Below are 72,089 nucleotides of genomic sequence, written 5' to 3' on the forward strand. Positions count from 1 at the left end.
TGTAAGGGCCTTGCCAGGAGGTCTGGAGCTTATTCCCTTTGACAGGCCTAAGCACCAGCACCTTCTGGCCCACTTGGAACGTTCTCTGACGGGCGCCCTGATCATACCAATGTTTCTGTCGACCCTGGGCTGCATGGAGATGGTCTTGTGCCAACCGAGCTAAATGCTCCATGAGGTCCCGCATTTCCAGTACATATGGCAGGATGGGAACACCTTCATGTTCTGTCTCTCCCTCCCAGTGCTCTCGGATGAGGTCGAGGGGGCCTCGCACTCTCCGTCCATAGAGCAGCTCGAATGGGGAGAACCCTGTGGATTCCTGCGGCACCTCCCCATAAGCAAACAAGAGGTGCGGCAGGAATCGCTCCCAGTCTCTGTATTCCGCCGTAAAGGTCCACAGCAATTGCTTGAGGGTACCATTAAAGCGTTCACAGAGACCGTTAGTCTGAGGGTGGTACGGTGAACGAAGCAGGGTCTTAATACCACAGACCTTCCACAACTGTTGTTAGGTCTGCGGTAAACTGGGTCCCTCTGTCAGATAAGATTTCCTGAGGAAACCCCAGTCTGGTGAATATCCCAACGAGAGCACTGGCAACAGTGTCCGCCTGGATATTCGTCAGAGCAACGGCCTCCGGGTAGCGAGTAGCATAGTCCACTACGGTTAGAATATATTTCTTACACGAGGGACTGGGGTTATCAGAGAGGATATCAGCCGTTGATGACGTCCTTTTCCCTGCAAGCTGCTGTGTCAAAGTAAAGCTGGTATAATCCTATTCACGATATCCAGAGGGAGAGTCAGGTTTAGCTGTAAAAAGAGCAGAGTAATATTCCCAAATATCCCCTTTCAAGAACGAGACGAGGCTACGTTTGAAGGGTCAAGAAGAACTGTTTATTGGGGAACAAGTGTCTTCTTTTATAGGAAGGACATCACAGGGGGAAGGGTCAGTAAAGACAATACAGGTGACAGATAGTCTGTGAGATAATCCAATAAAGGTAATCCAGGTGACAGGTAGTCTGGGAGATAATCCAACAAAGGTAATCCAGGTGACAGGTAGTCTATGAGACAATCCAACAAAGGTAATCCAGGTGACAGGTAGTCTGGGAGATAATCCAATAAAGGCAATACAGGTGACAGGTAGTCTGGGAGATAATCCAATAAAGGCAATATAGGTGATAGGTAGACTGGGAGATAATGCAACAAAGGTAATCCAGGTGACAGGTAGTCTATGAGACAATCCAACAAAAGTAATCCAGGTGGAAGGTAGTCTGGGAGATAATCCAATAAAGGCAATCCAGGTGACAGGTAGTCTGGGAGATAATCCAATAAAGGTAATTAGCTCTCCCTATACAGTGCCTTGAGTGCCAAAGGTGTATTGTGCACAGAAAGTATATGAAAACAGTACATAAAAGTATTTTAACTCTGAGTTTTATGTCACTGGACAACATAAACTGAGGGGTACAAATAGTGATGTCCTTAAGTCCATCCAAGTAGGTAGGGTGACTCTAGGATCCGTCACAAGTATAACTACCGAACGGCCGGTTGCATTCTCTGGTAATGGCATTTCTCATACAATATCCATGCGAATAACTCCAGCTATTTTAACAGTCCAGGCATGTAGTATAGTCTTGTTACAATAACAATGATCAGTATAAGAGATCAGTGTGTGCAGTGTTATAGTCCCCGATGGGATAACAATGATCAGCATAAGAGATCAGTGTGTGCAGTGTTATAGTCTCCTATGGGATAACAATGATCAGTATAAGATCAGTGTGTGCAGTGTTATAGTCTCCTATGGGATAACAATGATCAGTATAAGAGATCAGTGTGATCAGTATTATAGTCTCCTATGGGATAATAATGATCAGTATAAGAGATCAGTGTGATCAGTGTTATAGTCTCCTATGGGATAACAATGATCAGTATAAGAGATCAGTGTGTGCAGTGTTATAGTCTCCTATGGGATAACAATGATCAGTATAAGAGATCAGTGTGATCAGTGTTATAGTCTCCTATGGGATAACAATGATCAGTATAAGAGATCAGTGTATGCAGTGTTATAGTCTCCTATTGGATAATAATGATCAGTATAAGAGATCAGTGTGATCAGTGTTATAGTCTCCTATGGGATAATAATGATCAGTATAAGAGATCAGTGTATGCAGTGTTAGTCTCCTATGGGATAACAATGATCAGTATAAGAGATCAGTGTGATCAGTGTTATAGTCTCCTATGGGATAACAATGATCAGTATAAGAGATCAGTGTGTGCAGTGTTATAGTCTCCTATGGGATAATAATTATCAGTATAAGAGATCAGTGTGTGCAGTGTTATAGTCTCCTATGGGATAACAATGATCAGTATAAGAGATCAGTGTGATCAGTGTTATAGTCTCCTATGGGATAACAATGATCAGTATAAGAGATCAGTGTATGCAGTGTTATAGTCTCCTATGGGATAATAATGATCAGTATAAGAGATCAGTGTGATCAGTGTTATAGTCTCCTATGGGATAATAATGATCAGTATAAGAGATCAGTGTATGCAGTGTTAGTCTCCTATGGGATAACAATGATCAGTATAAGAGATCAGTGTGATCAGTGTTATAGTCTCCTATGGGATAACAATGATCAGTATAAGAGATCAGTGTGTGCAGTGTTATAGTCTCCTATGGGATAATAATGATCAGTATAAGAGATCAGTGTGTGCAGTGTTATACTGATCATTATTATCCCATAGGAGACTATAACACTGCACACACTGATCTCTTATACTGATCATTATTATCCCATAGGAGACTATAACACTGCACACACTGATCTCTTATACTGATCATTGTTATCCCATAGGAGACTATAACACTGATCACACTGATCTCTTATACTGATCATTATTATCCCATAGGAGACTATAACACTGCATACACTGATCTCTTATACTGATCATTGTTATCCCATAGGAGACTATAACACTGATCACACTGATCTCTTATACTGATCATTGTTATCCCATAGGAGACTATAACACTGCACACACTGATCTCTTATACTGATCATTATTATCCCATAGGAGACTATAACACTGCACACACTGATCTCTTATACTGATCATTATTATCCCATAGGAGACTATGAGATCAGTGTGTGCAGTGTTATAGTCTCCTATATATATAAAACACTGCAAAAAACAAAAGGAAGAAAAAAGTTAACAAAGGTCATTTAACCCCTTGCCTAATAAAAGTTTGAATCACTCCCCTTTTCCCATAAAAAAACTGTAAATAAAATAAACATATGTGGTATCGCCGCGTGCGTAAATGTCCAAACTATAAAAATATATCATTAATTAAACCGATCGGTCATTGGCGTATGCGTAAAAAAAATTCTAAAGTCCAAAATAGCGTATTTTTGGTCACTTTTTATCTCATGAAAAAACGAATAAAAAGCGATCAAAAAATCCGATCAATACATAAATGGTTCCGATAAAAACTTCAGAATATGGCGCAAAAAATGAGCCCCCCATACCACCCCATACGCGGAAAAATAAAAAAGTTATAGGGGTCAGAAGATGAGAATTTTTAACATATAAATTTTCCTGCATGTAGTTATGATTTTTTTCCGAAGTACGAAAAAATCAAACCTATATAAGAAGGGGATCATTTTAATCATATGGACCTACAGAATAAAGAGAAGGTGTCATTTTTACCGAAAAATATACTACGTAGAAACGGAAGCCCCCAAAAGTTACAAAATGACATTTTTTCTTCAATTTTGTTGAACAATGAATTTTTTTTCCGTTTCGCTGTAGATTTTTTGGTAAAATGATTAATGTCACTGCAAAGTAAAATTGGTGGCGCAAAAAATAAGCCATAATATGGAATTTTATGTGCAAAATTGAAAGCGTTATGATTTTTAGGTGATGAGGAAAAAATGAAAATGCAAAAATGGAAAAACCCTGCGTCTTTAAAGTTTTTTAAAGTGTTAGAATTAGCGCAAGGGAAATTGAATGTTATTTAGAAAAGGCCCAACAAGGTTATTCCAGGTCAGAAGGATTTTGTAGAAGGAACTCGCCTCGGGGAAATTACTAACAAACTTAGAGCTCAAAGGGAAAGGAGCGATATCCTGGCATCACGAGAGAGTAATGGAGTTCTGCATACAGAACTAGGGGAGTTACAGAAAATCATCGGCACAGAGGAGCGCGCAGGAGAAGATACAGGAATAGTTACAAGAAATTCAACTACCAAAGATTAATAAGGAAAATCTGTAAAGTCTCAATAAAGGAATCACAGTGGAGGAGTTAGGGGAAGCTCTATAGTGCCGCTCAGTCACATCAGCCCCAGGGTTGGACGGCCTTCCCTATTCAATATATAGAGAGTATGAGGGGGCTCTATAACCTATCCTCTGTATGGTACTGGAGGGGGCTCTATTACCTATCCTCTGTATGGTACTGGAGGGGGCTCTATTACCTATCCTCTGTATGGTACTGGAGGAGGCTCTATTACCTATCCTCTGTATGGTACTGGAGGGGGCTCTATTACCTATCCTCTGTATGGTACTGGAGGGGGCTCTATTACCTATCCTTTGTATGGTACTGGAGGGGCTCTATTACCTATCCTCTGTATGGTACTGGAGGGGCTCTATTACCTATCCTCTGTATGGTACTGGAGGAGGCTCTATTACCTATCCTCTGTATGGTACTGGAGGGGGCTCTATTACCTATCCTCTGTATGGTACTGGAGGAGGCTCTATTACCTATCCTCTGTATGGTACTGGAGGAGGCTCTATTACCTATCCTCTGTATGGTACTGGAGGAGGCTCTATTACCTATCCTCTGTACGGTACTGGAGGAGGCTCTATTACCCATCCTCTGTATGGTACTGGAGGAGGCTCTATTACCTATCCTCTGTATGGTACTGGAGGAGGCTCTATTACCTATCCTCTGTATGGTACTGGAGGAGGCTCTATTACCTATCCTCTGTATGGTACTGGAGGAGGCTCTATTACCTATCCTCTGTATGGTACTGGAGGAGGCTCTATTACCTATCCTCTGTATGGTACTGGAGGAGGCTCTATTACCTATCCTCTGTATGGTACTGGAGGGGGCTCTATTACCTATCCTCTGTATGGTACTGGAGGAGGCTCTATTACCTATCCTCTGTATGGTACTGGAGGAGGCTCTATTACCTATCCTCTGTATGGTACTGGAGGAGGCTCTATTACCTATCCTCTGTATGGTACTGGAGGAGGCTCTATTACCTATCCTTTGTATGGTACTGGAGGAGGCTCTATTACCTATCTTCTGTATGGTACTGGAGGAGGCTCTATTACCTATCCTCTGTATGGTACTGGAGGAGGCTCTATTACCTATCCTTTGTATGGTTCTGGAGGGGGCTCTATTACCTATCTTCTGTATGGTACTGGAGGAGGCTCTATTACCTATCCTCTGTATGGTACTGGAGGGGGCTCTATTACCTATCCTCTGTATGGTACTGGAGGGGGCTCTATTACCTATCCTCTGTATGGTACTGGAGGAGGCTCTTTTACCTATCCTCTGTATGGTACTGGAGGAGGCTCTATTACCTATCCTCTGTATGGTACTATAGGAGGCTCTATTACCTATCCTCTGTATGGTACTGGAGGAGGCTCTATTACCTATCCTCTGTATGGTACTGGAGGGGACTCTATTACCTATCCTCTGTATGGTACTGGAGGAGGCTCTATTACCTATCCTCTGTATGGTACTGGAGGGGGCTCTATTACCTATCCTCTGTATGGTACTGGAGGAGGCTCTATTACCTATCCTCTGTATGGTACTGGAGGAGGCTCTATTACCTATCCTCTGTATGGTACTGGAGGAGGCTCTATTACCTATCCTCTGTACGGTACTGGAGGAGGCTCTATTACCCATCCTCTGTAAGGTACTGGAGGAGGCTCTATTACCTATCCTCTGTATGGTACTGGAGGAGGCTCTATTACCTATCCTCTGTATGGTACTGGAGGAGGCTCTATTACCTATCCTCTGTATGGTACTGGAGGGGGCTCTATTACCTATCCTCTGTATGGTACTGGAGGAGGCTCTATTACCTATCCTCTGTATGGTACTGGAGGAGGCTCTATTACCTATCCTCTGTACGGTACTGGAGGAGGCTCTATTACCCATCCTCTGTATGGTACTGGAGGAGGCTCTATTACCTATCCTCTGTATGGTACTGGAGGAGGCTCTATTACCTATCCTCTGTATGGTACTGGAGGAGGCTCTATTACCTATCCTCTGTATGGTACTGGAGGAGGCTCTATTACCTATCCTCTGTATGGTACTGGAGGGGGCTCTATTACCTATCCTCTGTATGGTACTGGAGGAGGCTCTATTACCTATCCTCTGTATGGTACTGGAGGAGGCTCTATTACCTATCCTCTGTATGGTACTGGAGGAGGCTCTATTACCTATCCTCTGTATGGTACTGGAGGAGGCTCTATTACCTATCCTTTGTATGGTACTGGAGGAGGCTCTATTACCTATCTTCTGTATGGTACTGGAGGAGGCTCTATTACCTATCCTCTGTATTGTACTGGAGGAGGCTCTATTACCTATCTTCTGTATGGTACTGGAGGAGGCTCTATTACCTATCCTCTGTATGGTACTGGAGGAGGCTCTATTACCTATCTTCTGTATGGTACTGGAGGAGGCTCTATTACCTATCCTCTGTATGGTACTGGAGGAGGCTCTATTACCTATCCTCTGTATGGTACTGGAGGGGGCTCTATTACCTATCCTCTGTATGGTACTGGAGGGGGCTCTATTACCTATCCTCTGTATGGTACTGGAGGGGGCTCTATTACCTATCCTCTGTATGGTACTGGAGGAGGCTCTATTACCTATCCTCTGTATGGTACTGGAGGGGGCTCTATTACCTATCCTCTGTATGGTACTGGAGGAGGCTCTATTACCTATCCTCTGTATGGTACTGGAGGAGGCTCTATTACCTATCCTCTGTATGGTACTGGAGGAGGCTCTATTACCTATCCTCTGTATGGTACTGGAGGAGGGCTCTATTACCTATCCTCTGTATGGTACTGGAGGGGGCTCTATTACCTATCCTCTGTATGGTACTGGAGGAGGCTCTATTACCTATCCTCTGTATGGTACTGGAGGAGGCTCTATTACCTATCCTCTGTATGGTACTGGAGGAGGCTCTATAACCTATCCTCTGTATGGTACTGGAGGGGGCTCTATTACCTATCCTCTGTATGGTACTGGAGGGGGCTCTATTACCTATCCTCTGTATGGTACTGGAGGGGGCTCTATTACCTATCCTCTGTATGGTACTGGAGGAGGCTCTATTACCTATCCTCTGTATGGTACTGGAGGGGGCTCTATTACCTATCCTTTGTATGGTACTGGAGGAGGCTCTATTACCTATCCTCTGTACTGGTACTGGAGGAGAGGCTCTATTACCTATCCTCTGTATGGTACTGGAGGGGGCTCTATTACCTATCCTCTGTATGGTACTGGAGGGGGCTCTATTACCTATCCTCTGTACGGTACTGGAGGGGGCTCTATTACCTATCCTCTGTATGGTACTGGAGGGGGCTCTATTACCATTACCTATCCTCTGTATGGTACTGGAGGGGGCTCTATTACCTATCCTCTGTATGGTACTGGAGGGGGCTCTATTACCTATCCTCTGTATGGTACTGGAGGAGGCTCTATTACCTATCCTCTGTATGGTACTGGAGGAGGCTCTATTACCTATCCTCTGTATGGTACTGGAGGAGGCTCTATTACCTATCCTCCGTATGGTACTGGAGGAGGCTCTATTACCTATCCTCTGTATGGTACTGGAGGGGCTCTATTACCAATCCTCTGGTACTGAAGGGGGCTCTATTACCTATCCTCTGTATGGTACTGGAGGAGGCTCTATTACCTATCCTCTGTATGGTACTGGAGGAGGCTCTATTACCTATCCTTTGTATGGTACTGGAGGGGGCTCTATTACCTATCCTCTGTATGGTACTGGAGGGGCTCTATTACCAATCCTCTGTATGGTACTGAAGGGGGCTCTATTACCTATCCTCTGTATGGTACTGGAGGAGGCTCTATTACCTATCCTCTGTATGGTACTGGAGGAGGCTCTATTACCTATCCTCTGTATGGTACTGGAGGAGGCTCTATTACCTATCCTCTGTATGGTACTGGAGGGGGCTCTATTACCTATCCTTTGTATGGTACTGGAGGAGGCTCTATTACCTATCCTTTGTATGGTACTGGAGGGGCTCTATTACCTATCCTCTGTACGGTACTGGAGGGGGCTCTATTACCTATCCTCTGTATGGTACTTCAGGAGGCTCTATTACCTATCCTCTGTATGGTACTGGAGGGGGCTCTATTACCTATCCTCTGTATGGTACTGGAGGAGGCTCTATTACCTATCCTCTGTATGGTACTGGAGGAGGCTCTATTACCTATCCTCTGTATGGTACTGGAGGGAGGCTCTATTACCTATCCTCTGTATGGTACTGGAGGAGGCTCTATTACCTATCCTCTGTATGGTACTGGAGGAGGCTCTATTACCTATCCTCTGTATGGTACTGGAGGAGGCTCTATTACCTATCCTCTGTATGGGAGGAGGCTCTATTACCTATCCTCTGTATGGTACTGGAGGGGGCTCTATTACCTATCCTCTGTATGGTACTGGAGGGGGCTCTATTACCTATCCTCTGTACGGTACTGGAGGGGGCTCTATTACCTATCCTCTGTATGGTACTGGAGGGGGCTCTATTACCTATCCTCTGTATGGTACTGGAGGGGCTCTATTACCTATCCTCTGTATGGTACTGGAGGGGGCTCTATTACCTATCCTCTGTATGGTACTGGAGGGGGCTCTATTACCTATCCTCTGTATGGTACTGGAGGGGGCTCTATTACCTATCCTCTGTATGGTACTGGAGGGGGCTCTATTACCTATCCTCTGTATGGTACTGGAGGAGGCTCTATTACCTATCCTCTGTATGGTACTGGAGGGGGCTCTATTACCTATCCTTTGTATGGTACTGGAGGAGGCTCTATTACCTATCCTCTGTACGGTACTGGAGGAGGCTCTATTACCTATCCTCTGTATGGTACTGGAGGGGGCTCTATTACCTATCCTCTGTATGGTACTGGAGGGGGCTCTATTACCTATCCTCTGTACGGTACTGGAGGGGGCTCTATTACCTATCCTCTGTATGGTACTGGAGGGGGCTCTATTACCTATCCTCTGTATGGTACTGGAGGGGCTCTATTACCTATCCTCTGTATGGTACTGGAGGGGGCTCTATTACCTATCCTCTGTATGGTACTGGAGGAGGCTCTATTACCTATCCTCTGTATGGTACTGGAGGAGGCTCTATTACCTATCCTCTGTATGGTACTGGAGGAGGCTCTATTACCTATCCTCCGTATGGTACTGGAGGCTCTATTACCTATCCTCTGTATGGTACTGGAGGGGCTCTATTACCAATCCTCTGTATGGTACTGAAGGGGGCTCTATTACCTATCCTCTGTATGGTACTGGAGGAGGCTCTATTACCTATCCTCTGTATGGTACTGGAGGAGGCTCTATTACCTATCCTTTGTATGGTACTGGAGTGGCTCTATTACCTATCCTCTGTATGGTACTGGAGGGGCTCTATTACCAATCCTCTGTATGGTACTGAAGGGGGCTCTATTACCTATCCTCTGTATGGTACTGGAGGAGGCTCTATTACCTATCCTCTGTATGGTACTGGAGGAGGCTCTATTACCTATCCTCTGTATGGTACTGGAGGAGGCTCTATTACCTATCCTCTGTATGGTACTGGAGGAGGCTCTATTACCTATCCTCTGTATGGTACTGGAGGGGGCTCTATTAACCTATCCTTTGTATGGTACTGGAGGAGGCTCTATTACCTATCCTTTGTATGGTACTGGAGGGGCTCTATTACCTATCCTCTGTATGGTACTGGAGGGGGCTCTATTACCTATCCTCTGTATGGTACTTCAGGAGGCTCTATTACCTATCCTCTGTATGGTACTGGAGGGGGCTCTATTACCTATCCTCTGTATGGTACTGGAGGAGGCTCTATTACCTATCCTCTGTATGGTACTGGAGGAGGCTCTATTACCTATCCTCTGTATGGTACTGGAGGGGGCTCTATTACCTATCCTCTGTATGGTACTGGAGGAGGCTCTATTACCTATCCTCTGTATGGTACTGGAGGAGGCTCTATTACCTATCCTCTGTATGGTACTGGAGGAGGCTCTATTACCTATCCTCTGTATGGTACTGGAGGAGGCTCTATTACCTATCCTTTGTATGGTACTGGAGGGGGCTCTAATACCTATCCTCTGTATGGTACTGGAGGAGGCTCTATTACCTATCCTCTGTATGGTACTGGAGGAGGCTCTATTACCTATCCTCTGTATGGTACTGGAGGAGGCTCTATTACCTATCCTCTGTATGGTACTGGAGGAGGCTCTATTACCTATCCTCTGTATGGTACTGGAGGGGGCTCTATTACCTATCCTCTGTATGGTACTGGAGGAGGCTCTATTACCTATCCTTTGTATGGTACTGGAGGGGGCTCTAATACCTATCCTTTGTATGGTACTGGAGGAGGCTCTATTACCTATCCTCTGTATGGTACTGGAGGGGCTCTATTACCTATCCTTTGTATGGTACTGGAGGGGGCTCTTTTACCTATCCTTTGTATGGTACTGGAGGAGGCTCTATTACCTATCCTCTGTATGGTACTGGAGGAGGCTCTATTACCTATCCTCTGTATGGTACTGGAGGGGGCTCTATTACCTATCCTCTGTATGGTACTGGAGGAGGCTCTATTACCTATCCTCTGTATGGTACTGGAGGAGGCTCTATTACCTATCCTCTGTATGGTACTGGAGGAGGCTCTATTACCTATCCTCTGTATGGTACTGGAGGAGGCTCTATTACCTATCCTCTGTATGGTACTGGAGGAGGCTCTATTACCTATCCTTTGTATGGTACTGGAGGGCGATCTATTACCTATCCTTTGTATGGTACTGGAGGGCGATCTATTACCTATCCTTTGTATGGTACTGGAGGGGGCTCTATTACCTATCCTTTGTATGGTACTGGAGGGGGCTCTATTACCTATCCTCTGTATGGTACTGGAGGGGGCTCTATTACCTATCCTCTGTATGGTACTGGAGGAGGCTCTATTACCTATCCTCTGTATGGTACTGGAGGAGGCTATATTACCTATCCTCTGTATGGTACTGGAGGAGGCTCTATTACCTATCCTCTGTATGGTACTGGAGGGGGGCTCTATTACCTATCCTCTGTATGGTACTGGAGGAGGCTCTATTACCTATCCTCTGTATGGTACTGGAGGAGGCTATATTACCTATCCTCTGTATGGTACTGGAGGGGGCTCTATTACTTATCCTTTGTATGGTACTGGAGGGGGCTCTATTACCTATCCTCTGTATGGTACTGGAGGGGGCTCTATTACCTATCCTCTGTATGGTACTGGAGGGGGCTCTATAACCTATCCTCTGTATGGTACTGGAGGAGGCTCTATAACCTATCCTCTGTATGGTACTGGAGGAGGCTCTATTACCTATCCTCTGTATGGTACTGGAGGAGGCTCTATTACCTATCCTCTGTATGGTACTGGAGGAGGCTCTATTACCTATCCTTTGTATGGTACTGGAGGAGGCTCTATTACCTATCCTCTGTATGGTACTGGAGGGGGCTCTATTACCTATCCTCTGTATGGTACTGGAGGAGGCTCTATTACCTATCCTCTGTATGGTACTGGAGGAGGCTCTATTACCTATCCTCTGTATGGTACTGGAGGGGGCTCTATTACCTATCCTCTGTATGGTACTGGAGGAGGCTCTATTACCTATCCTCTGTATGGTACTGGAGGAGGCTCTATTACCTATCCTCTGTATGGTACTGTAGGAGGCTCTATTACCTATCCTCTGTATGGTACTGGAGGGGGCTCTATTACCTATCCTCTGTATGGTACTGGAGGAGGCTCTATTACCTATCCTCTGTATGGTACTGGAGGAGGCTCTATTACCTATCCTCTGTATGGTACTGGAGGAGGCTCTATTACCTATCCTCTGTATGGTACTGGAGGGGGCTCTATTACCTATCCTCTGTATGGTACTGGAGGAGGCTCTATTACCTATCCTCTGTATGGTACTGGAGGAGGCTCTATTACCTATCCTTTGTATGGTACTGGAGGGGGCTCTATTACCTATCCTCTGTATGGTACTGGAGGAGGCTCTATTACCTATCCTCTGTATGGTACTGGAGGAGGCTCTATTACCTATCCTCTGTATGGTACTGGAGGAGGCTCTATTACCTATCCTCTGTATGGTACTGGAGGGGGCTCTATTACCTATCCTCTGTATGGTACTGGAGGAGGCTCTATTACCTATCCTCTGTATGGTACTGGAGGAGGCTCTATTACCTATCCTTTGTATGGTACTGGAGGAGGCTCTATTACCTATCCTCTGTATGGTACTGGAGGGGGCTCTATTACCTATCCTCTGTATGGTACTGGAGGAGGCTCTATTACCTATCCTCTGTATGGTACTGGAGGAGGCTCTATTACCTATCCTCTGTATGGTACTGGAGGGGGCTCTATTACCTATCCTCTGTATGGTACTGGAGGGGGCTCTATTACCTATCCTCTGTATGGTACTGGAGGAGGCTCTATTACCTATCCTCTGTATGGTACTGGAGGAGGCTCTATTACCTATCCTCTGTATGGTACTGGAGGAGGCTCTATTACCTATCCTCTGTATGGTACTGGAGGGGGCTCTATTACCTATCCTCTGTATGGTACTGGAGGAGGCTCTATTACCTATCCTCTGTATGGTACTGGAGGAGGCTCTATTACCTATCCTCTGTATGGTACTGGAGGGGGCTCTATTACCTATCCTCTGTATGGTACTGGAGGAGGCTCTATTACCTATCCTCTGTATGGTACTGGAGGAGGCTCTATTACCTATCCTCTGTATGGTACTGGAGGGGGCTCTATTACCTATCCTCTGTATGGTACTGGAGGGGGCTCTATTACCTATCCTTTGTATGGTACTGGAGGAGGCTCTATTACCTATCCTTTGTATGGTACTGGAGGGGCTCTATTACCTATCCTCTGTACGGTACTGGAGGGGGCTCTATTACCTATCCTCTGTACGGTACTGGAGGAGGCTCTATTACCTATCCTCTGTATGGTACTGGAGGAGGCTCTATTACCTATCCTCTGTATGGTACTGGAGGGGGCTCTATTACCTATCCTTTGTATGGTACTGGAGGAGGCTCTATTACCTATCCTCTGTATGGTACTGGAGGAGGCTCTATTACCTATCCTTTGTATGGTACTGGAGGGCGATCTATTACCTATCCTTTGTATGGTACTGGAGGAGGCTCTATTACCTATCCTCTGTATGGTACTGGAGGAGGCTCTATTACCTATCCTTTGTATGGTACTGGAGGGGCTCTATTACCTATCCTCTGTACGGTACTGGAGGGGGCTCTATTACCTATCCTCTGTACGGTACTGGAGGAGGCTCTATTACCTATCCTCTGTATGGTACTGGAGGAGGCTCTATTACCTATCCTCTGTATGGTACTGGAGGAGGCTCTATTACCTATCCTTTGTATGGTACTGGAGGGGGCTCTATTACCTATCCTCTGTATGGTACTGGAGGGGGCTCCATTACCTATCCTCTGTATGGTACTGGAGGGGGCTCTAATACCTATCCTTTGTATGGTACTGGAGGGGGCTCTAATACCTATCCTTTGTATGGTACTGGAGGAGGCTCTATTACCTATCCTCTGTATGGTACTGGAGGGGGCTCTAATACCTATCCTTTGTATGGTACTGGAGGGGGCTCTAATACCTATCCTCTGTATGGTACTGGAGGAGGCTCTATTACCTATCCTCTGTATGGTACTGGAGGGGGCTCTAATACCTATCCTTTGTATGGTACTGGAGGGGGCTCTAATACCTATCCTCTGTATGGTACTGGAGGGGGCTCTATTACCTATCCTCTGTATGGTACTGGAGGGGGCTCTAATACCTATCCTTTGTATGGTATTGGAGGGGGCTCTATTACCTATCCTCTGTATGGTACTGGAGGGGGCTCTATTACCTATCCTCTGTATGGTACTGGAGGGGGCTCTATTACCTATCCTCTGTATGGTACTGGAGGAGGCTCTATTACCTATCCTCTGTATGGTACTGGAGGGGGCTCTATTACCTATCCTCTGTATGGTACTGGAGGGGGCTCTACTACCTATCCTCTGTATGGTACTGGAGGAGGCTCTATTACCTATCCTCTGTATGGTACTGGAGGGGGCTCTATTACCTATCCTCTGTATGGTACTGGAGGAGGCTCTATTACCTATCCTCTGTATGGTACTGGAGGGGGCTCTATTACCTATCCTCTGTATGGTACTGGAGGAGGCTCTATTACCTATCCTCTGTATGGTACTGGAGGAGGCTCTATTACCTATCCTCTGTATGGTACTGGAGGAGGCTCTATTACCTATCCTCTGTATGGTACTGGAGGAGGCTCTATTACCTATCCTCTGTATGGTACTGGAGGGGGCTCTAATACCTATCCTCTGTATGGTACTGGAGGGGGCTCTAATACCTATCCTCTGTATGGTACTGGAGGGGGCTCTAATACCTATACTTTGTATGGTACTGGAGGGGGCTCGGAGAGGAGGGGAATTGCCTCCCTCCATGCTTGAAACAAAAATCGTTCTAATACCTAAAAGAGAGAAGGATAGTACGAAAATGACTCTTATCGCCCTTATTCTTTGATAAATACTGACGCAAAACTTCCATCCAGAAGACTATCGCCACTTTTGCCTGACATCCTAGGATTTGAACAAACCGGGTTTGTCCCAGGGCGTTCAATTTATAGTAACCTGTTACGATCACTGGTTAACATTCAGTTGGGTTTAGGTCCCTTCCACTCCACCCTGTCACTCGATGAAATGAAGGTGTTTGACAGGGTGGGGTGGGGGTTTCATTAGTTGGTTCTCAAAAAGTTTGGTATAGAGGGGGAGTTGGTAGAATGGATTAAATTATCATATAAGAATCCTAGGCCCAGGGTTGCAGTTAATTGTTCATTTTCACCACAATTGGTGATAGAAAGAGGGACAAGACAAGGCTGCCCGCTTTCACCCATTTCACCCGCTTTAATTTTTAGAGTCACTGGCGGCAAAATTTAAGAAAGCAGGAGGTATTAAGGGATTTGGGATTAAAGGAGCAGAAGAAAAATTCCTTATGTATGCAGACAATATACTTTTGTTCCTAGAAAACGCATATGTAGGGGTTCCAGAAGCTGTTAACGTCGTGGAGGATTTTGGGAAGGTATCCGGCCTCAAAATTAATTGGAGTAAAACATCTTTAATGCCATTGGTTCCAGGTAAGGTTAGTGGATTAACAGGGGTGACGGTGTTGACAGAAGAGGAGAACATGGATTACTTAGGAATTAAATTGTCACCTTCAATAGACTCCTTTATACCATGTAACCTTAAAACACTATTGAGTAAGTTAAAGGGAACCAATCATCAGATTTTACCCTATATAATGCTCGGCAAAGCGTTATATAGGGTAAAATCTTTATTTTCACCATTCCCGGGGAACGCTCCTGCCCCCAGGGAGGGTGAAGATATGAAGTTATAAACTAGTCACCGCCGCCGTAAGTAGTCACCTGGGCGGGGCTCTTCTCACCTACTCCCGTTCTTCGGCCAGCAGCGACGCCCCCTCCGCTTGATTGATGGGCCGCGTCATCGCTCTGCTCCGTCTGTTCAGTGAGCGGAACAATGACGTGGCCCATCAATCAAGCGGAGGGGGCGTCGCTGCCGGCCGAAGAACGGGAGTAGGTGAGAAGAGCTCCCCGCCCAGGTGACTACTTACGGCGGCGGCGGTGGTGACTAGTTTATAACTTCATATCTTCACCATCCCCCGCAGGAGTGTCCCCTGGGGATGGTGAGGACAACAATTTTACCCTATATAACGCTTTGCCAAGCATTATATAGGGTAAAATCTGATGATTGGTTCCCTTTAAGGAAAAAAGTGGATGCTTGGGTGAAACTGGTCTCTCAATGGCAGATAGGACTAATTAAAATGGTGGTGCTTCCCCAGGTTTTATATACTATAGGGGCTGCCCCATGTTGGATTCCTGGGAAGTGGTTCCGGGGATTGGAAGCTTTGATGGGTAGACTTATGTGGGGAGAGGACGGGTTCGTATGAAATACTCAAGGTGGGTACAGTTAGAAGGAGAAGGTGGGGGGTGGTTTACCGGATTTTATGTTGTATTTTTTGGCTAGAAACCTTCAGAACATTAGACAGGGATGGAGTGAAGCACTTTGGGGGGAGTTATTTAACTATTATAGAGATCACTATGAGAATTTTTGGAAATTTGTGGAAGGGGGGCTTCCAGTTAAGAAAGAATTGGGTCACATTTCACTGATAGGGTTATTTAGGAGAACTTGGCAGGAAGTTAAAAAGAGAAGTAAAATAGAGGGTAGTATAAGAAACACAGTGTTATGGGATAATATAGAACTGGAACAATTTAACAAAGGGTTGGGGTGTGATTTTTTGGAGGGGGAATAAATATGTGGCACAGAGATCCAAAATGGAGAGATCCAAAAATGTGAAATATTACAGAGGGAGTTTGGTTTAAGGAATGAACACACATTTTGGTATATACAACTATGTGAAGCACAGGATATATACACATAGTGTGATTGATTATAAAGAAGAGGTGGGAGGCCGTTCTTGGCCCAATCTCTAGGGAAGCATGGGATGGCATACTGAGGAATGTTAAAAAGTGTTCCATTAATAAAAGGCATCAAATGATGTAATTGAGGAAAATCTATCATTTATATTATTCACAGGTATATTTAAAAAACATAGGTTGTTGGAGGCAGACTGCCCTAAGTGTGGTATCGCTGATGCAGACTTAAAGGGGTACTCCGGTAAAAAAACCTTTTTTTTTTTTTTTTTTTTTTAAATCAACTGGTGCCAAAAAGTTTAACAGATTTGTAAATGACTTCTATTAAAAAATCTTAATCCTTCCTGTACTTATTAGCTGCTGAATACTACAGCTGAAATTCTTTTCTCTTTGAAACACAGAGCTCTCTGCTGACATCACGAGCACAGTGCTCTCTGCTGACATCATGACCACAGTGCTCTCTGCTGACATCTCTGTCCATTTTAGGAACTGTGCAGAGCAGCATATGTTTTCTATGGGGATTTCCTTTTACTCTGGACAGTTCCTAAAATGGACAGAGATGTCAGCAGAGAGCACTGTGCTCGTGATGTCAGCAGAGAGCACTGTGGTCAGAGGCGGCTCTAGACTTTTTGAGGCCTTAGGCAAAAATAAATCTGAGGCCCCCCAAGTACAATAAAAAGAAGAAGAAAAAAAAAGTAAGCAGGCGATATTAAAATTGCACTGTATAACTGTATAAATTGCACAAAAAAAAATAAAGAAATGTTTTCAAATTCCAATATCTATTTATCAGTGTGAATGTAGTTTAAAGTGCTGCTTTATACAGCAACTCACATGTGACGTCTTCTCTGATCAGCGTCGTTCTTCTGGTCCGGACCGTACTGACCATTTCTTCCAGCCACAACTCTTCACCGTTAAACCTGCAAAACAAATCTATTAGGCTCCACACTTAACCAGCATTTTACAAGTGAAGAGGAATACAGGGGCGTATAGGTGTAAAGGGGTAACAGAGGGCTGTACATGGGAGACAGGTGTGTAGAGGAGTATACAGGGGAGACCGAGGGCTGTACATGGGAGACAGGTGTGTAGAGGAGTATACGGGGGAGACCGAGGGCTGTACTTTGGAGACAGGTGTGTAGAGGAGTATACGGGGGAGACCGAGGGCTGTACATGGGAGACAGGTGTGTAGAGGAGTATACGGGGGAGACCGAGGGCTGTACATGGGAGACAGGTGTGTAGAGGAGTATACGGGGGAGACCGAGGGCTGTACATGGGAGACAGGTGTGTAGAGGAGTATACGGGGGAGACCGAGGGCTGTACATGGGAGACAGGTGTGTAGAGGAGTATACGGGGGAGACCGAGGGCTGTACATGGGAGACAGGTGTGTAGAGGAGTATACGGGGGTGACAGAGGGGGTGTACATGGGAAACAGGTGTGTAGAGGAGTATACAGGGGTGACAGAGGGGGTGTACATGGGAGACAGGTGTGTAGAGGAGTATACAGGGGTGACAGAGGGGGTGTACATGGGAGACAGGTGTGTAGAGGAGTATAATGGGGTGACAGAGGGGGTGTACATGGGAGACAGGTGTGTAGAGGAGTATACAGGGGTGACAGAGGGGGTGTACATGGGAGACAGGTGTGTAGAGGAGTATAAAGGGGTGACAGAGGGCTGTACATGGGAGACAGGTGTGTAGAGGAGTATAAAGGGGTGACAGAGGGCTGTACATGGGAGACAGGTGTGTAGAGGAGTATACAGGGGAGACCGAGGGCTGTACATGGGAGACAGGTGTGTAGAGGAGTATAAAGGGGTGACAGAGGGCTGTACATGGGAGACAGGTGTGTAGAGGAGTATACAGGGGTGACAGAGGGCTGTACATGGGAGACAGGTGTGTAGAGGAGTATACAGGGGTGACAGAGGGGGTGTACATGGGAGACAGGTGTGTAGAGGAGTATACGGGGGAGACCGAGGGCTGTACATGGGAGACAGGTGTGTAGAGGAGTATACAGGGGTGACAGAGGGCTGTAAATGGGAGACAGGTGTGTAGAGGAGAATACAGGGGAGACAGGGGTATAGGGGGTGATAGAGGGGTTTACAGTAGTGGCAGCGGGGTGTACATGGGTGAGAGGGGTGTAGAGGAGTGTACATGGGTGACAGAGGGGAGTAGAGGGGTGTACATGGGTGACAGAGGTGTAGAGGAGTGTACATGAGTGACAGAGAGGGGTGTAGAGGAGTGTACATGAGTGGCAGAGGGGAGTAGAGGAGTGTACATGCGTGAGAGGGGTGTACATGGGTGACGGGGTGTAGAGGGGTCTACATGGGTGACAGAGGGGTGTAGAGGAGTGTACATGGGTGACAGGGGTATAGAGAAGTGTACATGGGTGACAGAGGGGTGTAGAGGAGTGTACATGGGTGACAGAGGGGTGTAGAGGAGTGTACATGGGTGACAGAGGGGTGTAGAGGAGTGTACATGGGTGACAGAGGGGTGTAGAGGAGTGTACATGGGTGTAGAGGAGTGTACATGGGTGACAGGGGGTGTAGAGGGGGTCTACATGGGTGACAGAGGGGTATAGAGAAGTGTACATGGGTGACAGGTGTAGAGGAGTGTACATGGGTGACAGAGGGGGTGTAGAGGAGTGTACATGAGTGGCAGAGGGGTGTAGAGGAGTGTACATGGGTGGCAGAGGGGTGTAGAGGAGTGTACATGGGTGACAGGGGTATAGAGAAGTGTAGATGGGTGACAGAGGGGAGTAGAGGAGTGTACATGGGTGACAGAGGGTGTACAGGAGTGTACATGGGTGACAGAGGGGTGTACAGGAGTGTACATGGGTGACAGAGGGGTGTAAAGGAGTGTACATGGGTGACAGGGGTGTACAGGAGTGTACATGGGTGACAGAGGGTTGTACAGGAGTGTACATGGGTGACAGAGGGGAGTAGAGGAGTGTACATGGGTGACAGAGGGGTGTAGGGGAGTGTACATGGGTGACAGAGGGATGTAGGGGAGTGTACATAGGTGACAGAGGGGTGTAGGGCAGTGTACATGGGTGATAGAGGGGTGTAGAGGAGTGTACATGGGTGACAGAGGGGTGTAGAGGAGTGTACATAGGTGACAGAGGGGTGTAGAGGAGTGTACATGGGTGACAGAGGAGTGTACATGGGTGACAGAGGGGTGTAGGGCAGTGTACATGGGTGATAGAGGGGTGTAGAGGAGTGTACATGGGTGACAGAGGGGTGTAGAGGAGTGTACATGGGTGACAGAGGGGAGTAGAGGAGTGTACATGGGTGACAGGGGTGTAGAGGAGTGTACATGGGTGACAGAGGGGAGTAGAGGAGTGTACATGGGTGACAGAGGGGTGTAGAGGAGTGTACATGGGTGACAGAGGGGTGTAGAGGAGTGTACATGGGTGACAGAGGGGTGTAGAGGAGTGTACATGGGTAACAGAGGGGTGTAGAGGAGTGTACATGGGTGACAGAGGGGTGTAGAGGAGTGTACATGGGTGACAGAGGGGTGTAGAGGAGTGTACATGGGTGACAGAGGGGTGTAGAGGAGTGTACATGGGTGACAGAGGGGGTGTAGAGGAGTGTACATGGGTGACAGGGGGTGTAGAGGAGTGTACATGGGTGACAGAGGGGTGTAGAGGAGTGTACATGGGTGACAGAGGGGTGTAGAGGAGTGTACATGGGTGACAGAGGGGTGTAGAGGAGTGTACATGGGTGACAGAGGGGAGTAGAGGGGTGTACATGGGTGACAGAGGGGTGTGGAGGAGTGTACATGGGTGATAGAGGGGTGTAGAGGAGTGTACATGGGTGACAGAGGGGTGTAGAGGAGTGTACATGGGTGACAGAGGGGAGTAGAGGAGTGTACATGGGTGACAGAGGGGAGTAGAGGAGTGTACATGGGTGACAGAGGGGAGTAGAGGAGTGTACATGGGTGACAGAGGGGTGTAGAGGAGTGTACATGGGTGACAGAGGGGTGTAGAGGAGTGTACATGGGTGACAGAGGGGAGTAGAGGAGTGTACATGGGTGACAGAGGGGAGTAGAGGAGTGTACATGGGTGACAGAGGGGTGTAGAGGAGTGTACAGAGGGGTGTAGAGGAGTGTACATGGGTGACAGAGGGGAGTAGAGGAGTGTACATGGGTGACAGAGCGGAGTAGAGGAGTGTACATGGGTGACAGAGGGGTGTAGAGGAGTGTACATGGGTGACACGGGGATGGACAAGGGTGACAAGTGGTTAAAAGAGGGGTGGACTGGAGTGACAGAGGGGTGAATGGGGGGGGGGGTGGACATAGGTGACAGGTGTAGACTGGGGGGTGGTCAGAGGGGTGGACAGGGGTGGCCAAGGTGGACATGGATGACAGGAGGATGGACACGGGTGATATGAGGGCAAACAGGGATGACAGGAGGGTGGACAAGGATGACAAGGGGGATAAAAGAGGGGTGAATAGGGGGGTGGACATGGGTGACAGGGATGGACAGGGGGAATGGGGATGGACATGGGTGGGGAAGGGGGGGATGGATAGGGTACAGTACCTTAAGCAGGCCATTTTTCTTCCCCGTTTTACCCCTCTCCGGCAGGGCAATCATTCACTGGGCCACAGGGGGGAGGATGAAGCTATGGGATGCCGGGGGACGTAGGGGTACGCTGAGGCCTAGAACAGCAGCCCCTGATCATCAGCATTCATATTTAGGGGGGGCACATGGGGGGGGATCAGTGACAAAAGTGGGAGGGGGGGCAATTTTAAAATGTATATACACACACACACCGTGCAGAACATGTTTCATAAAAAAAAAACTTTACTCTCATATCCACCATATCCACATACACAGCCCCCATATACACAGCCCCCATATACACATACACAGCCCCCCTATACACATACACAGCCCCCATATCCACACATACACAGCCCTCCATATACACATACACAGCCCTCCATATACACATACATAGCCCCCATATACACATACATAGCCCCCATATACACATACACAGCCCCCATATACACAGCCCCCATATACACATATACAGCCCCCATATACACATACACAGCCCCCATATACACAGCCCCCATATACACATACACAGCCCCCATATACACATACACAGCCCCCATATACACAGCCCCCATATACACATACACAGCCCCCATATCCACACATACACAGCCCCCATATCCACACATACACAGCCCTCCATATACACATACACAGCCCCCATATCCACACATACACAGCCCCCATATCCACACATACACAGCCCTCCATATACACATACACAGCCCCCATATACACAGCCCCCATATACACATACACAGCCCCCCTATACACATACACAGCCCCCATATACACAGCCCCCATATACACATACACAGCCCCCCTATACACATACACAGCCCCCATATCCACACATACACAGCCCTCCATATACACATACACAGCCCTCCATATACACATACATAGCCCCCATATACACATACATAGCCCCCATATACACATACACAGCCCCCATATACACAGCCCCCATATACACATATACAGCCCCCATATACACATACACAGCCCCCATATACACATACACAGCCCCCATATACACAGCCCCCATATACACATACACAGCCCCCATATACACATACACAGCCCCCATATACACAGCCCCCATATACACATACACAGCCCCCATATCCACACATACACAGCCCCCATATCCACACATACACAGCCCTCCATATACACATACACAGCCCCCATATCCACACATACACAGCCCCCATATCCACACATACACAGCCCTCCATATACACATACACAGCCCCCATATACACATACACAGCCCACCATACACACATACATAGCCCCCATATACACATACACAGCCCCCATATACACATACACAGCCCCCATATACACATACACAGCCCCCATATACACAGCCCCCATATACACATACACAGCCCCCATATACACATACACAGCCCCCATATACACATACACAGCCCCCATATACACAGCCCCCATATACACATACACAGCCCCCATATACACAGCCCCCATATACACATACACAGCCCCCATATACACAGCCCCCATATACACATACACAGCCCCCATATACACAGCCCCCATATACACATACACAGCCCCCATATACACATACACAGCCCCCATATACACATACACAGCCCCCATATACACAGCCCCCATATACACATATACAGCCCCCATATACACAGCCCCCACATACACATACACAGCCCCCATATACACATACACAGCCCCCATATACACAGCCCCCATATACACATACACAGCCCCCATATACACATACACAGCCCCCATATACACAGCCCCCGTATACACATACACAGCCCCCATATACACATACACAGCCCCCATATACACAGCCCCCATATACACATACTCAGCCCCCATATACACATACACAACCCCCATATACACAGCCCCCGTATACACATACACAGCCCCCATATACACAGCCCCCATATACACATACACAGCCCCCATATACACATAAACAGCCCCCGTATACACATAAACAGCCCCATATACACATACACAGACCCCATATACACATACACAGACCCCATATACACATACACAGCCCCCATATACACAGCCCCCATATACATATGCACAGCCCCCATATACACAGCCCCCATATACACAGCCCCCATATACACATACACAGCCCCCATATACACATACACAGCCCCCATATACACATACACAGCCCCCGTATACACATACACAGCCCCCGTATACACATAAACAGCCCCCGTATACACATAAACAGCCCCATATACACATACACAGACCCCATATACACAGCCCCCATATACACATACACAGCCCCCGTATACACATACACAGCCCCCATATACACATACACAGCCCCCATATACACATACACAGCCCCCATATACACAGCCCCCGTATACACATACACAGCCCCCATATACACATACACAGCCCCCATATACACAGCCCCCATATACACATACTCAGCCCCCATATACACATACACAGCCCCCATATACACAGCCCCCATATACACATACACAACCCCCATATACACAGCCCCCGTATACACATACACAGCCCCCATATACACAGCCCCCATATACACATACACAGCCCCCATATACACAAACACAGCCCCCATATACACATACACAGCCCCCGTATACACATACACAGCCCCCATATACACATACACAGCCCCCATATACACATACACAGCCCACCATACACACATACATAGCCCCCATATACACATACACAGCCCCCATATACACATACACAGCCCCCATATACACATACACAGCCCCCATATACACATACACAGCCCCCATATACACATACACAGCCCCCATATACACATACACAGCCCCCATATACACATACACAGCCCCCATATACACAGCCCCCATATACACATACACAGCCCCCATATACACAGCCCCCATATACACATACACAGCCCCCATATACACAGCCCCCATATACACATACACAGCCCCCATATACACAGCCCCCATATACACATACACAGCCCCCATATACACATACACAGCCCCCATATACACATACACAGCCCCCATATACACAGCCCCCATATACACATATACAGCCCCCATATACACAGCCCCCACATACACATACACAGCCCCCATATACACATACACAGCCCCCATATACACAGCCCCCATATACACATACACAGCCCCCATATACACATACACAGCCCCCATATACACAGCCCCCGTATACACATACACAGCCCCCATATACACATACACAGCCCCCATATACACAGCCCCCATATACACATACTCAGCCCCCATATACACATACACAACCCCCATATACACAGCCCCCGTATACACATACACAGCCCCCATATACACATACACAGCCCCCATATACACAAACAGCCCCCGTATACACATAAACAGCCCCATATACACATACACAGACCCCATATACACATACACAGACCCCATATACACATACACAGCCCCCATATACACAGCCCCCATATACATATGCACAGCCCCCATATACACAGCCCCCATATACACATACACAGCCCCCATATACACATACACAGCCCCCATATACACAGCCCCCATATACACATACACAGCCCCCATATACACAGCCCCCATATACACATACACAGCCCCCGTATACACATACACAGCCCCCATATACACATACACAGCCCCCATATACACATACACAGCCCCCATATACACAGCCCCCGTATACACATACACAGCCCCCATATACACATACACAGCCCCCATATACACAGCCCCCATATACACATACACAGCCCCCATATACACAGCCCCCATATACACATACACAGCCCCCGTATACACATACACAGCCCCCGTATACACATAAACAGCCCCCGTATACACATAAACAGCCCCATATACACATACACAGACCCCATATACACAGCCCCCATATACACATACACAGCCCCCGTATACACATACACAGCCCCCATATACACATACACAGCCCCCATATACACATACACAGCCCCCATATACACAGCCCCCGTATACACATACACAGCCCCCATATACACATACACAGCCCCCATATACACAGCCCCCATATACACATACTCAGCCCCCATATACACATACACAGCCCCCATATACACAGCCCCCATATACACATACACAACCCCCATATACACAGCCCCCGTATACACATACACAGCCCCCATATACACATACACAGCCCCCATATACACAGCCCCCATATACACATACACAGCCCCCGTATACACATACACAGCCCCCATATACACATACACAGCCCCCATATACACATACACAGCCCCCATATACACAGCCCCCGTATACACATACACAGCCCCCATATACACATACACAGCCCCCATATACACATACACAGCCCCCATATACACATACACAGCCCCCGTATACACATACACAGCCCCCGTATACACATAAACAGCCCCCGTATACACATAAACAGCCCCATATACACATACACAGACCCCATATACACAGCCCCCATATACACATACACAGCCCCCGTATACACATACACAGCCCCCATATACACATACACAGCCCCCATATACACATACACAGCCCCCATATACACAGCCCCCGTATACACATACACAGCCCCCATATACACATACACAGCCCCCATATACACAGCCCCCATATACACATACTCAGCCCCCATATACACATACACAGCCCCCATATACACAGCCCCCATATACACATACACAACCCCCATATACACAGCCCCCGTATACACATACACAGCCCCCATATACACATACACAGCCCCCATATACACAGCCCCCATATACACATACACAGCCCCCATATACACAAACACAGCCCCCATATACACATACACAGCCCCCGTATACACATACACAGCCCCCGTATACACATAAACAGCCCCCGTATACTCATACACAGCCCCCATATACACATACACAGCCCCCCTATACACATACACAGCCCCCGTATACACATACACAGCCCCCATATACACAGCCCCCATATACACATACACAGCCCCCTTATACACATACACAGCCCCCATATACACATACACAGCCCCCATATACACATACACAGCCCCCATTTACACATACACAGCCCCCCTATACACATACACAGCCCCCGTATACACATAAACAGCCCCCGTATACACATAAACAGCCCCATATACACATACACAGACCCCATATACACAGCCCCCGTATACACATACACAGCCCCCGTATACACATACACAGCCCCCGTATACACATACACAGACCCCGTATACACATACACAGCCCCCATATACACAGCCCCCATATAGACATACACAGCCCCCATATACACATACACAGCCCCCATATACACATACACAGCCCTCCATACACAGCCCCCGTATACACATACACAGCCCCCGTATACACATACACAGCCCCCGTATACACATAAACAGCCCCATATACACATACACAGACCCCATATACACATACACAGACCCCATATACACATACACAGCCCCCATATACACAGCCCCCATATACACATGCACAGCCCCCATATACACAGCCCCCATATACACAGCCCCCATATACACATACACAGCCCCCATATACACATACACAGCCCCCATATACACATAAACAGCCCCCATATACACATAAACAGCCCCCGTATACACATACATAGACCCCATATACACAGCCCCCGTATACACATACACAGCCCCCGTATACACATACACAGCCCCCGTATACACATACACAGCCCCCATATACACATACACAGACCCCATATACACATACACAGACCCCATATGCACATACACAGCCCCCGTATACACATACACAGCCCCCATATACACATACACAGCCCCCATATACACATACACAGCCCCCATATACACATACACAGCCCCCATGTACACATACACAGCCCCCATGTACACATACACAGCCCCCATGTACACATACACAGCCCCCATATACACATACACAGCCCCCATATACACAGCCCCCATACACATACACAGCCCCCATATACACATACACAGCCCCCATATACACATACACAGCCCCCATATACACAGCCCTCATATACACATACACAGCCCCCATATACACAGCCCCAATATACACATACACAGCCCCCATATACACATACACAGCCCCCATATACACATACACAGCCCCATATACACAGCCCCCATATACACATACACAGCCCCCATATACACATACACAGCCCCCATATACACATACACAGCCCCCATATACACAGCCCCCATATACACATACAGAGCCCCCATATACACAGCCCCCATATACACATACACAGCCCTCCATATACACATACACAGCCCCCATATACACATACACAGCCCCCATATACACATACACAGCCTACACATACACAGCCCCTATATACACATACACAGCCCTCCATATACACATACACAGCCCTCCATATACACATACACAGCCCTCCATTTACACATACACAGCCCCCATATACACATACACAGCCTACACATACACAGCCCCCATATACACATACACAGCCCCCATATACACATACACAGCCCCCATATACACATACACAGCCCTCCATATACACATACACAGCCCTCCATATACACATACACAGCCCTCCATATACACATACACAGCCCTCCATATACACATACACAGCCCTCCATATACACATACACAGCCCCCATATCCACACATACACAGCCCTCCATACACACATACACAGCCCTCCATACACACATACAGCCCCTATATCTAAACATACACAGCCCCCATATACACATACACAGTCCTCCATATACACATACACAGCCCCCATATACACATACACAGCCTACACATACACAGCCCCCATATACACATACACAGCCCCCATATACACATACACAGCCCTCCATATACACATACACAGCCCTCCATATACACATACACAGCCCTCCATATACACATACACAGCCCTCCATATACACATACACAGCCCTCCATATACACATACACAGCCCCCATATCCACACATACACAGCCCCTATATCCACACATACACAGCCCTCCATACACACATACAGCCCCTATATCTAAACATACACAGCCCCCATATACACATACACAGTCCTCCATATACACATACACAGCCCCCGTATCCACACATACACAGCCCCCATATACACAGCCCCCATATACACATACACAGCCCCCATATACACAGCCCCCATATACACATACACAGCCCCCTTATACACATACACAGCCCCCATTTACACATACACAGCCCCCTTATACACATACACATGACTAGGGGATCTGCTACTTGCTCTGTGACCCCGTACCACCCTGCCACCCCCATCAATAACCACATTACAACACTTATTTGGTGGAAAAGGCCACAGCGGCCACATTTAATAAATAACCATAATAAAATAAAATAAATATATACTTTAACTTTACAATAACACAGAAACAGTCGGGTAAACATTACCCATTAACATTATAACATTTTCAAATCATAGTGCATAACAGTGTAAACAGTTTTCATTTCCTACCCCAAAGGTAAGGGGACCTGAAGGCAACCTGAGTTATTCCCCGGGCTCCTACTTTGCCCTTGGCCGTAAATCAACGACCCAAGGACACCCCCTTCAGAGCCCCCCGTTTTTCCACCTCAACCGCTGAGGTGTCACCAGTGACTGGGGCACCGCCCCCAGCCCTACCCCACCATTCTGTTCACACCTCACTCCAATTCTCCATCAAGTGCCTCCAGGTCCCCCTCCCCCACTACCTGCCACGACGGCCTTGTGTGACTCCTCACTCACGGCCGACCACCCACAACCCGACTGCTCTCACCACCACCTCCCTAATTTCCAGAACCCACAAATCCATCCCCAAGGGGTTCAGATGGACCCCGTCAGCGTCCATAAAATCCCAGGAAGGAGTCTCCAACTCCCGGTGGCGCACAACCATGCCCCCATTCCGCGCCATGAAACGACCCACCACCCGATTAACCTTGGCCCTCGCCTTATTCAGTCGGACGACCGAACGCGCCTCCCTCCACTTGAACCGTGCCACAATGTCCGACCAGACCACCACGATCCCGGGGAAGGACGACCAGATCCTCAGCATGTCCAATTTAATATCCCTCATCAAGGCTCTGGCCGTCCGACCCCCAAGATCATTGCCGCCCAGGTGGTCTACCAACACGTTGGGGGGCCTGTCCAGCGCCGCGTACATTTGCAAGAGGGGAAGCAGTCCCACCCACTGCAAACCCCCCCGACCAATCCACCGCACCTGCGCCTGTTCCCTGTCCGGACCCAACTGCCTCCCAGCCGGGCGAACATCAGCGCGCGAGGCCCCACGCCTCACGTACGAATGTCCCACGATCCAGACCAAGCACGGCTGACCCCCTGTAAGACATAAACACGAAAACAACCCATCACTATTCCTGCCTTACTCCACCCACATATATTGTCCATAAAACAAAATAAACACCCACAAAAAGACACGCCCACCCCCTTACAACATCTGCGGGCGCACATATAACCGGAACCGGTCAGATTCCCACCTACCAATCCTCCGTATCGCCTCAGGCCCCAAACCCCACCGGGACGCCTCCGTAGCCTCTCCTATCCGAAAGGAGTGCGAGCTGAACCCACCCGCATCCTTCCCCAGCTTTTCCAGGCAAAAACGAAAAACCCGCACAAATTGGTACCGGGACAAAAATTCCCCGTTCGCATGAACCAGCAGAGGGCCCCCCATCACAGTCCGAACCCCCAAGTACTCCCGAAAACAATGCACCGGACACATGCCCCCACCACCCAACGCCGCCAATCGCACTGCAAATCCTTTCCCCAGCTGGTCCGTTTTGGACCTGCGCACTTTACACATTAAAACAGAACCTTCCAAGCAAACATCCCCAAACAACAAACCTCCCACCTGAACCTTACTAGGCGCGACCAACTCCGAAACCCGGAACGCCCCAAAAAACGCCAGCGAGAAAGCCAGCCGAAACAGCAACACCTCAAAACCAGACGAACACACCGTCCCCAAGACCACCCCTATATCCGCCAGCAGCTGGAAAGAAACGGGCCGCCGAGCATCACGCTGCACCACCCCTCTCCGAAAACCCCTGGCAGCCAAACGCACCCTAAACGATTTAGTAACATCAGACAACCCTTGACACCTAAACCAAAACCTCAGAGCCGCCATCCGGCGGCTCAGCCCCGACGGGGACACTCCATCCCCAAACAATCTCCCAATGTAAAACAAAACTGCCACTTCCCAATCCCCATCATTCAAAACCCCCAACTCCGCCACCAAAAGCTCCCATTCCCGCCAACACTTACTATACCCCGCCCAGGTGCTATCACAGACCGACCGACGAATCAAGGCAAAGGCCGTTCTCAAACCACTTGCCATAACTCCTCCGGACAGGGGATCCCCTGCGACTCCGCCTCCGGCGCCAGCTCCCGAAACCTGTCCCACTGAAAACGAGAGAGAGAGTCAGCAATCTCATTACAGATCCCCGGGACATGCATAGCCACAAACTGCGCGTTCAACAATAAACAGCTTAACACCAAACGCCTTAACAGCCTCACCACCGGAGGCGATCTCGCCGTTTGTGCGTTCACTGCCTGCACCACTCCCAGGTTGTCACACCGGAAACAGATCTTCCGATTGTGCAACTGCTCCCCCCAAATCTCCACCGCCACTACAATCGGAAAAAGTTCCAATAGCGCCAAGTTGCGCACCAAGCCGCCCTCCCGCCATGCCATCGGCCATTCCCCCGTGCACCACTGACCCTGGAAATAAGCGCCGAAGCCACAGCTACCCGACGCGTCCGTGAACAGCTCCATGTCCCAGTTGGACACTTGCTGTTCCATGATAATCGACCGCCCGTTATACCTGTCCAAGAATTCCAGCCAAATCCCCAAATCCGCCCGCAAGTCCGCGGACAACCGCACAAAGTGATTCGGCCGTCACACACCTGCCGTAGCACCCGCTAAACGCCTACAAAAACCCGCCCCATGGGCATAATACGGCACGCAAAATTGAGGCGGCCTAACAACGACTGCAAGTCCCTCAACTTAATCTTCCGAGTCAGCAACGCCCCCTCAATCGCCCCCCTCAAATCCTGAAGCTTGTCATCCGGCAGCCTACACTCAAAGGCCACCGTGTCAATGACAATGCCCAGGAATTTTTACGCCGTGGACGGCCCCTCCGTCTTGTCGGGTGCCAAAGGCACCCCGAAGCAGGCCGCCACCCTCTCCATCGTCTGCAGCAAAATCGCACAGGTCGCCCTACCAGCCTGACCTACGAATAAAAAATCGTCGAGGTAATGTAGCACCGAAGGCACTTGAGCCTCCGACCGCACTACCCATTCTAAAAACGTGCTAAAAAACTCAAAAAACGAACAAGAAATAGAACAGCCCATGGGAAGGCAACGATCCACAAAAAATGTCCCTCCCAACAACACCCCAACCACTCAAAACTGTCCAGATGGACCGGAAGGAGCCGAAATGCAGCCTCAATATCCGTTTTTGCCAACAGCGCACCCCTGCCGTACCGCCGCACCCACTCAACTGCCGCATCAAAGGACGTGTATGACACCGCACATAGCGCCGGGTCGATACCGTCATTTACCGACTCCCCTTCAGGAAAGGAGAGGTGGTGGATGAGCCGGAACTTATTCGGCTCCTTCTTGGGAACTACCCCCAGCGGAGAAATCCTCAAATTCGGCAGTGGCGGGGCCGCAAACGGCCCCACCATCCTACCCAGCTCCACTTCCTTAAACAACTTGGCCGACACCACGTCAGGATGACCCAATGCCGACGTCAAGTTGCGCACCACCCCCAAGTCCCTAACCGGCGAACACGGAATACGAAAACCCTCCGAAAACCCCTCCTTCAGCAACTCCGCCACCCGCCTATTTGGGTACGCCTCTAGAAAAGGAAGCATCCTTTCCACCCTCACCGGCGTGACCCCCCTTTGCCTCAACATCTCCACCCTTACCCTTCCCTTTTCGAAAGCACCGCGACAGACCATGGGCACCTCCGCAACCGGAGCACTCATGACGGAATCTGCACGTCTCCCCAAACTTACACTGGCCCTCATTAAATTGCCAGCAACACCCTTTTGCCGCACCGGCCGGCCGACCAGACCCGGCCCCAGACCCGCCGGCCCCCTCCCGAAAGGACTGCTGTCCCCCTGGAGCGCGAGGCGCCGCCATGAGTTTCATACACAAGCTGATATCCTTGTGGTCCCACCGCAGCGAGGGGCGCACCGCAGCCAAGCGGTGCCCCCATATGTCCTATAGGCTTCCCCTACCGAATCGAGATAGCAAAAAAGGCCGGAACAATTATCCGGCGCTTTTTCGCCAATAACGCTCGCCAAGATGGCAAACGCCTGTAACCAATTATTAAACGTCCGAGGTATCAGCCGATACCGTCGGCGTTCCTCCTCCTCCTTCTTCGACTCGTCAGGTTTCACCCTATCCAGGTTGAACTTCTCCAACGGGAGCAGCGAAAAAATTTCAACATACTCCCCTTTCCAGATCCGCTCCCGAACCTCCGCCTTCAAATGCGCACCCAGGGGCCCCTCAAAACAGACGTAGACCTCCCCTTTCGCCGAATCCGCCAAACGCACTTCATCCACAACTTTATCCCCCGCCTTCCCAGCCGCCGCACCAGGGACCGTCTGCCCACTGTCTCCACTCACAACCGCGACCGAAGCAGACCCCCCTTCGGCCACCCCTGAACCGCCGCTCGCCCAGACTGCCGCCGGTGACCCCACCCCAGGAGCAGCCCTATCCTGCAACAGATCCCCGACATCCCGCAGTAAAGAAGACAAACCCTCCCACAAACCCCCCCCAACCCCAGACCCCGAAGCAGTGTTCCACTCACCCAACCTCTCTGGGGCGGACGGCCCAGCGGTCGCCGCTCCTCCTTGACCTCGACGTGTCACACCTCCTTCGGATCTCACCCCAGTCAGCACTTGACCCGCCGCACTGCCGACCCGGGCGGCCGCTGGCGGCACCACCACACTGGCCACCGCAGGTCGCAGGTCATCACTTTCATCCCCGGCGACATCCTCCGCAGCTGAGACAGGAGAGGCTCCGCCTCCATCCCTCTCGTCCCCGGATACCTCCTCACTAGCACGTGCAGCCCTGGGGGCGGAGCTAACCTCCCGCTCCCCCCGTGCCTCCCGACCGGTAGCCGGACGTCGTCTGGGAGACGGATCCTGCCGGCGCCTCACCCCTTCAGGCGCCGCAGTGTGTCCAGTGGTCCGTCCGCAGGCTCTCCCGACCCCCTCAGCTTCCAGCCCCGCGCCCCGCCGGGCCGCTGGTGACACACTTCCGTCCACTTCCGACCGCCGGGCCCTCCCAGTGCTCGGAGCCTCAGCACTGGGACCAGCCGTCAATAGCTCTGCCTCTCCCCTCCTGCTGCGTCTTCTTGCAGAGCGCTCCTGTTCTGCACGTGCCGGCTCCACCACTCCCCTCCCCAGCCCGAGATTCCTACCGGCAGACTCACCGCACTCAGATGTGGGAGCAGCAGCAGGCCTCACCGGAGGGTCCCTGGCGGGGCTCTCCTGCCGGCGCCGGGAGCGTGGGATCGCGTCTGGGCTCACTCTGGATGGCGCCCTGGACCTCCTCCCGCTCGTCCGCGGAGGCGCCGCGACAGCTGCCGACGTCCCCGCCGCATCGCCGTGGAGCTGCTGGTCCAGCCATCCCGTGCCTCTCCTCCGGAGCTCCTCTCTCACCCGCCGGATCGCTGCTTCCAAGTCCGCCATCTGTAACGCCGGTCCCGCAGCCTGGAGCAGCTCCAACTTCCTTCAGCGCTTCTTCAGGTAAAAGGGGGCCCTTCCGGTTCCGGGCCTCCTTTTAACCCCTCCGACCTCTTCCTTCATTTCCCTTCCTCTATGCCCCCTCCTTCCCCTGACCTGCCTTTGACCCCTATCTTATTTTCCCGCTGCGCTGCCCCCTGTGCTCCTCTCCCACTTCGCTTCCGATTCAGGGGCTTTTTGCCCCCGTATACACATAAACAGCCCCCGTATACACATAAACAGCCCCATATACACATACACAGACCCCATATACACAGCCCCCGTATGCACATACACAGCCCCCGTATACACATACACAGACCCCATATACACATACACAGCCCCCATATACACATACACAGACCCCATATACACATACACAGCCCCCATATACACAGCCCCCATATACACATACACAGCCCCCATATACACATACACAGCCCTCCATACACATACACAGCCCCCGTATACACATAAACAGCCCCATATACACATACACAGACCCCATATACACATACACAGCCCCCATATACACAGCCCCCATATACACATACACAGCCCCCATATACACAGTCCCCATATACACATACACAGCACCCATATACACATACACAGCCCCCTTATACACATACACAGCCCCCATATACACATACACAGCCCCCATATACACATACACAGCCCCCATTTACACATACACAGTATACACATAAACAGCCCCATATACACATACACAGACCCCATATACACAGCCCCCGTATACACATACACAGCCCCCGTATACACATACACAGCCCCCATATACACATACACAGCCCCCATATACACATACACAGCCCCCATATACACAGCCCCCATATACACATACACAGCCCCCATATACACATACACAGCCCCCATATACACATACACAGCCCCATATACACATACACAGCGCCCACATACACAGCCCCCATATACACATACACAGCCCCCATATACACATACACAGCCCCCATGTACACATACACAGCCCCCATATACACATACACAGCCCCCATATACACATACACAGCCCCCATATACACAGTACACATACACAGCCCCCATATACACATACACAACCCCCATATACACAGCCCCCATATACACAGCCCTCATATACACATACACAGCCCCCATATACACAGCTCCAATATACACATACACAGCCCCCATATACACATACACAGCCCCCATATACAAATACAAAAAAAACATATACACATACAAAAAAAAAACATATACACATACACAGCCCCCATATACACATACACAGCCCCCATATACACATACACAGCCCCCATATACACATACACAGCCCCATATACACATACACAGCCCCCATATACACATACACAGCCCCCATATACACATACACAGCCCCCATATACACATACACAGGCCCCATATACACACACAGCCCCCATATACACATACAGAGCCCCCATATACACATACACATCCCCCATATACACATACACAGGCCCCATATACACACACAGCCCCCATATACACATACACAGCCCCCATATACACAGCCCCCATATACACATACACAGCCCCCATATACACATACACATCCCCCATATACACATACACAGCCCCCATATACACAGCCCCCATATACACATACACATCCCCCATATACACATACACATCCCCCATATACACATACACAGCCCCCATATACACAGCCCCCATATACACATACAGAGCCCTCCATATACACAGCCCCCATATACACATACACAGCCCCCATATACACATACACATCCCCCATATACACATACACATCCCCCATATACACATACACAGCCCCCATATACACACATACACAGCCCCCATATACACATGCACAGCCCCCATATACACATACACAGCCCTCCATATACACATACACAGCCCTCCATATACACATACACAGCCCCCATATACACATACACAGCCCCCATATACACATACACAGCCCCCATATACACATACACAGCCTACACATACACAGCCCCCATATACACATACACAGCCCTCCATATACACATACACAGCCCCCATATACGCATACACAGCCCCCATATACGCATACACAGCCCCCATATACACATACAAAGCCCCCATATACACAAACACAGCCTCCATATACACATACACAGCCCTCCATATACACATACACAGCCCCCATATACACATACAAAGCGCCCATATACACACATACACAGCCCACCATACACACATACACAGCCCTCCATACACACATACACAGCCCCCATATACACATACACAGCCCCCATATACACATACACAGCCCTCCATACACAAACATACACAGCCCCCATATACCCACATACACAGACCCCATATACACACATACACAGCCCTCCATATACACATACACAGCCCCCATATACACACATACACAGCCCCCATATACACACATACACAGCCCCCATATACACACATACACAGCCCCCATATACACATACACAGTGCCCATATACACACATACACAGCCCCCATATACACATACACAGCCCCCATATACACATACACAGCCCCCATACACAAACATACACAGCCCCTATATACACATACAAAGCTCCCATATACACAGCTCCCATATACACAGCCCCTATATACACATACAAAGCGCCCATATACACACATACACAGCCCTCCATACACAGCCCTCCATACACATATACACAGCCCACCATACACACATACACAGCCCTCCATACACACATACACAGCCCTCCATATACACATACACAGCCCCCCATACACAAACATACACAGCCCTCCATACACAAACATACACAGCCCTCCATACACAAACATACACAGCACCCATATACACAGCCCCCATACACACATACACAGCCCTCCATATATACACATACACAGCGCCCATATACACATACACAGCCCCCATATACACATACACAGCCCTCCATACACAAACATACACAGCGCCCATATACACACATACACAGCCCTCCATACACAAACATACACATGTGGTGTCCCAGTACCGCATTTCATACAGTACTTATTTATGGGTCCCCATAGCCAGAGTCCCTAGGACTTAGGGTTCCCTATTAGTTGGTCTACCCCTAGTCGCCTCTATCTTAATGTATAATTAGTAATTTATGCATAGATAATGTAAATAGTATAGTATAAATGTAAATAAATGGTTAATTACTTGTTTCCATGGTGTCGCAGGGCCTTCGGGTCATGTGATGCGTTCCAAGCCTCACTCTGGATGTGTTCCAAACCTCACTTTGGTATCTCTAGCCTTGTTTTGGTTCTATAATGTGTATAGATCTTGTGACGTAGGCAATCCCATCACACCATGTAATGGTGGGTGGCAAACGTTTGGACCAATCAGATTCACCACGCCCCCTGCCCATATAAGGGAGTGGAGGCCATCTCTTGCTCTCTTGCTCCTGTGCTCTTGATGAGAGAAGACCTGTACAGCAATTATCACAGTGAGTTAAGCCCGAGCCTTGCAGCGACGGCTGAGCCATTACAAACATAGAGTGTATCATCTCCCAAACACTCTACAGTACCACCGGACCTAATAACTCCCCTAAATCCGGACGGATCTGCAAATCTCCTAAAATTCAGAGACTATATGTCTAATTCAAGGTCCGTAACTTCTGCCAGTCACTAAGCAACCTCAAGACTGTTATATGAGACTGTTACTGTACTTGAACTGGAACAACTTTTACTGAAGCACTTGCAATGTCCAAGTTCAATTCTCCTTGTGGACCTTCCGTTATTTTATGCACCTATCGTTACTGGGAAGGGCGGCGATAGGCCAGAAAACTGATTCAGCATACCAGCCCTCAGCCTGGCGTCACAAACTCTTCTAGGGTTAACATTAACCCCTTATATACCTATACCATACCACCACTACCATACACCCCCCAAGGGCTACCACAAAGCCTTTTTGGCGTTGCACGAACAGGATTCGGGTGTGTGCCTACCATTGCCACTAGTGAAAGTGTACTCCCCCCTAAGAAAATAACTTTATTCATGTGTTGCTGTGTACAGGAACGGTGCTTGTTGTGCATCAGGCGGAGGCGGAGCCGAACTGCTGCCGGAAAAGCACGCAAAGAAAGCCCGCGCCACGCCCCGCCCCTGGCCGTGGACGCCAAGTCGCTGTATCACAGCCGAAAGGGAACTCAGAGATGCGGGAGTCGTTTCTGGAGGGACCGGAAGTCGGGGCTGCACCGATAGTGTCCTTCCTGCCCAGCGCCATTTTAGAGAAGCCCGCTATAAAAGATGCCACACAGAGCAACCTCTCCAGTCTGCAGAGAGAGCCGGAGAATGCAGACATGGCGGAGAGCAGCGTTCCACGTGGTCAAGTTGGCAAAATTGCGCCGGAAACACGGAAAGTTGTAGCAGTCGCAGCCCAACTTTTTCAAGAGCTTGCTGACCGTCTGCAGCGGTTGTCATTAGATGAAGAGGGGGCCTGCAATCTTCTCCCACTGCCTGATGATGATGACGATTGGCCAGAGACACCTCCAGCAAACAGTGCAGGGACACCTTGAGGTGCGTCACCGGTGAGATTGTCCCCTCACCACAGGACCTGGGGCTCGTGGGCAGAGATCCCGTCGGAGGAGTCTGCTGTGAGTACCCCGCCAGAGGCGGCCTATTCTTCCTCCTCCAGCCTTGAGATCATTCCTCGATCAAGCTTGCCAAGTGCACGACCGTGCTCACCAAAATTGCCGCAATGGGTGTTCGGAGATGAGCCGGAACTGATCGAGTACATGCACAGAGTACTTCAACCTTTGCCTGGGAAGACACTCCCACCAATCCCAACTGCAGAAAGGGAAAGGGCCCGTCAAGAAGCCGAGCTGGCTTTGATGAAAAAGTTAAAGGCCCGATACAAGGAACTCTATGCTCCAAAGCACGTACATTTGCCTTATGAAGAAAAAGTGCGGTATCAAGAAAATACCAAAGAAATGGAGGCATTGAACATCCGTAAATGGGATCACCCCCAAGAAGGGGAGGAGCCATTAGAAAGAAGAAGAGAAACTGTGGCCAAGTTCGACAAGGTCAGAGGTTATGGGACACTCCTTGACTGCCACACTGGGCAGACCATCCTTGTAAACCGGCGAGCAGTGCAAAGGCCATATCTCCATAAGAAGTTCAACACCTTGGAGGTGGGTGCAATTGTGGAGTACACCCCCATCCAGAGCCTTCGTGGAGAATGGGCTGCAGTGGTCACCAGACCAACAGCCCCAACACAGCTTCCTTTCAAATATTTCCCGTCCACAGATTGGGAGTCTGATCCCTTCAGCTTGAGGCCGACAAGGTCTGCTCCTAAAGCCTAAACCAGCGTACCCAAGGAGGAGGAGCCTAAAGAGTCAAGTGCATCATCTTCTACGTACAGCAAAGAACCAAGTTCTTCATCTTCTTCATACCGTCGAGAGTCAAGTTCTACACAGGGTAAAGAAAACAGGCCAAAATTGCGGCCACCCAAGTCGGTACCTAGACCCTCTCGGAGCAGTGAGAGTTTGTCTAACCCTGGGGTACCCACTGATGTACCAAGGCCCTCTCGGAGCAGTGAGAGTTTGCCAATTCCTCAGGTACCAACGAAAGGGTCATGGGTTGCTCCTAATTTGGAGATGGTGCTCAAGCCCTATTGCCCCACTGTGATCCCGGCTAGTAAGCCTATAACCCCTTCTCAAGCTGCCTTCCACAACTCCATCCTCACCAATGTGTTGTGGCAAAGCTATGTCAAGTCTAATCCTGCCCCTGATGTTGGCAGATATAGGGGAACCAAGAGAGGCACTACAAGAGTAAAGAAGAACATCATCTAAAGAGACTCTAAAGTAATGTCTTATTGTTTTTTTCTCTGTCTAACCATTTTGTCTTACAGTAACCAAGTTCAAGAAAAGTGCCTAGCAGGACTGTGCTAAGTTTGTTTCAGTTTAAAGTTCAGCAACGTAACCACTAAGCTTGTGCCTGACTATTAAGTCAAGAGACTCCTAGCCAGTAGGAGATTCATCAAGGACTGTACCCGGCTGAGTTATGGTTAAGGCCGTGTTCACTTTCTATTGAACTCCAATGTAGGTGGACTGCTGATCCTTACACGCCAATTTGTATATTGTCTTGGACTCCTAGTGTAGGTGGACTGTTGATCCTTACACGCCTGCTTCATGTATATACCACCAACTTCATAAGAACTCTTATGCTAAATGTTGCACTTATCAGGTGAATGCACCTGAACTATGTTGGAGTGTTGATAAGTGTATAGTAAATTTGTATATGGTTCTGTACACAGAAAAATGTCCTTGTGTCTGTGTACATAAATAGTAGGTAAGGTCTGTACATAGAAAATATAGTCAAATGTCTATGTACATTAAAATAACTCAGAGTTGTACATGGAAAATATTGACGTACAGCACATGTACACTCAACACTAAAAATATGTATACATTTTTGTACATACAAATGTATCATAAATCAAAGGTGTTTAGTAGTAACTCAATAGGGGACACCTCGGCTCCTCCGAGGGTAGTATTGTTGCTGTCACCCATCGCTAGCACCTGTCTCAACCAAAAAGGATAGGGAGGATTCCCTTTCAAATAGTACTTGCACATAATACCTAAGATTACTCACTTAAGGTACTACCTCTAAATTTCTCTAGTACATACACAAAAACAAATAAATATCTCACAGTGAGTTAGGCCCGAGCCTTGCAGCGACTGCTGAGCCATTACAAACATAGAGTGTATCATCTCCCAAACACTCTGCAGTACCACCGGACCTAATAACTCCCCTAAATCCGGACGGATCTGCAAATCTCTTCCTAAAATTCAGAGACTATATGTCTAATTCAAGGTCCGTAACTTCTGCCAGTCACTAAGCAACCTCAAGACTGTTATATGAGACTGTTACTGTACTTGGACATTGCAAGTGCTTCAGTAAAAGTTGTTCCAGTTCAAGTTCAATTCTCCTTGAGGACCTTCTGTTATTTTATGCACCTATCGTTACTGGGAAGGGCGGCGATAGGCCGGAAAACTGATTCAGCATACCAGCCCTCAGCCTGGTGTCACGAACTCTTCTAGGGTTAACATTAACCCCTTATATACCTATACCATACCACCACTACCATACACCCCCCAAGGGCTACCACACACATATATACAGCCTCCATATACACAGCCCTCCATACACAAACATACACACATATACAGCCCTCCATACACAAACATACACATGTGGTGTCCCGGTACCGCATCTTATACGGTACCTATGTATGTGTGGGTCCCCATAGCCTGAGTCCCTAGGACGTAGGGATCCCTGTTGTGTAGCCTACCCCTTGTCGTCTCTATTCCAACTAATAGCCTAGTAATTTATGTAAGGTTAATGTAAATATAGTAATATATGTAAATAAATGGTTCATTATCGGTTCCATAGCAGGTCACGTGACTAGGTAAACTCTACAGTATTCTGCTTAAGGACCTTTGGAGGCCTGGTGACGTATGCAATCCCATTATTCTCTGTAATGGTGAATGACAGATGTTCAGACCAATCGGATTCACCCCGCCCCCTGCCCATATAAGGGAGCGGCAGCCATGTTTTCTCTCTCTTGTTCCTGGGCTGTCAAACGAGAAGGATCTGCGCAGCAGCTATCGCAGTGAGTTAGGCCCGAGCCTTGCGGCAACGGCTGAATAATTCTAAATATAGAGTGTATCAATCCCCAGACACTCTGCAGCATCACCGGACCTAATAATACCCCTATGTGGCGGAACCAACCTCGCCACTGTTCACTGGAGAAGCCTGGTTGCCGCCTCCTACCTGCTGACTATGGCCCCTGGTAAATTTGTACTTTGAAATAACTGATTTGGGCATGTTGTATTACATTATGCTGCTACTGGCCCAATTAAGAACCATCTGGGGACATACTGTGGAGTTACTGGGTGGCCACCATTCATTTATCAGAGGCACATGGTGAGAACAATGGAGTCTGCCTCTATCCCTGGAGATAATTGGATTTCTTCCCAGTCGTCTGGGGGGAGGGAGGTATGGGTAAAGTGGGAAGGGCTTATGTTGAAGCCCCTGCGATTGACTATTGTCCACTATGTTCCACAGTCTTCCTTCAGGTCCCCTAGGGGAGTGTCCACCTGATTTGTAAAGTGGGAAGGGCTTATGTTGAAGCCACTGCGATTGACTATTGTCCACTAGGTGTTGTCTTCTTTCAGGTCCCCTAGGGGAGTGTCCACCTGGTGGAGACCTGCATAAATACCGGGCAGGTAGCCCCATTAAAAAGAGACCACTGCTTGACCTTCAACACGGAGCCTTGTCTCGTTCTTGGGGGGATTCACTGTATGCTGAGAGGGACTGATTGCCAGGAGTGGGAGCCGCTTGGGAGCTTTTCCTGTTCGTCCGCTGGCAGCTATTCGTGAGGGTCCGGTTTGGAGTGTTATTGTGTATCCAGCTCGGGAGTTTGGTGTTCTGCAGTAGCTGTGCCTGTCTCTCAGAAAAGGGCATATCGCCTAAACGGATTTTAACCCCTTGTCTGCGGAAACGGTCTGTTACACCCTAAATCCGGACGGATCTGCAAATATCTACCCTAAATTCAGAGACTTTCTAAATAGCTCAAGGTCCGCAACAACTGTCAGTCACTGAGCGATATAAGGACTGTTGGTACGAGACTGTTACTGCGCCTTGGAGGTATCGCAAGCAAGTAAGTAAAGTTGTTCAATCTCCTTGTGGACCTTCAGTCACTTCATGCACCTATCGTTACTGGGAAGGGCAGCGATAGGCCAGAGCATTACCTCTGCATACCAGCCCTCAGCCTGGCATCACGAACTATAGGGTTAACATTAACCCCTCATATACCGATACCATACCACCACTACCACACCCCCCCAAGGGCTACCACACACACACATATATACAGCCTCCATATACACAGCTCTCCATACACAAACATACACACATATACATCTCTCCATATACACAGCCCTCCATACACATATATACAGCCTCCATATACACAGCCCTCCATACACAAACATACACAGCCCTCCATATACACAGCCCTCCATACACACATATACAGCCTTCATATACACAGCCCTCCATACACAATCATACACAGACCTCCATATACACAGCCCTCCATACACATATATACAGCTCTGCATATACACAGCCCTCCATACACAAACATACACAGCCCTCCATATACACACATATACAGCCTCCATATCCACACATACACAGTCCCCATATACACATACACAGCCCCCATATACACATACACAGTCCTCCATACACACATACACAGCCCCCGTTTCCACACATACACAGCCCTACATACACACATATACAGCCCTCCATATACAAACATACACACATGTACAGCCCTCCATATACACAGCTCTCCATACACAAACATACACACATATACAGCCCTCCATATACACAGCTCTCCATACACAAACATACACGCATATAAAGCCCTCCATATACACAGCTCTCCATACACAAACATACACACATATACACAGCCCTGCATACACACCTAAACACATATACACAGCTCTCCATACAAACATATACACAGCCCTGCAAACACACATATACACACATATACACAGCCCTGCAAGCACACATATACACACATATACACAGCCCCCCATACACACAAATACACAGCCCTCCATACACACATATACACAGCCCTGCCTACACACATATACACAGCCCTGCCTACACACATATACACAGCCCTGCCTACACACATATACACAGCCCTGCCTACACACATATACACAGCCCTGCATACACACATATACACAGCCCTCCATACACACATATACACAGCCCTGCCAACACACATATACACAGCCCTGCCTACACACAAATACACAGCCCTCCATACACACATATACACAGCCCTGCCAACACACATATACACAGCCCTGCCTACACACATATACACAGCCCCGCATACACACATATACACAGCCCCGCATACACACATATACACAGCCCTGCATGCACACATATACACAGCCCTGCATACACACATATACACACATCCCTGCATACACACATATACACACATATACACAGCCCTGCATACACACACATATACACAGCCCTGCATACACACATATACACAGCCCTGCAAACACACATATACAAAGCCCTGCATACACATATAAACACACATATACACAGCCCTGCATACACACATATACACACAGATACACAGCTCTGCATACACACATATACACACAGCCCTCCATACACACATATACACAGCCCTCCATACACACATATACACACATATACACAGCCCTGCATACACACATATACACAGCCCTGCATACACACATATACACAGGCCTGCAAACACACATATACACACATATACACAGCCCTGCATACACACGCATACACACATATACACAGCCCTGCATACACACATATACACACACATACACAGCCCTACATACACACATATACACAGCCCTGCATACACACATATACACAGCCCTGCCTACACACATATACACAGCCATGCCTACACACATATACACAGCCCCGCATACACACATATACACAGCCCCGCATACACACATATACACAGCCCTGCATACACACATATACACAGCCCTGCATACACACATATACACACAGCCCTGCATACACACATATACACACATATACACAGCCCTGCATACACACATATACACAGCCCTGCATACACACATATACACAGCCCTATATACACACATATACACAGCCCTGCATACACACATATACACAGCCCTATATACACACATACACACATATACACAGTCCTGCATACACACATATACACACACATATACACAGCCCCACATACACACGTATACACAAATATACACACATATACACAGCCCTGCATATACACATATACACAGCCCCGCATACACACGTATACACAGCCCTCCATACACACATATACACTCATATACACAACCCTGCATACACAAATATACACAGCCCTGCAATCACACATATACACAGCCCCGCATACACACGTATACACCCCCCCCCGCATACACACGTATACACACATTTACACACATATACACAGCCCTGCATACACACATATACAAAGCCCTGCATACACACATATACACAGCCCTGCATACACATATATACACAGCCCTGCATACACACAGGCTATCCCCATATACACAACCCCCTTCCTCATATACACAGCCCTGCATACACACATATACACAGCCCTGCATACACACATATACACAGCCCTACATATACACATATACACAGCCCTGCATACACACATATACACACAGCCCTGCATACACACATATACACAAATATACACACACATACACAGCCCTGCATACACACGTATACACACATATACACAGCCCTGCATACACACATATACACAGCCCTACATACACACATATACACAGCCCTGCATACACACATATACACACAGCCCTCCATACACACATATACACACATATACACAGCCCTCCATACACACATATACACAGCCCTGCATACACACATATACACAGCCCTGCATACACACATATACACACATATACACAGCCCTGCATACACACATATACACACATATACACAGCCCTGCATGCACACATATACACACATATACACAGCCCTGCAAAAACACATATACACAGCCCTCCATACACACATATACACAGCCCTGCATACACACAGCCTATCCCCATATACACAACCCCCTTCCTCATATACACAGCCCTGCATACACACATATACACAGCCCTGCATACACACATATACACAGCCCTGCATACACACATATACACAGCCCTGCATACACACATATACACAGCCCTGCATACACACATACACACAGCCCTGCATACACATATACACACAGCCCTGCATACACACATATACACACAGCCCTGCATACACACATATACACACAGCCCTGTATACATACATATACACAGCCCTGCATACACATACACAGCCCCGCATACACACGTATACACAAATATACACACATATACACAGCCCTGCATACACACGTATACACACATATACACAGACCTGCATACACACATACACACAGCCCTGCATACACACATATAAACAGCCCTGCATATACACACATATACACAGCCCTGCATACACACATATACACAGCCCTGCATACACACATATACACAAATATACACACACATACACAGCCCTGCATACACACGTATACACACATATACACAGCCCTGCATACACACATATACACAGCCCTACATACACACATATACACAGCCCTGCATACACACATATACACACAGCCCTCCATACACACATATACACACATATACACAGCCCTCCATACACACATATACACAGCCCTGCATACACACATATACACAGCCCTGCATACACACATATACACACATATACACAGCCCTGCATACACACATATACACACATATACACAGCCCTGCATGCACACATATACACACATATACACAGCCCTGCAAAAACACATATACACAGCCCTCCATACACACATATACACAGCCCTGCATACACACAGCCTATCCCCATATACACAACCCCCTTCCTCATATACACAGCCCTGCATACACACATATACACAGCCCTGCATACACACATATACACAGCCCTGCATACACACATATACACAGCCCTGCATACACACATATACACAGCCCTGCATACACACATACACACAGCCCTGCATACACATATACACACAGCCCTGCATACACACATATACACACAGCCCTGCATACACACATATACACACAGCCCTGTATACATACATATACACAGCCCTGCATACACATACACAGCCCCGCATACACACGTATACACAAATATACACACATATACACAGCCCTGCATACACACGTATACACACATATACACAGACCTGCATACACACATACACACAGCCCTGCATACACACATATAAACAGCCCTGCATATACACACATATACACAGCCCTGCATACACACATATACACAGCCCTGCATACACACATATACACAGCCCTCCATACACACATATACACACAGCCCTGCATACACACATATACACACAGCCCTGTGTACACACATATACACAGCCCTGCATACACACATATACACAGCCCCGCATACACACGTATACACAAATATACACACATATACACAGCCCTGCATACACACATATACACACATATACACAGCCCTCCATACACACATATACACAGCCCTGCATACACACATATACACAGCCCTGCATACACACATATACACAGCCCTGCATACACACATATACACACAAATAGACAGCCCTGCATACACACAGCCCTGCATACACACATATACACAGCCCTGCATACACACATATACACACATATACACAGCCCTGCATGCACACATATACACAGCCCTGCATACACACATATACACAGCCCTGCATACACACATATACACACATATACACAGCCCTCCATACACACATATAGACAGCCCTGCATACACACATATACACAGCCCCGCATTCACACGTATACACAAATATACACACATATACGCAGCCCTGCATACACACATATACACACATATACACAGCCCTGCATACACACATATACACAGCCCTGCATACACACATATACACAGCCCTGCATACACACATATACACACATATAGACAGCCCTGCATACACACATATACACAGCCCCGCATTCAGACGTATACACAAATATACACACATATACACAGCCCTGCATACACACGTATACACACATATACACAGCCCTCCATACACACATATACACACATATACACAGCTATGCATATACACATATACACAGCCCTGCATATACACATATACACATCCCTGCATACACACATATACACAGCCCTGCATGCACACATATACACAGCCCTGCATGCACACATATACACAGCACTGCAAACACACATATACACAGCCCTGCAATCACACATATACACAGCCCTGCAAACACACATATACACAGCCCTGCATACACACATATACACAGCCCTGCAAACACAAATATACACACATATACACAGCCCTGCATACACACGCATACACACATATACACAGCCCTGCATAGACACACATATACACAGCCCTGCAAACACACATATACACAGCCCTGCATGTACACACATATACACAGCCCTGCATACACACATACACACAGCCCTGCATACACACACATATACACAGCCCTGCATATACACACATACACACGATACACAGCCCTGCATATACACACATATACACAGCCCTGCATACACACATATACACAGCCCTGCATACACACATATACACAGCCCCGCGTACACACATATGCACACATATACACAGCCCTGCATGCACACATATACACAGCTCTGCATAACACATATATACACACATATACACAGCCCTCCATACACACATATACACAGCCCTGCATATACACAGCCCTGCATACACACATGTGCACACATATACACAGCCCTGCAAACACAAATATACACTCATATACACAGCCCTGCATACATGCATACACACATATACAAAGCCCTGCATACACACATATACACAGCCCTGCAAACACACGCATACACACAGCGCTGCATACACACAAATATACACGGCCCTGCATACACACATATACACAGCCCTGCATATACACACATATACACAGCCCTGCATACACACATATACACAGCCCTGCATACACACATATACACACATATACACAGGCCTGCAAACACACATATACACACATATACTCAGCCCTGCATACACACATATACACAGCCCTGCATACACACAGCCCTCCATACACACTTATACACAGCCCTGCATACACACATATACACACATATACACAGCCCTGCATTCACACTTATACACAGCCCTGCATACACACATATACACAGCCCTGCATACACACATGTACACACATATACACAGCCCTGCAAACACACATATACACAGGCCTGCATACACACATATACACAGCCCTGCATACACACATATACACACATATACACAGCCCTGCATTCACACTTATACACAGCCCTGCATACACACATATACACAGCCCTGCATACACACATGTACACACATATACACAGCCCTGCAAACACACATATACACAGCCCTGCATACACACATATACACAGCCCTGCATACACACATATACACAGCCCTCCATACACACATATACACAGCCCTCCATACACAAATATACACAGCCCTCCATACACACATATACACAGCCCTGCATACACACATATACACAGCCCTGCATACACACATATACACACATATACACAGCCCTGCATACACACATATACACAGCCCTCCATACACACATATACACAGCCCTCCATACAAACAGCCTATCCCCATATACACAACCCCCTTCCTCATATACACAGCCCTCCATACACACATATACACAGCCCTCCATACACACAGCCTATCCCCATATACACAACCCCCTTCCTCATATACACAGCCCTACATACACACATATACACAGCCCTGCATACACACAGCCCTCCATACACACATATACACAGCCCTGCATACACACATATACACAGCCCTGCATACACACATATACACAGCCCTCCATACACACATATACACAGCCCTCCATACACACATATACACACATATACACAGCCCTGCATACACACATATACACAGCCCTGCATACAGACATATACACAGCCCTGCATACACACATATACACAGCCCTCCATACACACATATACACAGCCCTCCATACACACATATACACAGCCCTGCATACACACATATACACAGCCCTCCATACACACATATACACAGCCCTCCATACACACATATACACAGCCCTGCATACACACATATACACAGCCCTCCATACACACATATACACAGCCCTCCATACACACATATACACAGCCCTCCATACACACATATACACAGCCCTCCATACACACATATACACAGCCCTCCATACACACATATACACACATATACACAGCCCTCCATACACACATATACACAGCCCTGCATACACACATATACACACATATACACAGCCCTGCATACACACATATACACACAGCCCTCCATACACACATATACACACATATACACAGCCCTCCATACACACATATACACAGCCCTGCATACACACATATACACAGCCCTGCATACACACATATACACAGCCCTGCATACACACATATACACACATATACACACCCCTGCATGCACACATATACACAGCCCTGCAAACACACATATACACAGCCCTCCATACACACATATACACAGCCCTGCATACACACAGCCTATCCCCATATACACAACCCCCTTCCTCATATACACAGCCCTGCATACACACAGCCTATCCCCATATACACAACCCCCTTCCTCATATACACAGCCCTGCATACACACATATACACAGCCCTGCATACACACATATACACAGCACTGCAATCACACATATACACAGCCCTGCATACACACATATACACAGCCCTCCATACACACATATACACAGCCCTCCATACACACATATACACAGCCCTGCATACACACATATAAACAGCCCTGCATACACACATATACACACAGCCCTCCATACACACATATACACACATATACACAGCCCTCCATACACACATATACACAGCCCTGCATACACACATATACACAGCCCTGCATACACACATATACACACATATACACAGCCCTGCATACACACATATACACAGCCCTGCATACACACATATACACAGCCCTGCATACACACATATACACACATATAGACAGCCCTGCATACACACATATACACAGCCCCGCATTCAGACGTATACACAAATATACACACATATACACAGCCCTGCATACACACTTATACACACATATACACAGCCCTCCATACACACATATACACACATATACACAGCTATGCATATACACATATACACAGCCCTGCATATACACATATACACAGCCCTGCATACACACATATACACAGCCCTGCATGCACACATATACACAGCCCTGCATGCACACATATACACAGCACTGCAAACACACATATACACAGCCCTGCAATCACACATATACACAGCCCTGCAAACACACATATACACAGCCCTGCATGCACACATATACACAGCCCTGCAAACACAAATATACACACATATACACAGCCCTGCATACACACGCATACACACATATACACAGCCCTGCATAGACACACATATACACAGCCCTGCAAACACACATATACACAGCCCTGCAAATACACATATACACAGCCCTGCATGTACACACATATACACAGCCCTGCATACACACATACACACAGCCCTGCATACACACACATATACACAGCCCTGCATATACACACATACACACAGATACACAGCCCTGCATATACACACATATACACAGCCCTGCATACACACATATACACAGCCCTGCATACACACATATACACAGCCCCGCGTACACACATATGCACACATATACACAGCCCTGCATGCACACATATACACAGCTCTGCATAACACACATATACACACATATACACAGCCCTCCATACACACATATACACAGCCCTGCATATACACAGCCCTGCATACACACATGTGCACACATATACACAGCCCTGCAAACACAAATATACACTCATATACACAGCCCTGCATACATGCATACACACATATACAAAGCCCTGCATACACACATATACACAGCCCTGCAAACACACGCATACACACAGCGCTGCATACACACAAATATACACGGCCCTGCATACACACATATACACGGCCCTGCATACACACATATACACAGCCCTGCATATACACACATATACACAGCCCTGCATACACACATATACACAGCCCTGCATACACACATATACACACATATACACAGGCCTGCAAACACACATATACACACATATACTCAGCCCTGCATACACACATATACACAGCCCTGCATACACACAGCCCTCCATACACACTTATACACAGCCCTGCATACACACATATACACACATATACACAGCCCTGCATTCACACTTATACACAGCCCTGCATACACACATATACACAGCCCTGCATACACACATGTACACACATATACACAGCCCTGCAAACACACATATACACAGCCCTGCATACACACATATACACAGCCCTGCATACACACATATACACAGCCCTGCATACACACATATACACAGCCCTCCATACACAAATATACACAGCCCTCCATACACACATATACACAGCCCTGCATACACACATATACACAGCCCTGCATACACACATATACACACATATACACAGCCCTGCATACACACATATACACAGCCCTCCATACACACATATACACAGCCCTCCATACAAACAGCCTATCCCCATATACACAACCCCCTTCCTCATATACACAGCCCTCCATACACACATATACACAGCCCTCCATACACACAGCCTATCCCCATATACACAACCCCCTTCCTCATATACACAGCCCTGCATACACACATATACACAGCCCTGCATACACACAGCCCTCCATACACACATATACACAGCCCTGCATACACACATATACACAGCCCTGCATACACACATATACACAGCCCTCCATACACTCATATACACAGCCCTCCATACACACATATACACACATATACACAGCCCTGCATGCACACATATACACAGCCCTGCATACACACATATACACAGCCCTGCATACACACATATACACAGCCCTCCATACACACATATACACAGCCCTCCATACACACATATACACAGCCCTGCATACACACATATACACAGCCCTCCATACACACATATACACAGCCCTCCATACACACATATACACAGCCCTGCATACACACATATACACAGCCCTCCATACACACATATACACAGCCCTCCATACACACATATACACAGCCCTCCACACACACATATACACAGCCCTCCATACACACATATACACAGCCCTCCATACACACATATACACACATATACACAGCCCTCCATACACACATATACACAGCCCTGCATACACACATATACACACATATACACAGCCCTGCATACACACATATACACACAGCCCTCCATACACACATATACACACATATACACAGCCCTCCATACACACATATACACAGCCCTGCATACACACATATACACAGCCCTGCATACACACATATACACAGCCCTGCATACACACATATACACACATATACACACCCCTGCATGCACACATGTACACAGCCCTGCAAACACACATATACACAGCCCTCCATACACACATATACACAGCCCTGCATACACACAGCCTATCCCCATATACACAACCCCCTTCCTCATATACACAGCCCTGCATACACACAGCCTATCCCCATATACACAACCCCCTTCCTCATATACACAGCCCTGCATACACACATATACACAGCCCTGCATACACACATATACACAGCACTGCAATCACACATATACACAGCCCTGCATACACACATATACACAGCCCTCCATACACACATATACACAGCCCTCCATACACACATATACACACATATACACAGCCCTCCATACACACATATACACAGCCCTGCATACACACATATACACAGCCCTGCATACACACATATACACACAGCCCTCCATACACACATATACACACATATACACAGCCCTCCATACACACATATACACAGCCCTGCATACACACATATACACAGCCCTGCATACACACATATACACACATATACACAGCCCTGCATACACACATATACACACATATACACAGCCCTGCATGCACACATATACACACATATACACAGCCCTGCAAACACACATATACACAGCCCTCCATACACACATATACACAGCCCTGCATACACACAGCCTATCCCCATATACACAACCCCCTTCCTCATATACACAGCCCTGCATACACACATATACACAGCCCTGCATACACACATATACACAGCCCTCCATACACACATATACACAGCCCTCCATACACACATATACACACATATACACAGCCCTGCATACACACAGCCTATCCCCATATACACAACCCCCTTCCTCATATACACAGCCCTGCATACACACATATACACAGCCCTCCATACACACATATACACAGCCCTCCATACACACAGCCTATCCCCATATACACAACCCCCTTCCTCATATACACAGCCCTCCATACACACTTATACACAGCCCTGCATACACACATATACACAGCCCTCCATACAAACAGCCTATCCCCATATACACAACCCCCTTCCTCATATACACAGCCCTCCATACACACATATACACAGCCCTCCATACACACATATACACAGCCCTCCATACACACATATACACAGCCCTGCATACACACATATACACAGCCCTGCATACACACATATACACAGCCCTGCATACACACATATACACAGCCCTGCATACACACATATACACAGCCCTGCATACACACATATACACAGCCCTGCATACACACATATACACAGCCCTGCATGCACACATATACACAGCCCTGCATACACACATACACACAGCCCTCCATACACACATATACACACATATACACAGCCCTCCATACACACATATACACAGCCCTGCATACACACATATACACAGCCCTGCATACACACATATACACAGCCCTGCATACACACATATACACAGCCCTCCATACACACATATACACAGCCCTCCATACACACATATACACAGCCCTCCATACACACATATACACAGCCCTGCATACACACATATACACAGCCCTCCATACACACACATACACAGCCCTCCATACACACATATACACAGCCCTGCATACACACATATACACAGCCCTGCATACACACATATACACAGCCCTCCATACACACATATACACAGCCCTCCATACACACATATACACAGCCCTGCATACACACATATACACACATACACAGCCCTCCATACACACATATACACACATATACACAGCCCTGCATACACACATATACACAGCCCTCCATACACACATATACACAGCCCTGCATACACACATATACACAGCCCTGCATACACACATATACACAGCCCTCCATACACACATATACACACATACACACAGCCCTCCATACACACATATACACACATATACACAGCCCTCCATACACACATATACACAGCCCTGCATACACACATATACACAGTCCTGCATACACACATATACACTTACACACAGCCCTCCATACACACATATACACACATACACACAGCCCTCCATACACACATATACACACATATACACAGCCCTGCATACACACATATACACAGCCCTGCATACACACATATACACAGCCCTCCATACACACATATACACAGCCCTGCATACACACATATACACAGCCCTGCATACACACATATACACACATATACACAGCCCTGCATACACACATATACACAGCCCTCCATACACACATATACACAGCCCTCCATACACACATATACACAGCCCTGCATACACACAGCCCTGCATACACACATATACACAGCCCTCCATACACACACATACACAGCCCTCCATACACACATATACACAGCCCTGCATACACACAGCCCTCCATACACACATATACACAGCCCTGCATACACACATATACACACATATACACAGCCCTGCATACACACATATACACAGCCCTGCATACACACATATACACAGCCCTGCATGCACACATATACACAGCCCTGCAAACACACATATACACAGCCCTCCATACACACATATACACAGCCCTGCATACACACAGCCTATCCCCATATACACAACCCCCTTCCTCATATACACAGCCCTGCATACACACAGCCTATCCCCATATACACAACCCCCTTCCTCATATACACAGCCCTGCATACACACATATACACAGCCCTGCATACACACATATACACAGCCCTGCATACACACAGCCTATCCCCATATACACAACCCCCTTCCTCATATACACAGCCCTCCATACACACATATACACAGCCCTGCATACACACATATACACAGCCCTCCATACACACATATACACAGCCCTCCATACACACATATACACAGCCCTGCATACACACATATACACAGCCCTGCATACACACATATACACAGCCCTCCATACACACATATACACAGCCCTCCATACACAAATATACACAGCCCTGCATACACAAATATACACAGCCCTGCATACACAAATATACACAGCCCTCCATACACAAATATACACAGCCCTCCATACACAAATATACACAGCCCTGCATACACACATATACACAGCCCTCCATACACACATATACACAGCCCTCCATACACACATATACACAGCCCTGCATACACACATATACACAGCCCTCCATACACACATATACACAGCCCTGCATACACACATATACACAGCCCTGCATACACACATATACACAGCCCTCCATACACACATATACACAGCCCTCCATACACACATATACACACATATACACAGCCCTCCATACACACATATACGCAGCCCTGCATACACACATATACACACATATACACAGCCCTGCATACACACATATACAAACAGCCCTCCATACACACATACACACACATATACACAGCCCTCCATACACACATATACACAGCCCTGCATACACACATATACACAGCCCTGCATACACACTTATACACACATATACACAGCCCTGCATGCACACATATACACAGCCCTGCAAACACACATATACACAACCCTCCATACACACATATACACAGCCCTGCATACACACAGCCTATCCCCATATACACAACCCCCTTCCTCATATACACAGCCCTGCATACACACAGCCTATCCCCATATACACAACCCCCTTCCTCATATACACAGCCCTGCATACACACAGCCTATCCCCATATACACAACCCCCTTCCTCATATACACAGCCCTGCATACACACATATACACAGCCCTCCATACACACATATACACACATATACACAGCCCTGCATACACACATATACACAGCCCTCCATACACACATATACACAGCCCTCCATACACACATATACACAGCCCTCCATACACACATATACACACATACACACAGCCCTCCATACACACATATACACAGCCCTGCATACACACATATACACAGTCCTGCATACACACATATACACACATACACACAGCCCTCCATACACACATATACACACATATACACACATACACACAGCCCTCCATACACACATATACACACATATACACAGCCCTGCATACACACATATACACAGCCCTGCATACACACATATACACACATATACACAGCCCTGCATACACACATATACACAGCCCTCCATACACACATATACACAGCCCTGCATACACACATATACACAGCCCCGCATACACACATATACACACATATACACAGCCCTGCATACACACATATACACAGCCCTCCATACACACATATACACAGCCCTCCATACACACATATACACAGCCCTGCATACACACATATACACAGCCCTCCATACACACATATACACAGCCCTGCATACACACATATACACAGCCCTGCATACACACATATACACAGCCCTCCATACACACATATACACAGCCCTCCATACACACATATACACAGCCCTCCATACACACATATACACACATATACACAGCCCTCCATACACACATAAACACAGCCCTGCATACACACATATACACACATATACACAGCCCTGCATACACACATATACACACAGCCCTCCATACACACATATACACACATATACACAGCCCTCCATACACACATATACACAGCCCTGCATACACACATATACACAGCCCTGCATACACACACATACACACATATACACAGCCCTGCATACACACAGCCTATCCCCATATACACAACCCCCTTCCTCATATACACAGCCCTGCATACACACATATACACAGCCCTCCATACACACATATACACAGCCCTCCATACACACATATACACAGCCCTGCATACACACATATACACAGCCCTGCATACACACATATACACAGCCCTCCATACACACATATACACAGCCCTCCATACACACATATACACAGCCCTCCATACACACATATACACACATATACACAGCCCTGCATACACACATATACACAGCCCTGCATACACACAGCCTATCCCCATATACACAACCCCCTTCCTCATATACACAGCCCTGCATACACACAGCCTATCCCCATATACACAACCCCCTTCCTCATATACACAGCCCTGCATACACACATATACACAGCCCTCCATACACACATATACACACATATACACAGCCCTGCATACACACATATACACAGCCCTGCATACACACATATACACAGCCCTCCATACACACATATACACAGCCCTCCATACACACATATACACACATACACACAGCCCTCCATACACACATATACACAGCCCTGCATACACACATATACACAGTCCTGCATACACACATATACACACATACACACAGCCCTCCATACACACATATACACACATATACACACATACACACAGCCCTCCATACACACATATACACACATATACACAGCCCTGCATACACACATATACACAGCCCTGCATACACACATATACACACATATACACAGCCCTGCATACACACATATACACAGCCCTCCATACACACATATACACAGCCCTGCATACACACATATACACAGCCCCGCATACACACATATACACACATATACACAGCCCTGCATACACACATATACACAGCCCTCCATACACACATATACACAGCCCTCCATACACACATATACACAGCCCTGCATACACACATATACACAGCCCTCCATACACACATATACACAGCCCTGCATACACACATATACACAGCCCTGCATACACACATATACACAGCCCTCCATACACACATATACACAGCCCTCCATACACACACATATACACAGCCCTCCATACACACATATACACAGCCCTCCATACACACATAAACACAGCCCTGCATACACACATATACACACATATACACAGCCCTGCATACACACATATACACACAGCCCTCCATACACACATATACACACATATACACAGCCCTCCATACACACATATACACAGCCCTGCATACACACATATACACAGCCCTGCATACACACACATACACACATATACACAGCCCTGCATACACACAGCCTATCCCCATATACACAACCCCCTTCCTCATATACACAGCCCTGCATACACACATATACACAGCCCTCCATACACACATATACACAGCCCTCCATACACACATATACACAGCCCTGCATACACACATATACACAGCCCTGCATACACACATATACACAGCCCTCCATACACACATATACACAGCCCTCCATACACACATATACACAGCCCTCCATACACACATATACACACATATACACAGCCCTGCATACACACATATACACAGCCCTGCATACACACATATACACAGCCCTCCATACACACATATACACAGCCCTGCATACACACATATACACAGCCCTGCATACACACATATACACACATACGAAGCCCTCCATACACACATATACACACATATACACAGCCCTCAATACACACATATACACAGCCCTGCATACACACATATACACAGCCCTGCATACACACATACACACAGCCCTCCATACACACATATACACACATACACACAGCCCTCCATACACACATATACACACATATACACAGCCCTGCATACACACATATACACAGCCCTGCATACACACATATACACAGCCCTCCATACACACATATACACAGCCCTGCATACACACATATACACAGCCCTGCATACACACATATACACAGCCCTGCATACACACATATACACAGCCCTGCATACACACATATACACAGCCCTCCATACACACATATACACAGCCCTGCATACACACATATACACAGCCCTGCATACACACATATACACAGCCCTGCATACACACATATACACACATACACACAGCCCTCCATACACACATATACACACATATACACACATACACACAGCCCTCCATACACACATATACACACATATACACAGCCCTGCATACACACATATACACAGCCCTGCATACACACATATACACACATATACACAGCCCTGCATACACACATATACACAGCCCTCCATACACACATATACACAGCCCTGCATACACACATATACACAGCCCTGCATACACACATATACACACATATACACAGCCCTGCATACACACATATACACAGCCCTCCATACACACATATACACAGCCCTCCATACACACATATACACAGCCCTGCATACACACAGCCCTCCATACACACATATACACAGCCCTGCATACACACATATACACACATATACACAGCCCTGCATACACACATATACACAGCCCTGCATGCACACATATACACAGCCCTGCATACACACATATACACAGCCCTGCATACACACACATACACACATATACACAGCCCTGCATACACACAGCCTATCCCCATATACACAACCCCCTTCCTCATATACACAGCCCTGCATACACACATATACACAGCCCTCCATACACACATATACACAGCCCTCCATACACACATATACACAGCCCTGCATACACACATATACACAGCCCTGCATACACACATATACACAGCCCTCCATACACACATATACACAGCCCTCCATACACACATATACACAGCCCTCCATACACACATATACACACATATACACAGCCCTGCATACACACATATACACAGCCCTGCATACACACAGCCTATCCCCATATACACAACCCCCTTCCTCATATACACAGCCCTGCATACACACAGCCTATCCCCATATACACAACCCCCTTCCTCATATACACAGCCCTGCATACACACATATACACAGCCCTCCATACACACATATACACACATATACACAGCCCTGCATACACACATATACACAGCCCTGCATACACACATATACACAGCCCTCCATACACACATATACACAGCCCTCCATACACACATATACACACATACACACAGCCCTCCATACACACATATACACAGCCCTGCATACACACATATACACAGTCCTGCATACACACATATACACACATACACACAGCCCTCCATACACACATATACACACATATACACACATACACACAGCCCTCCATACACACATATACACACATATACACAGCCCTGCATACACACATATACACAGCCCTGCATACACACATATACACACATATACACAGCCCTGCATACACACATATACACAGCCCTCCATACACACATATACACAGCCCTGCATACACACATATACACAGCCCCGCATACACACATATACACACATATACACAGCCCTGCATACACACATATACACAGCCCTCCATACACACATATACACAGCCCTCCATACACACATATACACAGCCCTGCATACACACATATACACAGCCCTCCATACACACATATACACAGCCCTGCATACACACATATACACAGCCCTGCATACACACATATACACAGCCCTCCATACACACATATACACAGCCCTCCATACACACACATATACACAGCCCTCCATACACACATATACACACATATACACAGCCCTCCATACACACATAAACACAGCCCTGCATACACACATATACACACATATACACAGCCCTGCATACACACATATACACACAGCCCTCCATACACACATATACACACATATACACAGCCCTCCATACACACATATACACAGCCCTGCATACACACATATACACAGCCCTGCATACACACACATACACACATATACACAGCCCTGCATACACACAGCCTATCCCCATATACACAACCCCCTTCCTCATATACACAGCCCTGCATACACACATATACACAGCCCTCCATACACACATATACACAGCCCTCCATACACACATATACACAGCCCTGCATACACACATATACACAGCCCTGCATACACACATATACACAGCCCTCCATACACACATATACACAGCCCTCCATACACACATATACACAGCCCTCCATACACACATATACACACATATACACAGCCCTGCATACACACATATACACAGCCCTGCATACACACATATACACAGCCCTCCATACACACATATACACAGCCCTGCATACACACATATACACAGCCCTGCATACACACATATACACACATACGAAGCCCTCCATACACACATATACACACATATACACAGCCCTCAATACACACATATACACAGCCCTGCATACACACATATACACAGCCCTGCATACACACATACACACAGCCCTCCATACACACATATACACACATACACACAGCCCTCCATACACACATATACACACATATACACAGCCCTGCATACACACATATACACAGCCCTGCATACACACATATACACAGCCCTCCATACACACATATACACAGCCCTGCATACACACATATACACAGCCCTGCATACACACATATACACAGCCCTGCATACACACATATACACAGCCCTGCATACACACATATACACAGCCCTCCATACACACATATACACAGCCCTGCATACACACATATACACAGCCCTGCATACACACATATACACAGCCCTGCATACACACATATACACACATACACACAGCCCTCCATACACACATATACACACATATACACACATACACACAGCCCTCCATACACACATATACACACATATACACAGCCCTGCATACACACATATACACAGCCCTGCATACACACATATACACACATATACACAGCCCTGCATACACACATATACACAGCCCTCCATACACACATATACACAGCCCTGCATACACACATATACACAGCCCTGCATACACACATATACACACATATACACAGCCCTGCATACACACATATACACAGCCCTCCATACACACATATACACAGCCCTCCATACACACATATACACAGCCCTGCATACACACAGCCCTCCATACACACATATACACACCCCTGCATGCACACATATACACAGCCCTGCAAACACACATATACACAGCCCTCCATACACACATATACACAGCCCTGCATACACACAGCCTATCCCCATATACACAACCCCCTTCCTCATATACACAGCCCTGCATACACACAGCCTATCCCCATATACACAACCCCCTTCCTCATATACACAGCCCTGCATACACACATATACACAGCCCTGCATACACACATATACACAGCACTGCAATCACACATATACACAGCCCTGCATACACACATATACACAGCCCTCCATACACACATATACACAGCCCTCCATACACACATATACACACATATACACAGCCCTCCATACACACATATACACAGCCCTGCATACACACATATACACAGCCCTGCATACACACATATACACACAGCCCTCCATACACACATATACACACATATACACAGCCCTCCATACACACATATACACAGCCCTGCATACACACATATACACAGCCCTGCATACACACATATACACACATATACACAGCCCTGCATACACACATATACACACATATACACAGCCCTGCATGCACACATATACACACATATACACAGCCCTGCAAACACACATATACACAGCCCTCCATACACACATATACACAGCCCTGCATACACACAGCCTATCCCCATATACACAACCCCCTTCCTCATATACACAGCCCTGCATACACACATATACACAGCCCTGCATACACACATATACACAGCCCTCCATACACACATATACACAGCCCTCCATACACACATATACACACATATACACAGCCCTGCATACACACAGCCTATCCCCATATACACAACCCCCTTCCTCATATACACAGCCCTGCATACACACATATACACAGCCCTCCATACACACATATACACAGCCCTCCATACACACAGCCTATCCCCATATACACAACCCCCTTCCTCATATACACAGCCCTCCATACACACTTATACACAGCCCTGCATACACACATATACACAGCCCTCCATACACACAGCCTATCCCCATATACACAACCCCCTTCCTCATATACACAGCCCTCCATACACACATATACACAGCCCTCCATACACACATATACACAGCCCTCCATACACACATATACACAGCCCTGCATACACACATATACACAGCCCTGCATACACACATATACACAGCCCTGCATACACACATATACACAGCCCTGCATACACACATATACACAGCCCTGCATACACACATATACACAGCCCTGCATACACACATATACACAGCCCTGCATGCACACATATACACAGCCCTGCATACACACATACACACAGCCCTCCATACACACATATACACACATATACACAGCCCTCCATACACACATATACACAGCCCTCCATACACACATATACACAGCCCTCCATACACACATATACACACATATACACAGCCCTCCATACACACATATACACAGCCCTCCATACACACATATACACAGCCCTGCATACATACATATACACAGCCCTCCATACACACATATACACAGCCCTCCATACACACATATACACAGCCCTCCATACACACATATACACAGCCCTGCATACACACATATACACAGCCCTGCATACACACATATACACAGCCCTCCATACACACATATACACAGCCCTCCATACACACATATACACACATATACACAGCCCTCCATACACACATATACACAGCCCTGCATACACACATATACACACAGCCCTCCATACACACATATACACACATATACACAGCCCTCCATACACACATATACACACATATACACAGCCCTGCATACACACATATACACAGCCCTGCATACACACATATACACACATATACACAGCCCTGCATGCACACATATACACAGCCCTGCAAACACACATATACACAGCCCTCCATACACACATATACACAGCCCTGCATACACACAGCCTATCCCCATATACACAACCCCCTTCCTCATATACACAGCCCTGCATACACACAGCCTATCCCCATATACACAACCCCCTTCCTCATATACACAGCCCTGCATACACACAGCCTATCCCCATATACACAACCCCCTTCCTCATATACACAGCCCTGCATACACACATATACACAGCCCTCCATACACACATATACACAGCCCTCCATACACACATATACACAGCCCTGCATACACACATATACACAGCACTGCAATCACACATATACACAGCCCTCCATACACACATATACACAGCCCTCCATACACACATATACACAGCCCTCCATACACACATATACACACATATACACAGCCCTCCATACACACATATACACAGCCCTGCATACACACATATACACACATATACACAGCCCTGCATACACACATATACACACAGCCCTCCATACACACATATACACACATATACACAGCCCTCCATACACACATATACACAGCCCTGCATACACACATATACACAGCCCTGCATACACACATATACACACATATACACAGCCCTGCATACACACATATACACACATATACACAGCCCTGCATGCACACATATACACACATATACACAGCCCTGCAAACACACATATACACAGCCCTGCATACACACATATACACAGCCCTGCATACACACATATACACAGCCCTGCAAACACACATATACACAGCCCTGCAAACACACATATACACAGCCCTCCATACACACATATACACAGCCCTGCATACACACAGCCTATCCCCATATACACAACCCCCTTCCTCATATACACAGCCCTGCATACACACATATACACAGCCCTGCATACACACATATAGACAGCCCTCCATACACACATATACACACATATACACAGCCCTCCATACACACATATACACAGCCCTCCATACACACAGCCTATCCCCATATACACAACCCCCTTCCTCATATACACAGCCCTGCATACACACATATACACAGCCCTCCATACACACATATACACAGCCCTCCATACACACAGCCTATCCCCATATACACAACCCCCTTTCTCATATACACAGCCCTGCATACACACATATACATAGCCCTCCATACACACATATACACAGCCCTCCATACACACAGCCTATCCCCATATACACAACCCCCTTCCTCATATACACAGCCCTGCATACACACATATACACAGCCCTCCATACACACAGCCTATCCCCATATACACAACCCCCTTCCTCATATACACAGCCCTCCATACACACATATACACAGCCCTCCATACACACATATACACAGCCCTGCATACACACATATACACAGCCCTCCATACACACAGCCTATCCCCATATACACAACCCCCTTCCTCATATACACAGCCCTGCATACACACATATACACAGCCCTCCATACACACATATACACAGCCCTCCATACACACATATACACAGCCCTCCATACACACAGCCTATCCCCATATACACAACCCCCTTCCTCATATACACAGCCCTGCATACACACATATACACAGCCCTGCATACACACATATACACAGCCCTGCATACACACATATACACAGCCCTGCATACACACATATACACAGCCCTCCATACACACAGCCTATCCCCATATACACAACCCCCTTCCTCATATACACAGCCCTGCATACACACATATACACAGCCCTCCATACACACATATACACAGCCCTCCATACACACATATACACAGCCCTCCATACACACAGCCTATCCCCATATACACAACCCCCTTCCTCATATACACAGCCCTGCATACACACATATACACAGCCCTGCATACACACATATACACAGCCCTGCATACACACATATACACAGCCCTGCATACACACATATACACAGCCCTCCATACACACATATACACAGCCCTCCATACACACATATACACAGCCCTCCATACACACATATACACAGCCCTCCATACACACATATACACAGCCCTCCATACACACAGCCTATCCCCATATACACAACCCCCTTCCTCATATACACAGCCCTGCATACACACATATACACAGCCCTGCATACACACATATACACAGCCCTGCATACACACATATACACAGCCCTGCATACACACATATACACAGCCCTCCATACACACAGCCTATCCCCATATACACAACCCCCTTCCTCATATACACAGCCCTGCATACACACATATACACAGCCCTGCATACACACATATACACAGCCCTGCATACACACATATACACAGCCCTGCATACACACATATACACAGCCCTCCATACATACAGCCTATCCCCATATACACAACCCCCTTCCTCATATACACAGCCCTCCATACACACATATACACAGCCCTGCATACACACATATACACAGCCCTGCATACACACATATACACAGCCCTGCATACACACATATACACAGCCCTCCATACACACATATACACAGCCCTCCATACACACATATACACAGCCCTCCATACACACATATACACAGCCCTGCATACACACATATACACAGCCCTGCATACACACATATACACACATATACACAGCCCTCCATACACACATATACACAGCCCTCCATACACACATATACACTGCCCTCCATACACACATATACACAGCCCTCCATACACACAGCCTATCCCCATATACACAACCCCCTTCCTCATATACACAGCCCTGCATACACACATATACACAGCCCTGCATACACACATATACACAGCCCTGCATACACACATATACACAGCCCTGCATACACACATATACACAGCCCTCCATACACACATATACACAGCCCTCCATACACACAGCCTATCCCCATATACACAACCCCCTTCCTCATATACACAGCCCTCATAAGTAAATTCCTCATGTGTAATTTCTGTTGCCACGGCCCTTAGCTTTGATGTTTGCAGCGATTGAATGTCTGTACAGTGCTGATCATGTGACTCCTCCTCCTCCTCCATGTGACTGATCACATGACGGTGACATCATCGCAGGTCCTGTTACAGCCTCAGGCCAGCGCATACAAACTTCCCTTCCCCTGCGGCGATGTGGAGGGAAAGCACTGCTCTAATCACACAATTTAGGCAGCCGCGAGGCCCCTGTCAGCGCGAGGCCTAAGGCGGCCGCCTAAATCGCCTAATTAGAGAGCCGCCTCTGACTGTGGTCATGATGTCAGCAGAGAGCTCTGTGTTTCAAACAGAAATGAATTTCCACTGTAGTATTCAGCAGCTAATAAGTACAGGAAGGATTAAGATTTTTTCATAGAAGTTATTTACAAATCTGTTTAACTTTCTGGCACCAGTTGATTTAAAAAAAAAATATACGTTTTTCACCGGAGTACCCCTTTAACCCCTTAAGGACGCAGGACGTAAATGTACGTCCTGGTGAGGTGGTACTTAACGCACCAGGACGTACATTTACGTCCTAAGCATAACCGCGAGCATCGGAGCGATGCCCGTGTCATGCGCGGCTGATCCCGGCTGCTAATCGCAGCCAGGGACCCGCCGGCAATGGCCGACGCCCGCGATCTCGCGGGCGTCCGCCATTAACCCCTCAGGTGCCGGGATCAATACAGATCCCGGCATCTGCGGGAGTTCGCGATTAAAATGAACGATCGGATCGCCCGCAGCGCTGCTGCGGGGATCCGATCATTCATAACGCCGCACGGAGGTCCCCTCACCTTCCTCCGTGCGGCTCCCGGCGTCTCCTGCTCTGGTCTGTGATCGAGCAGACCAGAGCAGGAGATGACCGATAATACTGATCTGTTCTATGTCCTATACATAGAACAGATCAGTATTAGCAATCATGGTATTGCTATGAATAGTCCCCTATGGGGACTATTCAAGTGTAAAAAAAAATGTAAAAAAATGTAAAAGTAAAAGTAAAAAAAAAGTGAAAAATCCCCTCCCCCAATAAAAAAGTAAAACGTCCGTTTTTTCCTATTTTACCCCCAAAAAGCGTAAAAAACATTTTTTATAGACATATTTGGTATCGCCGCGTGCGTAAATGTCCGAACTATTAAAATAAAATGTTAATGATCCCGTACGGTGAACGGCGTGAACGAAAAAAATTTTAAAAAGTCCAAAATTCCTACTTTTTTAATACATTTTATTAAAAAAAAAATTATAAAAAATGTATTAAAAGTTTTTTATATACAAATGTGGTATCAAAAAAAAGTACAGATCATGGCGCATAAAATGAGCCCCCATACTGCCGCTTATACGGAAAAATAAAAAAGTTATAGGTCATCAAAATAAAGGGATTATAAACGTACTAATTTGGTTAAAAAGTTTGTGATTTTTTTTAAGCGCAACAATAATATAAAAGTATATAATAATGGGTATCATTTTAATCGTATTGACCCTCAGAATAAAGAACACACATCATTTTTACCAGAAATTGTACGGCGTGAAAACAAAACCTTCCAAAATTAGCAAAATTGCGTTTTTCGTTTTAATTTCCCCACAAAAATAGTGTTTTTTGGTTGCGCCATACATTTTATGATATAATGAGTGATGTCATTACAAAGGACAACTGGTCGCGCAAAAAATAAGCCCTCATACTAGTCTGTGGATGAAAATATAAAAGAGTTATGATTTTTAGAAGGCGAGGAGGAAAAAATGAAAACGTAAAAATTAAATTGTCTGAGTCCTTAAGGCCAAAATGGGCTGAGTCCTTAAGGGGTTAATTCACTTGTTTAATTCACTTGTAGTGGGAGAATTTTGGTCTAGGGTTCTACAGAGTATTGAAAAGAAATAAAATATGAAGAGACTGGTTAGGAACAAAAGTTATTTTAGGGTATCTGAGCAAAATTAGGAAAGGTCGAGAGTTATTGTATCGTATCTTAATGCTGGCTAAGGTATTGATCCTGAGAGGGCTTTTTGGTACTATTGGTCCAAACATAATTGCATGGGACAGACTGGTCCAAAAATTTTGAAAGTATGAAAAATGGCGAGTTGGCAACTCCAAAAAAGGGTTAATTAGATATAGAGCAATCTGGGTAGAATGGGAATAGTAAGAGGATAGCAGGGAAATGTTAATTACATTAGTATTTTTTTTTATTTTTTCCCCGCCTTATGACAGGGGGAGGGGGGGAGGGTTGTGTAATGTTGTGGATAATATTGTTCCTTTGTTTTGTATTTATATGTCAAATTTGTAATAAAATGTATTTAAATTGGAACTAAACAATTCAGCATGCCGTGACTATCCACTGGTGGGCTTTTCCCGGCCAGTTAAACTTATGCCTCCTGCAACCTTCTACTCATTGTTCACACACAGCGTTTGCAACCTCTTGCTGTGAACTCTCTTCAGGACTTCTGCATTAGTCACAGACATCCCTGTAGCTTCTTTTCCGGACACCTTTTCCAGATGACCGCGCAATTCTAGCCCCACCTTGGGCTCATCTTCAGCTGGCGGATGGAACCCATGTTCCTGTACCTGATCAGTTTCTGCTTTTACTGAAGATTCTGTTTCAGTCAGAGGCACACTTGTCACTTGAGTCTCTGGATCCTCCTGGACTTGACTTGCGGACTGTTCTTAGACTTCCCTAGCAGTCTGACAGACCCCTACCTGACCTACATCTAGTGACTGCTGACACTCCCTATCAGATGTACCTGCTCTAGTCACCTGACAGTCTTCCCATAACTGCTGAAAAAAAAGAAAATCCGTCCCCAGTACTACCTCATACTCCAAGGAGGGCGCTTTTACAACCTTGTGACCTATAGTACCATAGGGGGTAGAAATACAGACATAACCCCAAATAACTGCCTGTATAGACACTATGACAGGATCTGGCTTCACCAGACTTAATATACCCCTAGGCTCTAGCAAAGCAATAATCTTTTTACCCCCCTACTACCACCTCACACAGGTTTTATTTTGTCCCATCAGAATTTTTAACAAAAAACATTATCACATTGCATAGGTTCACACAGTCCAGTAGTGACACACCACCCACCATTACCTCAGGAACCTTTGTGTGCGGTTTCTCTGGCACACTCCCCATTCCACAACTGCCAAAAATATGTGAAGTCTTTGCCCAGTATAATCTCTATCTCAAGCTTGGGACACACCTCCCTAACATGGTTCACTGTCCCATGACAGGTTTCACAGTCAATCAGAACAGTCTTAAAAGGCTCTGGTAGGGTCTTCACAAATGGTATTATGTCCGGCATGACTCTGGATACAGCCTGGTGACAGTCCAAATCCACAAACAGAGGGATTCCACCCACCAGTAACTCTCGGGTCCTCACATTTATCTTGGCGATAACCGGTTGCTGTCCACATCGGTTGCTCCTAGCAACGGCATTTCAACGTCTACCCATTTTTCAAAACAAACAACATGGCTTACTCCTGTTGCGCTGCGCAGGTGGCCCGTCCACCTGTCATCTTAGCTGAGAGAGCGCTCACTCGCTTGACGCGATCTGTTGCCCCTAGCAACGCTTTCACCACATGCTCAGTCCTGCTCTTGTACTCCACAGCTGGGCTTGTCTGACTTGCACCATGCAGGGTGGTGGGTTGCTCCCAGCAACAACTTTACTGCAACTCAACAGTTGGTTGCTCTTAGCAATGTGCTGCCCGTATCCTCCACCAATTGTACGGATTTCTCCCTGGGGATAGCTCTGGGATCGTCATTGACACTGCCACGGGACCCGTTTCCACTTCAATCAGTAGGCAAACAACAGTTCTTTATGCAAGTCTGGTATCTTTA

The sequence above is a fragment of the Hyla sarda genome, unplaced genomic scaffold (assembly GCF_029499605.1).
Source record: "Hyla sarda isolate aHylSar1 unplaced genomic scaffold, aHylSar1.hap1 scaffold_855, whole genome shotgun sequence".
Classification (NCBI taxonomy): domain Eukaryota; kingdom Metazoa; phylum Chordata; class Amphibia; order Anura; family Hylidae; genus Hyla; species Hyla sarda.